General features: G+C 43.4%; 2 protein-coding genes across 2 annotated transcripts; one reads left to right on the top strand and one right to left on the bottom strand.

Annotated features, from left to right (window-relative positions):
* Positions 1-2,097: 2,097 nt before the first annotated feature.
* TMEM229A (transmembrane protein 229A) lies at positions 2,098-4,843 on the top strand. The gene has a single exon (XM_040343699.1). It carries the CDS (start codon positions 2,351-2,353, stop codon positions 3,263-3,265), a length of 915 nt encoding a protein of 304 aa, XP_040199633.1. The 5' UTR covers positions 2,098-2,350; the 3' UTR covers positions 3,266-4,843.
* Positions 4,844-15,312: 10,469 nt separating this feature from the next.
* Positions 15,313-60,446, bottom strand: LOC120931836 (ADP-ribosylation factor-like protein 8B-A). Its single transcript, XM_040343702.1, has 7 exons — positions 60,107-60,446; positions 44,604-44,684; positions 35,353-35,426; positions 32,885-32,978; positions 24,963-25,030; positions 20,250-20,320; positions 15,313-16,801 (listed from the first exon to the last, which is right to left on the bottom strand). The coding sequence occupies exons 1-7, from the start codon at positions 60,227-60,229 to the stop codon at positions 16,752-16,754; spliced, it is 561 nt and encodes a 186-aa protein (XP_040199636.1). The 5' UTR covers positions 60,230-60,446; the 3' UTR covers positions 15,313-16,751.
* Positions 60,447-60,948: the final 502 nt, after the last annotated feature.

Consider the following 60,948-nt stretch of genomic DNA (forward strand, 5'->3'; position numbering starts at 1 on the left):
GGACCATTATTGGCCAGGTCCATTTGCCAGGTCCAGGACCATTATTGGTCAGTCCCATCTCCAAGGTCCAGCAGACCATTATTGGTCAGGTCCATCTCCCAGGTCCAGGACCATTATTGGTCAGGTTCATCTCCCAGGTCCAGGACCATTATTGGTCAGGGCCATCTCCAAGATCCAGCAAACCATTATTGGTCAGGTCCATCTCCCAGGTCCAGGACCATTATTGGTCAGTTCCATCTCCCAGGTCCAGGACCATTATTGGTCAGGGCCATCTCCAAGGTCCAGCAGACCATTATTGGTCAGGTCCATCTCCAAGGTCCAGCAGACCATTATTGGTCAGGTCCATCTCCCAGGTCCAGGACCATTATAGGTCAGGTCCATCTCCCAAGTCCAAAACCATTATTGGTCAGGTCCATCTCCCAAGTCCAAAACCATTATTGGTCAGGTCTATCTGGCAGATCCAGTACCATTATTGATCAGGTCCGTCTGACAGATCTAGAACCATTATTGGTCAAGTCTAGGACTGAAACAACTAATCGGTATAATCGATTATGAAAACAGTTGTCAACTATTTTCACAATCGATTAGTTGGTCAGTGGATTAGTTGACCTGCATACAGAATGCAGTATGCGTTTACATATCAGGAAATACAGTGCAGAGCACATACCAGTATACCGTCTACACTTGTCAGTATGTGCTTGAAAACTTGTGAATGTGCATGTGTGAGGAGCAGTGCCTTAAGGGACATGTAGACCTGGGAAGGAGAAGAAAGTGATTTAAAGTGATTCTAAAGGCAGACGTTTTCTTAGCTTGCTATGGGGCACTCTATACTATATTGATTATATCCATGAAAAAAGTCTCAGCTTTTAGTACTGCTTTAAAATAAAAGATTTATATCTCCCTTCCACCCTTCATGTAGCTTCATGCCTGACTCCTAGTTAAAATACCCATTTATGCCACTTCTGGGTATATTTATTATTAAATACTGTATATGATATAAGAGATATATATATATATAATTACTTTTACTGTTTAGTTGCATAAATTAACCCCTTATAGTAGTGATTATCTGCCGTTTTTCTGCTACAAAGGTGATAAAAAAAAAAGCATGCTGCTGCTACTAAATGTCGTATACTGTCTATGCACCGATCAATTTTTGGATGAAAATATTCATACAAATAATCTTTGTACATTCGAAAATTTCTCTTGAGTGTTATTCCTGAACACAAACCACATACATTGCACAAAAATAAAGAAATCTTCTATTCGTCTATAAATCTTTAGAAATTAACTCAATTATACTCCAAACTTTTTTGAGATTTTTATGCAATTAATCGATTATTCTAAACAATAATCGGCCAACTAATCGATTATAAAAATAATCATTATTTGCAGCCCTAGTCAGGTCCATCTCTGAGGTTCAGGACCATTATTGATCAGGTCCATCTCCCGTATCAGGACCATTATTAGGTCCATCTGGCAGACCCAGGACCATTTTGCTCAGGTCCATCTCCCAGGTCCAAGACCATTATTGATCGGGTCCGTCTGGCATACCAGGACCGTTATTGATCAGGTCCATCTGACAGACCAGGACCATTAATGATCAGGTCCATCTGACAGACCAGGACCATTATTGATCAGGTCCATCTGACAGATCCAGGACCATTATTGATCAGGTCCATCTGACAGATCCAGGACCATTATTGATCGGGTCCATCTTACAGATCCAGGACCATTATTGATCAGGTCCATCTGGCAGACCCAGGACCATTATTAATCAGGTCCTTCTGACAGACCAGGACCATTATTGATCAGGTCCATCTGGCAGACCAGGACCATTTTTGATCAGGTCCTTCTGACAGACCAGGACCATTATTAATCAGGTCCTTCTGACAGACCAGGACCATTATTGATCAGGTCCATCTGACAGATCCAGGACCATTATTGATCAGGTCTGTCTGGCAGATCCAGGACCATTTTTGATCAGGTCCATTTGGCATATCCAGAACCATTATTTATCCTAGCCATATCCCAGATCCAGCTGCCCTCTAGAATGCACAGAGTCACCAGGGTGTGCCAAGTCCTGGTGCTGTACTCTGCCAGCCTCTTAGATGAGAAAGCTGTTACGTTGGGTTCTCAGTAAAGCAGAGGCACGGATTGGCTGCGGAGATCCAGAGAAGACCACAAAGGCTGGTGGTACGGATAGAAGGCAGTTTAGGTGAATGGGGTGGGGGGTGTTGTACGGTGCACACAAGGAGGGGCGCTGGATGCAGTGCCAGGCGCCGGTCCCGCTCAGGACCACAACCCAAGGGGAGCACTATGCGGCTCTGACAGCTGCCAATCGAGCGCTATGGGCAGGAATCAGGGCGCATGGAGGCGGCAGGTCGGCAGAGCCCGCTCCACCAAGGCTCCTCCGGCGGGCTGTCAGCCCCTTCCAGTGTGGATGAGGTTGTATTTCTATGGCATGCACGGCCTGACCCTGGATGTGCTGAGCTCATGTCTCCGCCGTCTCCCGACCACCAACGACTACAGCCTGCTGGGCTTCTCGTCCCCCTACCGCTGTCTACTGCACTCCCTGGTCCACCTGGCCCTGGAGAAGATCTACCTGCAGAAGAAGAGCTTCCCGGAGAACGGCTTGGCGTTCCACTTCGTCTTCTACCCGTCCGTGTTCGTGGGCCTGCAGATCCTTCTCCGGAAGACACTGCTGCAGTGCTGCCCCCATGAGCGGCCCCTGGGTGCTACGGAGCTGGCACTGCTCTACGGACTGGCCATCTATTACTCCCAAGGATTCCTGCCCACCTTCCTACGGCTACACTATACGGACTGTGCCAATGCCCCTCGACTGCCCCTTCTCCTACGCTTCATCTTCTACGGTATGCATGGCTTCCTGGACGAGGTCTTTTTCACCTCCATCTTCAATGTGATGGAGAATGCGGGCAAAGCCCTGAGCGGGCACACGTCCCTGTGGTCCTTCTTCATGTATGGTAGTTGTAGCCTGGTGGTGGAGAAGCTCTACTTCTACCTGGGTTCCACCAGAGGATGGGGCACCTGGAGGAGGCTGCCAGTCTACATTGGCTTTGTTTACACTTGGGAGTTCTGCTGGGGCTTAGGACTGAGGACATTGGACGCCTGCTCCTGGGATTACTCACACTACCCTCTCAATTTCATGGGACTGGTCACCCTCATGTACCTACCGGGCTGGCTATTCCTCAGCTTCTTCCAGGACCTGCTGTCCAAGGTGCTGATGAGGATACGCTATGTGTAGTAGGGGTGTGCTGGGGGGGATGTGCTGGGGGTTCTCAAGACATCACCATGAAGAACAATTCTTGGCTGAAGCCAATGCTAAACACAACAACCTTATCACATCTCCATATAAAACATTTCATTGTATTATTGGTAGCAGATCTCCTGCTGAATGAATGCCACTTCAGTGTCCCTTCCAAGCAGCAAAGAATTGTGTACAGGTCACCTGCTGAATGGATGTGACTTCGGTGTCCCTTCCAAGCAGCAGAGGACTGTGAACACACCACCTGCTGAATGGATGTGACTGTGTCCCTTCCGAGCAGCAGAGGATTGTGAACCGGTCACCTGCTGAATGGATGTGGATTTTGTGTCTCTTCCAAACAGTAGAGGATTGTGTACAGGTCATCTGCTGAATGGATTTGGCTTCTGTGTCTCTTCCAAGCAGTAGAGGATTGTGTACAGGTCAGCTGCTGAATGGATTTGGCTTCTGTGTCTCTTCCAAGCAGTAGAGGATTGTGTACAGGTCAGCTGCTGAATGGATTTGGCTTCTGTGTCTCTTCCAAGCAGTAGACGATTGTGTACCGGTCAGATGCTGAATGGATGTGACTTTTGTGTCACCTCTAAGCAGCAGAGGATTGTGAACAGTTCACCTGCTGAATGGATTTAATTTCTGTGTCCCTTCCAAGCAGTAGAGGATTGTGTACCGGTCAGATGCTGGATAGATGTGACTTCTGTGTCCCTTCCAAGCAGTAGAGGATTGTGTACCGGTCAGATGCTGAATGGATATGACTTTTGTGTCCCTTCTAAGCAGCAGAGGATTGTGAACAGGTCGCCTACTGAATGGATGTGGCTTCTGTGTCTCTTCCAAGCAGTAGAGGATTGTGTAGAGGTCACCTTCTGAATGGATGTGGCTTCTGTGTCTCTTCCAAGCAGTAGAGGATTGTGTACAGGTCACCTTCTGAATGGATGTGGCTTCTGTGTCTCTTCCAAGCAGTAGAGGATTGTGTACAGGTCACCTTCTGAATGGATGTGACTTCTGTGTCTCTTCTAAGCAGCAGAGGATTGTGAACAGGTCACCTACTGAATGGATGTGGCTTCTGTGTCTCTTCCAAGCAGTAGAGCATTGTGTACAGGTCAGATGCTGAATGGATGTCATTTCTGTGTCCCTTCCAAGCAGTAAAGGATTGTGTACAGGTCAGCTGCTGAATGGATGTGACTTCTGTGTCTCTTCTAAGCAGCAGAGGATTGTGAACAGGTCACCTACTGAATGGATGTGGCTTCTGTGTCTCTTCCAAGCAGTAGAGCATTGTGTACAGGTCAGCTGCTGAATGGATGTCATTTCTGTGTCTCTTCCAAGCAGCAGAGGATTGTGTACCGGTCAGCTGCTGAATGGATGTGACTTCCTGCATCTTGTACCAGACCCAGGTTAGGTCTATGGGCAGGCGGATTTAATGGATGTGAGTCTGACCCATCACCTTTATGCCTAGTACACACGATGAGAAAATCAGATGAAAATGATTCTTTTGTTCCGATAATCTGATCGTTAGTACGAAATTATCCAAAGGGACAAGCACAAAAATTCTCGTATGATACCACAATGAACTATTTTTGTTTAACCACTTGAGGACCAGGCATTTTTCTGACATTTGTTGCTTCCAAGTTAAAATCAGTATTTTTACTTAGAACCACCAAACATTATATATATTTTTTAACAGAGACCTTAGAGAATAAAATGGCGGTCATTGCAATATTTTATGTCACATTGTATTTGCACAGCAGTTTTTGAAGCGCAATGTTTTGGGAAAAAATACACTTTAATGAATTAAAAAAATAAACTGTCAAGTTAGCCCGATATTTTTGTATAATGTGAAAGATGACGTTACGCCGAGTAAATAGACATCTAACATGTCACGCTTTAAAATTGCGCACACTTGTGGAATGGCGACAAACGACAGTACTTAAAAATCTCCATAGGTGGCACTTTACATTTTACTACAGGTTGCCTGTTTAGCGTTACAGAGGCGGTCCAGTGCTAGAATTATTGTTCTCGCGCTAAAGATCGCGGCGATACCTCACGTGTGTGGTTTGAGATCTGTTTACAAATGCGGGCGCGACTTACGTACGGCGTTCGCTTCTGCGCGTGACCATGGAGGGATGGGGCACTTTAAATTTTTTCATTTTGTAAATTTTTTTTTTTTTTTTACATTGTCCCTTAAATTTTTTAACACTTTTATTGTTATCACAAGGAATGTAAACATCCCTGAGACAACAATAGGCAGTGACAGGTACTCTTTATGGAGGGATCCCTATAAGACCCCCAAACCCCTCCTCTGCACTTGAAAGTATTCGAAACGCAAAGATTGGCGTTTTTGAATACTTCTGGAAACTGGCGCCATTGGTTCTAGAGTAAACCGGAAGTGAGGTTGCCGATTCCGGCTTTGTTCGGGTCTCCAGCCAGCCGGTGGATGTGCCATCTGGTCTCCCGGTAATAACAGATGAGTGGCTGCTTAGCCGTATCGGTTGTTATTACAAGAGAGCCAACCATTGGCTCCTAAAAAAAAAATGGTACAGTGGAACCTTGGATTACGTGCATAATCCGTTATAGGAGAACGCTTGTAATCCAAAGCACTCGCATATCAAGCCAGTTTCCCCATAGAAGTCAATGGAAACAAAGATAATTTGTTCCGCATTGACTTCTATTGCATGCAATACCGCATGTGGCCAGAGGTGGGGGTGCCGGAGAGACTCGGAAATACTCAGAGACCGTTCGGCTGCACTTGGGAACAGAGTATTTCCGAACGGCTCAGGCCGCATTAACACTGTAACGCGGCATATTTCAGCGTATTTTGCCGCAACAAATTGCGGCGTATTTAACCAGCGATTTGCCGCGACAAAACAGGTCTTTTTTTGTTGTCTATGGCCCAACGCCAATGCCGCATGAAAAAAAGGGTCCGGAGCTTTTTTTCAGGCGGCAGGCGTTTCAGCGTGAGATGTGAACCATCTCCATAGACAACAATGTAAATTCGCCCCTCCAGCGGCACGAGCGTCGGGCGACAAAACGCCTAGGTGTGAATGGAGCCTCAGAGCGTCACCGGCGCCCCCGCACCTCTGGCAAAATGCGGTACTGCACACAAAGAGGCTTGAATCCTGCTCGTTTTGCGAGAAAACACTCGCAAACCGAGCCAGGATTTTAAAAAGAAAATTGCTCGTATTGCGAAAACGCTCCTTAAGCGCATTACTCGCAATCCAAAGTTCCACTCTACCAGAGTGATGCCTGCTGCTGCCAACATCAAGTATAGCCACTTAAAGACATTTTGTGGCAGGTGTTTAAAGAGCAACTCTTTGTTCCCCCTGGGTGATCTATGTGCATTAGGCCCCTTTCACCGCCCTGTGAACCTCCGTACACTCAGCAGTGATCGCTCCGTTGATCCCCGCTGAGACGGCGGATGACAGGGCGGTCCCCGCACACTGTGCAGGGACCGCCCTGTCTTTTCTCCGCTCTCCTCTCCCCGTCTGTCCGTGTTCATCCGATCCGCAGACGGAAGGAAAAATAGTGTTTTTTCGTCTGCAGAATCGGAGGAATGCGGAGGCGGGTGAGATCGGGTCTCAGAGAATGTTTATGCGCTGACACCCGCAATCTCATAGGGACCAATGTATGTCCCTTTTTCATCCGCATACAGATGGATGAAAAAGGGACATACGATCCGCAGGTGTGAAAGGGGCCTTTCTAGGATTTTAACACTTTACTGCAGATTCCTACTTTTTTTTTATTCTGAAGAAATCCATGTGTGTTTGTCTGTGTCCATGTGGGAAAGTGAATCTAATGGGAGTGGTTTCATAATTAGCAATCAGCTGTGCCCCGACCAGGCTCTAATTAGAAAAGTTGCAGGGTCTGCATCCCTTTAGACGTGATTTCCTATTGGGAGTATCTCACCACAAATGACATTTTTGTTGCAGGCGATGCCAGAAATCTGACTTGTATCCTAGTGCAGACTTCTGGGAAAATCAGCGAGCCAATCACACAAGCAGGAAATTAAAGGTAGTCATATTGGATTGAATTTTACAGAAATTTAGAGAGCTGCACATTGAAAAGGAAAGGTCATTTTTAATAACGTTCAATCACAATATGACTTGAGTCGCAATTGTATACGCTATATTGTTTCTTATTTGCAATTTTTTCCCCCACGAACGTGGAGTTACACTTTAACCACTTCCCGCCCGGTCAATAGTCAATTGACGTCCGGGAAGTGGTTGTGAAATTCTGACTGGACGTCTATTGACATCCTGCAGGATTACATGCCGGTGCGCAGCCGTGGGGGGCGCGCGGCGATCAGTGATGCGGGGTGTCAGTCTGACACCCTGCATCTCCGATCTCGGTAAAGAGCCTCCGGCGGAGGCTCTTTACCACGTGATCAGCCGTGTCCAATTACGGCTGATCATGATGTAAACAGGAAGAGCCGTCTGACAGACGCGAGTAGAGGAGAGCGATCGGCGGCTCTCCGGACAGGGGGGGTTCGCGCTGATTGTTTATCAGCGCAGCCCCCCCTCGGATGCCAACACTGGACCACCAGGGAGTGCCCCTCGGTGCTCAATAGAGCAAAAATGGGCACTAAAAAAAAATTGAACACAATCGATACCAATCAGTGCCCACAAATGGGCACTGACTGGCAACATGGGCACTGACTGAAATGATGCCCATCAATGCCACCCCTCAGGGCCACCCAGTGTCCATCAGTGCCACTTCTTAGTGCTCATCTATGCCCAGAGCCCACCTATCAGTGGCCATCTGTGCCACCCATAAGTACCCATCAGTGCCGCCCATGAGTGCCCAGTGCCGCCTATGAGTGCCCATCAGGGCAGCATACCAGCGCCGCCTCATCGGTGCCCATCAGTGCCGCCTCATCGGTGCCCATAATTGAAGAAGAAAACTTATATTTACAAAAAAGTTAACAGCAAAAAATAAAAACGTAATAATTTTTTTCAAAAATGTCGGTCTTTTTTTAGTTGTTGCGCAAAAAATAAAAATCGCAGAGGTGATCTAAAGCTCTATTTGTGGGAACAAAGTGATAAAAATTTCATTTGGGTACAGTGTAGCATGACCGCGCAATTGTCATTCAAAGTGCGACAGCGCTGAAAGCTGAAAATTGGCTTGGGCAGGAAGGTGCGTAAGTGCCTGGTATGGAAGTGGTTACCCAGCACGGTATTTGTCTGAAAAGTAAAATCAGAAGACCACGCATGCTCAGAAATGAAAGAATACAATACAACACATTCCATCACTTGCGATATTGTATTCTGTCCTACGAGAATTCTCATACATTAAGTAAACTATTGGTTTTTCATATGAGACTAGCATGGAAAAAAAAAAGCTGATCATTTGTCCGATATTCTCATCGTGTGTATGAGGCCCTAGGTCTGGAGACAGAATAGGACACAAACCTTTGTCCCATGTCACACGGGGGCTGGCCGGGCCGCTCAGAACAGATGTCACTTTAATGTGTCCATTTCGTTTTTCCGTCCTGGGGCTTTCTGGACACTTTAGAGCAGGGATCCTCAAACTATCGCCCTCCAGCTGTTGCAGAACTACACATCCCATGAGGCATTGTAACACACTGACATTCACAGACATGACTAGGCATGATGGGAATTGTAGTTCCTGAACAACTGGAGAGCCGTAGTTTGAAGACCCATGCGTTAGATCTATGGGCGGCTGGGTGTAAAGGGACTTGTGGCCATCTACATCAGACCCATCAAGTTTAGGTCTACAGAAGGACGCAGACCTTTTCCATTTTTTTTTTTTGGTTTCCGATCTAGATGGTAATCAGAAGTAAATGGACGCATCCATCGGGCTGCCCATTAGGGGCGCAATGGATCAAAAGACTCACGGTTCGGATTAACATCTTCCTGCCCATAGATCTGCCTGAAAAAATGACAAGAGTATCTGGTCAAAAAGGATCCTTATGCCGCGTACACACGACCGTTTTTCGGGTTGTAAAAAAAAGTTTTTTTTTTAATGTCATTAAAAACGATCATGTGTGGGCTCCAGAGCATTTTTCACGATCTAAAAAATGGCCATTAAAAATTTCGAACGTGCTCTTAATTTTTTACGTTGTTTTTAACGTCGTAAAAAATTATCGTGTTTGGGCTTTAACGACGTGAAAAAACCCGTGCATGCTCAGAAGCAAGTTATGAGACGGGATCGCTCGTTCTGGTAAAACTACCATTCGTAATGGAGTAAGCACATTCATCACGCTGTAACAGACAGAAAAACGCTAATCGTCTTTTACTAACACAAAATCAGCTAAAGCAGCCCAAAGGGTGGCGCCATCCGCATGGGACTTCCCCTTTTTAGCGCCGTCGTACGTGTTGTATGTCACCGCGCTTTGCTAGAGCATTTTTTTTTTCATGATCGTGTGTAGGCAAGGCCGTTTTAATGATCGGGTTGAAAAAAACGTTTTTTCTAGGCCCTTAAAAACGATTTTTTTTACAACCAGAAAAACGGTCGTGTGTACGTGGCATAAGACCTCCTGCTGTCCATGTTCCCAGTGGAGATTTTTACCCCTTTATTTGTACTGGTGACCATTGTCATCAAGAAAAAAAAAATGTAAGCACATCCAAAACTTTAGAGATATTTCCAGAACAAACTAAAAAAGAAAAAAAAAGGGGTCATTTTCCACTGGGGGCAACCGTTTTGGGCACAACTGTCTAAGAGGGGAATTTCCTTTACTTAAAGTGGTTGTTAACCCTTACATATACCCAGTGAAGTGATACAGAGATTAAAGAAATCATCTTGCATAAGTTGTACCCGTTTATCTGCTGTCTTTCTATCCCTACATCCATTCAAAGTGCTGAATTTTTAAAGCTTGTCAGAGGGGTCAGAAAAAAAAAAAAGGGGGTAGAGAGCTAAATTTACACACTGCATGGCTCAGTGAGGAGTCTGAGAGCTGATTGGAGGGAAGGGACACACCAACCCTTCACACAGCATAGAGGAACAGAGCTGAGGCTGGTAATCTGCTGGAGATCTCTCCCCTGTCACCATTTTTATCCTGGGGTCAGGAACACTTGTCAGAAGTAACTCGTGATAGCAGCGAAACGGAGCAGCAGACAGAAATTATACTTGGTGCTTATAATTGGGACAAGCACATACTATAGAGCGATAGGCTTTGTTCATATTTCATGTCTGAGGTTTACAAGCACTTTAAACCTGGAATTAAAAACTAAATTTCAGATATTTGCTTTGTAAAAATAAATCCGTTCCCATAGGTGCCTTACATCTAGAGATGACGCAGTGTTATGTACAACTATTCACTTGTCAGACTTTTGGTGCTAAAACTTGCCGTTCCAGCTTTCATATGGGGTGGATTTACTAAAGGCAAATAGACTGTGCACTTGCAAATGTAGTTGCTCCAGAGCTTAATAATTGAGCAGAAGCCCTGCCGACTTCCATCACCCAATCGTGCAAGGGAATTTTTCCTTGCACGTGATTGGGTATTCTTTGCAAAGTGAAGCTTTACCTGAAGTTCTGGAGCAACTGCCCTTTGCAAAGTGCACAGTCTGTTTGCCTTTAGTACAGGGATAGGCAATTAGCGGACCTCAAGCTGTTGCAGAACTACAAGTCCCAGCAAGACTCTGACAGCCACAAGCATGACACCCAGAGGCATGATGGGACTTGTAGTTTTGCAGCAGCTGGAGGTCCGCTAATTGCAAATCCCTGCTTTAGTAGATCAACCCCACAGTGCCTACATTGAAGGATAGGGGGGTTTTTCCCACTCCACCTCATTCATTTAAAAAAATAAAATAAAAGGTGTTCTGTGATTGGAGGGGACAAATGGAAGTCAGGATCTCAACTCCTCCAATCACAGACCACCTTGTGAGAGGAACACAAAACATTTTGTGAATAGACGAGGTGGCGTGTGGGCGACCCACTATTCTTCATTGTATGTACTGTATGAGAGCCAGAGCCGTTTCAGCTCCTGAAGTTCAATGTTTGCCAACTAATGATGGAATAAACAAAGTAACAGACTGTTTTCAATGATTCAGCCGCATCCCCACACAACGTACTGGGGGTAATAACATTTTACAAAGCAAATCAATCTTTTTTTTTTTCTGGAGTTCGGCTTTAACATTTCTTCTAACTCTGTTGCATGTTTGAGACTGGGTGTGAAGGGAAATTTCCCCAATGGAACTCAGACAGCAAAAAAAAAAAAAAAGGGAAGGACACCCCCTTCCCACGGGGTACCCAAAACAAACAGAACGTTTGGGTTAGACATGCACTTATCAATAGGTCAGTCTTTTTCTACCAATCGAATAGACGTTGGCCAAGTAGCTCTCCAATGCATAGACTGGAAATATTAGGTGTACACTTACCTGTTCATATGTTTTCCTACCTGATAAATCATACAAAGTTTGTAATGTGCTTGTAAACGTTTACCTGGTGAATAAAAAGAGAACCAATAGTAGACTGTGATTCAGCTGTGCTGGAAGTACAATGATGGAAACCATGAAAAGGCACGCTCCCTTTATAGGATAATGGCAACCGACCTGCACTTACAGTCGCACACCTGTCTTCGTATGTTCATTTATACATAAAAGGTTGTGAAGCAACTGCAGGCTTCATACAGATTTTTCTTCTTTCAGGCCGCTTTAACACTAATGCGTTTTTGCTGCATTTTTAACATGCCAACACCACATCAAAAAACGCAATTCTATTAAATCCTATGGCAATCCTCACACAAGTCAGCTGCGGGTGCATTTTGAAAAGTCCTGCATCTTTGGTGTTGTTTTCAAAACCGCATCAAAAAAGCAGCTCCCCATTGAGGGCCCATTTATACCAATTTGTTTTTCAGTTTTAAAAAAGTGGAAGGAAAAAAAAAAAAAAAAATGCATCCTTTAACCACTTCCATACCAGGTACTTATGCACCTTCCTGCCCAAGCCAATTTTTAGCTTTCAATGCTGTCGCAATTTGAATGAAAATTGCGCGGTCATGCTACACTGTACCCAATTGAAATTTTTATCATTTTGATCCCACAAATAGAGCTTTCGCTTTCTTTTGGTGGTATTTGATCACCTCTGCAATTTTTATTTTTTGCGCAACATCTAAAAAAAGACCGATCGCGCGCTGGCATGTAATCCTGCAGGACGTCCAGTCAGGATTTCACAACCACTTCCCGGACATCAATTGACTGGGCGGGAAGTGGTTAAACCCTATGGAACTCTTTACAATGGTCTGTTGCGTTTTAAAAGCCCTGCTTGCTGTATTTTCGGCGCAGTTAAAAAAAAAAAAAAAAAAACGGTCAAAAGTACTTTGTCCAGTCACATGTCCTGGGGAAAAATGCAACGTAAACGCAGCAACACTGCTCAGTTTTTGCAACAGAGCAGTGTGAAAGCCACCTAAATAGAAAATGTTGCAAAAACGCATCGGTGTTGGATTTTGGTGCTTTTTTTCAGATTTTCATGTTTCACAGGTGCATGTTGGGTGAAAACACACCGGAAATGCATCAAAAACACCTATGTGTAAAAGCAGCCTTAGATTAATAAGATTATCACATTCCCCGGTGATGGCAATACATACACTTTGGCAAACTGTAAGGCTAGGTTCACATTTGTGCGGGAAAGCGGGTAAAATCGCACCTCTTCCCACAGCCAAACCCTGCTATTCCTTTGTCAACATGCAGGGTTGTTATTCATTCTTAATGGCACCTCCACGCATGCAATTTTTATTTTTTAGCTGTCATTTAAAAATCGTGCAGAAACCATTTTCCTGCATAAAATGAAGGCCCAGCAAACATGGCTTCCAGGGCTGCACAAGTACGAACCTAACCCAGGGATCCTCAAACTACAGCCCTCCAGCTGTTGTAGAACTACACATCCCATGAGGCATTGGGACACACTGACATTCAGACATGACTAGGCATGATGGGAATTGTAGTTCCTGAACAACTGGAGGGCTGTAGTTTGAAGTTGTCCTCACGATTTAGATTCTGACTGTACAAACTATTAGGTTAGGTACCATTTATATAAAAAAAAAAAAAAAAAAAAAAAAATCACTTATTTTTATTATGTAAACATCCCTTGTAATATAAAAAAAGCATGACAGGTCCTCTTAAATACAAGATCTGGGGTCAAAAAGACCTCAGATCTCATATTTAGACTACAATGCAAAAAAAAAGAAAAAAACACAATTGTCATTTGAAAAAAATGACAAGAAAATATGCCTTTAAGAAGCATGGGCGGAAAGTGAAGTTTTGACGTTGCTTCCGCCCTGCTATGCTATTGAGACGGGTGGGGGCCATCTTGCCCTCACTCGTATCCCAGCCGAGCAGTGGAGAGGACCCGATCGCCTCCGGAGCTGTCGGCAGCGGCGGAGGGCACGGGAGAGGAGGGGGGGCTTCTCCCGCCGCCGATAACGGTGATCTCGTAGCAAATCCGCAGCGGAGACCACTGTTATTGTTTAAAGGACCGCTCACAGGAAAGATGTATATCTCAGTTGTGGCAGCTGCTGCTGCCGCCGTTACTGAGATATCCATCTTTAAAGTACCGACGTATATGCACATGAGCGGGTCCTTAAGTGGTTAATACTTACCTGAGCCCCATCTCTATTCAGCAATGTCCGTGAGTGCCTCGTCGATCCAGGACTCTTCCTTCTGATTGGCTGAGGCACAGCAGCAGGGCCGTTGGCTACCTCTGCTGTCAACCTCATAAAGCCAATCAAGAGAGAGGGGACGGGCCAAAACAGCAGCTCCATATCTGAATGGATACATTAAGCTGCAGCTCATGTGCCCCCAGAGCAAGCAGCTTGTTGTGGGGGCGCATTCAACAGGATGGGGGGACCAGGAGCTCCAGCCAGGGACCCGAGAAGGGTAGGCTCCGGGCTGCTCCAAGCAAAACCACAGCAGCAAAGCAGGCAAGTATAATTTCACATGCCTGATGAAGGTGTCCTGCGTGGCTCAAAAATGTTGCAATCTGCTGTAGCGATGTGATCACTGAATAAAGCTTTGGACTCTCTCTCTGAAGATCCTTGGCATGCTGGCGACATTCTCTTGCTCTGAATAGACACGGTTCCAACTGGCGGTCACTTCAGCACCCACTTACATGCACAGCTATTTCTACAGGAACGTGTGCATTTGGAGTAGTGCACTGGAATCTGTGTGTTGCCAGTCACATGCCAGCAAAAAATCTAGCCGGAAATAAAAATAGCCCATTGCAACATAAAATAACAAAAGCAACTTTAGTTACAGTATTTATGCACTTCAATCTAGAGATTTCACCTGCAGTACTTTTGCTACAAGATGTCCATCTGTTGACTTAAAAAAAAAAAAAAAAATTGGTTTATATTTCTTATCTGCATAAATGTTTAGTTAAAGCGGGGGTTCTAATATTGCATGGAGCCGACCTATGAGACCGACAGTATGCTGTTTTTTTTCTTGCGTACATACCATTTTAGGGCTATTTTCACCCCCGGCTTCCCCGCGGGAGTGGGCGTTCTTAATCACAGGCTGTGATTGATGTGCTTCTGACCGGCGCATACTGCGTGTCACGAGTTGCCGAAAGAAGCCGAACGTCGGTGTGGCTCTATACGGCGCCTGTGTACCGACGTTCGGCAACTTGTGGCGCGCAGTATGCGCCGGTCGAAAGCACGTCATTTACAGCCTGTGATCCTTCCTGCGGGGAAGCCGGGGGTGAAAATAGCCCTAAAATGGTATGTATGCAAGAAAAAAAAAAAAAAAAAACGCATACTATCGGTCTCATAGGTCGGCTCCATGCAATGTTAGAATTTTTTTTGGGTGAACCCCCGCTTTAAAAATTCCTTTATTCGAGTTGGAAGAGATTAAAATTTTCACTTCGTGGACTTAGAGACACACCTCCAGCTCTTTTTGGCGATCGAGACACGCACACATATATGTTTTACTATCCAAAGTTAAAACAAGGGGAGACGATTTAATAGATGGACAGATGAAAAAAAAAAAAAAAGTCTGAAGGTCGGCGTTAAAAAAACGTGAAAGTGTTAGCCATGTTGGAAGGCTTCATTAAAAGGGGGAAAGAAAAAACAAACACCACACAGACACAAAAAGTACAAGCTGGGATCACAGAAAACTGTCCACCTTTTTTATTGAAATAAAGTTCATCCAAATAGAACAATTAATAGAAGCCGACATGCATGGACAAACATCAATATTTCATAGTTTCCGTCATAATTTATAACCATAGTATAATGAGTTGAGCTCGGTGCCCCAGGCAGGTTGTTATAGAGCAGCAAGTTAATATAGGCTCAGACAATCATTTTCACTACATCCACATACTGTACTACAACAGGGATGCCACAAATAATAAACTCTATTGTCCATAATGAATGTGAATTACTGCCTTGAGAACAATGCATAGAAAAAACAAAGGGAAAGAGTTTTAAAGTGCTTTTCCATAATAGCGGCAAATTGGTTTTAAGTTACAGAAATAGCAGACGCCTCTTCTAGCAATATGAAGATTTACTTTTAAAGGCCTCAATAAAATGAGTTTACCAATTTGCCTTACAAAAATTCAATCTACACCAAAGACAGTTCCTACTTGTGGTGTATGTGTAAAAGGGATAAGAACTAGGCAATAGGAGAAAAGACTTTCTGGGTTAGAATTAGGAACGTAGAGTGACACGGGGTATAAAAATAGCATTATTCAACATTCTACACGCAGTACTGGAAGGAAGTTTATATATTACTGTAAAATGTGAAAAGAAGAAGAAGATAATCTGTAAACAATCTAGATTTACTCCCAATGATTGAAATTCTCAAGAAAAATACCTTTGGCAGACACACACCATTATGCATAATACATTTAAGGCAACCCTGATGAGTTATATTAATATTTACAGCAACTTAATTAAAAAAAGTTTCCAAGGCAAATACATACACATTCAAGTTCAACCTGCCGTTGTTTTTTTTATATAGCATAAGATGTTATGCGACAGGGGGGAGAAAAAAAAATAATACAAAAAGGGATAAAGTGGAACAATGTTGTGTAAGTGCTTATATATAGGCAAAACATAAAAATCCAGTATGGGGGGGGGGGGGGGGATTCTATTTTTAAAGAGCAGTAAATACACAAAAGGAGGAAAATCAGATCTGCAATGGTAAGGGGGGAAGAAAACTGAAGGAACTGCATCATCTTACACTGCTACCACCAGAACAACACAGAGCAGAGAAAACTATATGTGGCTAACTTTAGACATGCACCAAATTTAGCTGAACGAGTAATCCAATAGATTTAGACGTTGCCCTGAAAATCCTTTAGTGCTAAAAGGGGTTGAAAAAGTATAAAATATCAACAAACCACATGTCTGATTTCATATTGAAGAACAAAGAAAAAAAAATTTATAATAATATATGGAAAGTTTGCATAAACTGCTCCAAATGATGTGTGAATTCTAGTAGCAGCCGTCTTGATTCGCCTTCCTGCCGGTACACAAGATGCAGAATGGAAAAGACGCTGGGAAAAGAAGGTTCAGGTGTTGGGACCGACCTCAGTAATGCCGGGACTTGGAATGCTGAATAAGCCACTGCAATGTAATGTCTGAAAAAGAGAGAGAGACCAGATGAACTTTGTAACTGCAAAACAGGAAACAAGTGTACATTCCTAAACATTTCTCAACCGAACCAAAATAAGGAAGCAATACAAAAAACAGAACACTTTCAAGTTATAATATAAAAAAAAAAAAAGCATAATCTTAAGCATAAGATTGATGAAAAGGCTTTAAAAATACAGCATTCAAATCTGTAAAGCAATTCTAAACCCCGGTACAACATCTAAGCCAGTGGTCATCAACCCTGTCCTCAGGGCCCACTAACAGGGCCAGTTCACACCAGACGCAGTTCCGTACAGTTGTGCGTGTTTTTTTTTCTGCACTAAAAACGCATCTACAGTGTTTTCCATGTATTCCAATGGCTCTAGTTCACACCATGCAGTCAGTTTCCGCACCAGAAACTGACTGCATGGTGTGAACTAGAGCCATTGGAATACATCGAAAACACTGCATGCATTTTTAGTGCAAAAAAAAAAAAAACGCACACAACTGTACGGAACTGCGTCTGGTGTGAACTGGCCAACAGGCCAGATTTTATGCAATACCTTGGGGAGATGCAGACAAGAATACTGCAAACAGGGCTGCCATCAGGGGGGTACAGGCATTACAACGTAAGGGGCCCGATGGTCCCCAGGGCCCCTTACAGGCCCCATTTTTATTTTTTTGCATTACATCTGGTCCCAGGGCCCCTTACAGGCCCGGCTGGCCCCCCTCCTGTTTTTTTTATTTCTTATGTCCTGTGAGGTCACCTCAGATTTTTCAGGCCCTCCCCCAGGTCATGCAAATTAAGTGGAGTCAGTCAAGGACCCAATCCACTCACCGACACTTTCAGGTGCATCAGACCATGGACTTGCAGCTTCCACTTCACACAGATTGGAGGGAGGGCCAGAAAAGAGCTGACACAACGAGTGAACTGCTCTGGCTTAGCGCCAACACCGGACCAGGCAATAGTGTGAAATAGCTAGGAAAATTTTCTCCATAGTAAGCCGTGTCTACACATGGCTTCCTTATAGCAAAGGAATGGAGCATGCGCATAGTGGGGCAAATCCCTACACCACTACAATGGCTGCATGGGCGATGACAGCTAATTACCCACAGAGGCAAGTACAGTGGGAATGGAGGGGTGGAAAGGGTGTAGGGAGGGAGTTTATCTTTTTCTGAAAAGGTGAACTAACCCTTTAAATTATACATTTGTTTTGCATTGAATTCTAATTCACAGTCACATGAAAAAAGGTAAGAAAACTGCATGGATATTTCCAACTTATTCAACATAATTGGACAGGCAAAATAAACCCCTATATTTACCACCACCTCAAACCCATTAAAATTAGAATCTGGCGTTCCAGATTAGGTGCAAATGATTAGACCCTGCTCTTGACATGTGTATTGCCATTATGCCAAGGTCAAAGCCATAGACCTCAGAAAGAAAGTTGTGGCTACAAGGTCTGGCAAAGTTTAAAATATCTCCAAAATGATTTGATAGAAAAGTGAAGAAGGAGGACTGTACTAAGGTAAAGGAAGCTATTTAGGGGGAGAAAATTGTACCTTTACAACCCCTTTTAACATCAAAGGTCAGCTCTTGAATTTGCTCAGGTCCCAGTCAGGGACAAATCAGCAGCTGTTTGAAATCTACATCTCTTGTAGATTTATATTCTCTACAGTGAAGTGATTGCCATCAAATCATTTGGAGATATTTTTAAAAAAACTTTACCCCTTTAAGTCATCTCCAAGAACCCAAAAATGTAACTGCGGTGTATTCAGATAACACTTGCACTAGTTCATGCATGTACAATCAGAAAAATATTACACATATTCAACATTCATTACAGTGTTGGAGCAAAAACCAAAGCCTCAAACACGCAAAGCCAAATCGCCCAAAAAAGGAGCAAGAGCTTATTTTGGGTGACAATCTTCACACCGATCTCCATATTTCGTGTCACGGCTCAGACCGACTTTTATTTTATTCCGGATGCGAGACGGGAAGTCTGTCCCACAGCCAGAAGCCAGCAATGTGTATTGTATTTAGCTGAATCTACATGCAGTTTATACAGAACGTCAAGTCACTGCAGCACTTCGTGAAGGAAACCAATTGTTTGGACCAGCTTAGTCCAAACAAACCATTTAATGTGACAGGAAACATGGAGATCAGCTTTAAAATAGTTTTTTTAAATAACCTGGCTTGTCTTTAAAACAATTTTAGCAGCATATTCATAACACAGTGAAGCTTACATTCAATCATTGTAGGTAAATCTTCCTGGTGCCTGCATTTGCAAAGATTTTAAAAAGATAGTTGGCAAAAAGGAAAGACCTCTGTTCCTAAAAGGTAAATTTTTTAAAATTAAAATGATCACGTTATACTTGGCTGCTCTGTGCAATGTTTTTGCTTAGAGCAGCCTTGAGCCTTCTTCTGGTGTCCCCTACCGGCAGTGTCTACTCTTTTGTATCTGCCCCCATAGCACGTGCTCCCAAGCCAGGGTGTGCGTCAATAGACACACATGCACTGGGTATAAAAGTTTGATCCAGCTGTATTTACTTAACTGATAACATCCAAGTGAAAGATATAAAGAAAAGAAAAACCTAAAAAAAAAAAAAAACAGAATAACCAAGTTGGGAAAAGGATCTCCCCCTTGTGTCAGTATTTTGTTGGACCACTTTTTGCTTTAATTCCAGCCTTTAGTCTGTAGGGATATGCCTCTACTAACTTCGCACATTTAGACTTTGCAATATTTGCCCATTCTTCTTTGTAGCACTGCTCAAGTTCAGTTACATTTGATGGCAACCATGGGGTTTAAGTCTGGGCTCTGACTAGGCCATGTAAAGGACATTCACCTTTTTCTCCAAGCAGTGTGGTGATTTTTGCTGTGTGCTTTGGGCGATTGACATGTTGGAAGGTAAACCTTCTTCCCATTGGCAAATTTCTGGCACAGGGGAACAGAGTTTCCTTAAAGTGGAGTTCCACCCTAAAGTGGAACTTCCGCTCATCGAATTCTTCCCCCCTCCGGTGCCACAATTGGCACCTTTCAGGGGGAGGGGGGGGGGGGGTGCAGATACCTGCAAAATGCAGGTATTTACACCCACGTTCGGGGAGAGATATCCGCAGACTGGGCCCAATTGGGACATTTTTACTTATGGGTGTACTCACTTATGCTGCCATTGGTTTAGACACTAATGGCTGTGTGTTGTGTTATTTTGAGGGGACAGCAAATTTACGCTGTTATACAAGCTGTACACTGACTACTTTACATTGCAGCGAAGTGTCACTTCTTCAGTGTTGTCACATGAAAACATAATAAAATATTTACAGAAATGTGAGGGTGTATAGGGTGTAAGCCCTTATATCCCAGTATCCCTACAAAAAGGTGTGAACAGAAAACACTGAAGTCTAAACTAGAAATGTGTCAATTCTGTGATCAAAAATTTATAACAACCGAAACCTACCTATATTATCTTTCTCTTTACATGAAATAGAATAACAACAAATTTCTCGATCTTGAATAGCCGAAAGATTTCTACAAGAAACAAAAAGATTTAAAAGTTATTCAAAGTAAAAAGCACCATTACATTAGATATCATTAAAAATGTTTAATCAATTCTATACCTATAACAAAAATTCTTGTTGAACCCACATTATTGACCAAGTGCATGCAGCACACAGTCCATGATTTATTTCTGGAGCGGTGGTTGATGAGCATTTCTTTCTGGTTGTGCCAACTCTCAACTCAGGGCTGAGGTCTAAACTATGGGTGTTCCTCTTATGGAGAAAGCCAATGCAGCCACTTCTCATTGAGCTGAATATTGTGTGTGCGTCCACCATTTCCCCCCCACTTATTGGCATCGCCTCCAACTCTGCCATCTTCCAGCTCTGTATCCCTTTCCAGTACACTGGAGCAGTGTTTCTCAACCTCAGTCCTCAAGGCACCCAAACAGATTAGGTTTTCAGGATTTCCCTCAGAAAAAAACAACAGCTGTGGTAAAAACTGATCAAATCACCTGTGCAAAATAATGGAAAGTCTGAAAACATGACCTGTTGGGGCACTTTAAGGACTGAAGTTGAGAAACACTGCACTGGAGGACAGACAACTGTGCCCAGACCCACCTCCCTGCCATTCTGGGGAAAGCAACTAGACGCAGGGTTAAGCAATTAGCGGACCTCCAGCTGTTGCAAAACTACAAGTCCCATCATGCCTCTGGGCGTCATGCTTGAGGCTGTCAGAGTCTTGCTATGCCTCATGGGACTTGAAGTTCTACTACAGCTAGAGGTCCGCCAATTGCCTATCCCTGAGTATTAGCTGGTGGAGAAGGGAATAGGGAAGCACGAGTAAAACAAGCAGCGATTGATACAGGCCTCATACACGCCGTTTATTGGAAATGCCATTTCTCCTGACAAGAAAAATTTGTGTAAATGCACCCAAGCACAGTTTTCTCAACACGTTATAAATGCTCAAGAGCTAAAGGCTCCTAACACTTAAACAAGCTTGAATTTTTTTTATGCTTTTTCTTTTACTGCCTGCAAACGTTTCTGCTACTAAAAACTTCTCTAAAAGCCTATGTGTGCACATGGACACAAGATTGTATTGAAGGAAGGGGGGGGGGGGGGGGAATGGTCTTGGGCGCCTATTTTTCTGCAGCCCAGTTCCTACGATTGTGTGCATAAGTGGGTCACCCGGCCGTGTTTCCATGTCCTATGCATGAAAACATGGGACCTGGGGTGCAGAAAAAATGGCAGGTGTGTGGGGCTGAGATGTCAAAATGTGAAAAATTTGGCTGTAGCAGGAAGCAGTTTGTTAACCAAGGGCTGCACGGCGGTACAATAAATGTGTCTGCAGGCAACAGTGAAGCATGGTGAAGGTTCCTTGCAAGTTTGGGACTGCATTTCTGCAAATAGGAGTTGGAGATTTGGTCAGGATCAATGATGTCCTCAATGAAAAATTCAGGAAGCTACTTGCTCATCCTGCCATACCATCCCATCAGGGAGGAATGCGATTGGCCGCATAATTATTCTGCAGCACGACAACGACCCTAAACATACAGCCAATATCATTAAGAAATATCTCTTCAGCGTAAACAAGGAAGCCTGAAAGTGATGGTTTAGCCCCATAGAGCCCTGATCTCATCATGGAGTCTGCCTGGCATTACATAAAGACAGGATTTAAGGCAGCTTACATCCACAGAAGGTCTGTGGTTACTTGTCCAAGATGTTCAGAACATTCAAGCTGCTGAGTTCCTTCAAAAAACAGAGTGTAATGTACCTAGAACAATTGATGCCGTTTTGAAGGAAAATCATCAAATATTAATTTGGAGCTCTCATCTGTTCATTTACTTTCCATTTTGTCAACTACATTGAAATGTTATTAGTTTATTCCTATTAGCATACTTAATTTTTCACGCCCGCACAATGTATGTATGTATCGTCACATATACAAACACACATCCCATTGGACTCTGAGGGCAATATACACAAGTTGTAGGCGAAAAGTAATAAATTATTGTACATCAAGTTAATTCACAACATGTAAAACTTTTAAAATGCCATAACGGCTGGCACATTGCTACTGTGCAATACATCATGAGATTACAACATACCATCAGTCCATAGCGGGGAACTATTGTGACATTTCCATATTGTTGAACTTTACTTTGTTTCCAGGCCATTTGGGAAAAAAAAAAAAAAAAAAAAAAAAAGCTACAATCTTCTCTAACAAGGGTCAACAGCCACCATTAGGCTGCATCTCCGGTGGCCTCAAGGCATGCATGTTATTAAACCCCTGGGCCCGACTTTGCTTGGTCCATGCATGGCAGAAGGTGGCAAGGCATTCTGGTGTGTTTGTTTTTAGCTGTACTGACTTATTGTACAATTTGCGACACATGTTCTACCTTCAACACCACTGAATGATTTTCTGAAATGCATCAGATCTGTTCTTGCCGGGGGGAAAGTGTTGACAAGTTAAACACTATGGATATGTCACAATAGTGCTGACTATGGACATCTTGTAATCACATGTGTTTGCACAGTGGCAATGTGCCAGCTGACAATTCAACGGTCTACAATTTATGTATATTGTCCTCAAAGTCCCATCGAACATGTGAAAATATACTTTTTTGTATTTCCGTAGGGATGGTGGCAATATGATTTTGAACTACTTACATTTTCTTTAATTTCTGAAGTTTCACGAATTATCCAAATCCAGATAACATTATTATTCAAAATCACCTTGGTGAATACCTGGGGTGGAGAGGGCAAAGCCACAAGCCAATAGTAAAAAGGGTGTCAACTCAAAGCAGGGGGAATTGCAAATGTGCTGGAAAAAAGGGCCCATGTAAAAAAAACATTTGATGTCCACAAAAGGCAGGATGTCTTCCTATTGAAGGGTAGGTGGTGGCAGATTTGGAAGATTTCATGCAAACATGATTGAATAAAGACATTCAGAATAAGGAAAATTCCCCTTTGGGCTTGGGAACAGTGAACAGTTTGGCAATGAACCCCCAATACCGTTCTCCCACTGGAGCAATGACACCTTGATCCAGAAGAACAGAGAAAGCTTGATGAAGATCCATTAATCTGTGCAGTGACACACAAAAGGTTTGGAGGTGAGAATCATGGGAAGTGGCAAGGAGTGAAAACAGGAGACCCCACCTGCAAGCATGTGAAATGCAAGCCGTTCAAGTGATCAAACATCCACCCGCTCTGGATGGTGACAGTTCACCTTCATGCAGAGGGCTCAGAAGCCCCTTAGGCAGCGGAGGCAAAACTGATAAAGAAGCCGCAGGAGCAATTATGACCTATACAATCAGTCAGCAAATAACTGGGAAATTTGGGGCATTAGGTCTTGCACAACTCCACAGCCAGAAGAGGAGCGAAGAAGGTCTACAAATGATGGATCAGACTCCAAGAACAGAGGATAACATAATTCAAGGCTGCAGGCCCAGAAGGTGTTCTGCAAACCACCCAAGAACTGTGGGTAGAATGTGAGCTAGGGACCCCCACCATATAGCAGGACTGCCACCCTCATGTCTAAAATGGTTACACTTGCATGGCAATATATAGGCTCAGGGTAAAAGTGCTCAGGTACTCACGAAACCTGGACAGCTGGTAGAATATGAGGGTTAGATGGCTAGACAAGATTTACTGTAGGCAGACAGCACGGATGGACAAAAAAAAAAAAAGGTACTTTGTCGGCATCAAGTACCACAGTGTTAACCCCTTCTGCTTCAAAACTAGTGCAAACATAGGTTGGGGCACCCAGCAACTTATGTAACGGAGGTAGCTCCTGGTGCTCGGGTAGTCCAGCATGCTTACTATTACCAAGCCAGTCTTCAGGGGCATGGCTAGCACTGAAGTAATGCCAATGCCTAGGGACCTGAAAAGTGCTCTACAGTATCACAACAAAGTCTGGAAAGCAACCTACATAGAGCTAGTGCCCAAAGGTTACTTCAAGCCTATCCCCAAATGTTTAGTCCTGCAGCACCCAGACACAGTACTCCAAAAGTCAGGGTGAGGATGACCCCAATGGAAAGTTGAGAACTGAACAGAAAAATTTCAGCAGGAATGCAGTAAAGCCCCTCTAAAATCCACCCCCCCCTTTTTCAACTATTGATACAAAATGCAACGCACCTCAAAATAAAGCAAAAAAAAATAAAAAATCTTATAAGGGCCCGTTTACACCGCATGCTCACTAGACAAGAGCAGTTCAGTTTGTGGGCCTCTGTCAGTGGAGGCTGAAGTGAGCCATTGTGAGGTTTTTTTCCGCTCAACTGTGAAGCACACAAAGTGAGACACTCCAATTCATGTCACCAAACAGTGGAGGTGCATTGCACTGCTGTGTGGTGCCACCCAGTGTGCTGCAATAAAGTGGCGCATGTCTGCATTTTATTACAGCTCACTGCACCACACCTCTGAGCTGCGTTGCAGTGTCAACGGGACACATAGAAAACAATTGTTTGTGCCCCCAGGTGACTGGCATCTTTCCAGAGCAGATAAATACCAGTCACTGCACCGTGTGTGAACAGGCCCTAAATTAAGGCTTCCAAGGAGGTTATAAAATTACACAAATGCACTGTGGTCAAAAACTAGATTTTACCACACTAAAGTAAATCAAACTTGGCATCATAATAGCGATTTTCACCATAATACCAAAATATTCATTTACTCACAGTTTTTCAATAAGCTGTTTTTCATCCAAAGCCCCAGGAAGATCTCTCTTGTTTCCAAGTACTAAAACCTAAAAAAAAAAAAAAAAAATATATTTCAGATAAAAAAATAAAATAGAAGCAAAGTTAATTTTTTTTTTCCATACGGTAGCCTTCAAACCATTGCACCAGTGATTGGTTGACAGTAGGTACAATGTCGGGCTCCTGCACACACTCTCCAGTCTTCTGCCAGCAACCTCCATATAGGCTTTCACGTAGAAAGCTGGAAGAAGGGTGGATGGGCTACAAACGTGCCGATCAGCACACTCAGTCAATTACGACCTACAAGCTGGCTTCTGCGGTGGCAGACAAGACTTTATTCATAGATCCCCGATTATAAAATGTGATAGCAGCTGCGGGGTGTAACATGTTCTAAAAAGGTGAACTTGGCACAGCTCTACATCAATAAATCATTACTTTTTTTTTAATGTAATCTGCTGTATAGAGGCAGACTAGAAAGGGATGCAATACTGGATCAGGTGTGCTGCATGCAACATGCTAACAAAGAACACGTTGCCAAGAGAAGAGCGCGGCTGATTGACCACAGTAGTCATCTGTTGCTCCTTCTCTATCCCATCAGTAGCCTGAGGGCAGGGTGGCATATTCAATAAAAAAACATGCTGCAAATATGGCATATTGTCCTTTAGAAAACCTAGCTAAAAAAAAATAATAATAATAATAATAATAATAATAATAATATCCAATACTGAAACCGACGGACAATTAGTGTGCTTTGTAGAACGTATGAAAAAACATTATAAAAAATTTAAATGTACACCAGCTCAAGGGACGTCCTACAAACGTATTACACAAACGCATTACACAGACACACACACACACACACAAACGCATGGTACCAAACTACTGCACGTTGTAGTTTTTTTTTTTTCCCCCCCTACACAGCACAACCACCCAGATCTAATTTACTGGATAGGCGCGCTTAAAAAAAAAAGCCACTTAAATAAAAAAAAAGTATAATAAAAGTATTTGCTTAAATAGCCATGCAATTAACTATTACACACACACAGATAGTAGAATTTGCTTTTCACATAGCTAGATAGTTAATCATCGCTCTTTGAGTGAACATTCTCCATTCTCAGCTACTTTGTAAATCCACCTCAAAAAGTGAAGTGAAATGATCTCAGCTCACCAAATACAGCAAACAACTAACCCGAAAGGCATTTCAACCATTCCCTACGCTATCCAAAAAACACGTTTTTAGCAATACAAAACACTTGAAAATCTACTGTACAGGTTCAGTCTTTTTAAATTCTACATATAAAAAAAACGCATAAATGTAAAAATAAATAAAAAATAAAATAGGAGGCAGGCAAACCTGCAGAGAGTTAAAAACAAAACAAAAAACAAGTACAATAGATTTGATAGGAGACCTCCCCCATGTAACAGCATATACCCATTTATAGCTGCATTATTCGTTTTGAGACCGATCCATAAACATTTGTTATCTGGATGAAAAATCCTGAGTGCACAATTTATCTACAACAAGCTGATGAAGTATAGGTTATGAATATTGTCTTTTTGGCATAAGACAGAACATTTTATTACTTCTTAAATAAGATGACATTGCAGGCAAGATTATCTTTTCTTTTGGTTTTAAAAAGGACTACTGAAATAAAATAAAAATACAATTTAGACATTTTCCATAAAAAAAACGCCTATTAGAGAAATGTAGCATGGATACGAGGCATATTGTTTTCAAACTTGAGCAAACAATTGCAGGAAAAAAAAAAAAAAAAATGTTGTTTAGAAGAAACTATTCACAGTAATCTTTGCCAACAAGACATTGTTCGACTTTGTCATTTTACAATCAAAAGACGTAATCGTATTTTATTGGAATTTTGTGCGATAGACCAACACAAAGTTCCACATAATTGTGAAGAGGAAGATAAATGTTTTTCAAAATTTCTTTACAAATAAATATGTGAAGTGTGGCATGGATTTGTATTCAGCCCCCGAGTCAATACTTTGTAGAACCCCCTTTTCCTGCAATTACATCTGCAAGGCTTTTTGCACATCTAGAGAGTTACATTTTTGCGCATTCTTTGCAAAATAGCTCAAGCTCTGTCAGATTGGACGGAGAGTGTCTGAACAGCAATTTTCAAGTCTTGTCAAAGATTCTCAATTGGATTTAGGTCTGGACTTTGACTGGGCCATTCCAATACATTAATCTGCTTTGATCTAAACCATTCCATTGTAGCTCTGGCTGTATGTTTAGGGTCGTTGTCCTGCTGGAAGGTGACCTCCCCCTCAGTCTCAAGTCTTTTGCAGACTTTAACAGGTTTTCTTCTTTGGCTCCATCTTCCCAGCAACTCTGACCAGCTTCCCTGTCCCTGAAGAAAAGCATCCCCACAACATGATGCCGCCACGACCAGGTTTCATGGTGGGGATGGTCTGTTCTGGGTGATGTGCAGTGTTAGTTTTTCACCACACATATAGGTAGATTCAGGTAGATAGGATTAAACTTGCGGTGGCGTAGCTTAGTCTTTTTAGGCTACGCCGCCGTAAATTAGCTAGGCTAGTAATGATTCTAAATCAACTTGCCTGCTAATCTACGGCTTCGTAGCCTAAAACGAGCGGGCGTAAGGGTTTTTTGACGTTTTTTGCTACTGCGCATGCGCCAGGGGGCCTACATTTCCCAGTGCGCATTGCGGCTAAGTACGGCGTACGGGCCTATTGATTTAGACGTGGACATAAACGACATAACTCCCGATTCGCGGAAGACTTACGCAAACAACGTAAAAAAATTCGAACCTCGTGGCGGGAACAGCGGCCATACTTTAACATTGTTATTCCACCTCATAGGTAAAAACAACTTTAGGCCGCCTAAGGCCTTACGGCAACAACGTAATTCGACTGCGGCGGGCTGGCGTACGTTCGGGAATCAGCGTACAAACTCATTTACATAATCTACGCCGGCCTCAATGAAGCGCCACCTAGCGGCCATCCGAAAAATTGCAAGCCAAGATAGAACGGCGCAAGCCGTCCTATCTTAGCTTTGTTTAAGCGTATCTCTGTTTGAGCATACGCTTAAACATACGGCGGCGTAGATTCGGAGTTAGGTCGGCTTATCTACTGATAAGCCGGCCTAACTCTTTGTGAATCTACCCAATAGCGTTTTGCTTTTAGGCCAAAAAGTTCAATCATGAGCTCATCAGACCAGAGCACCTTCTTCTACGTTTGCAGTGTCCCCCACAAGGCTTCTTGCAAACTGCAAATGGAACTTCTTATGACTCTTTCAACAATGGCTTTTTTCTTGCCACTCTTCCACAAAAGCCAGATTTGTGGCATACACGACTAATAGTTGTCCTGTGGACAGATTCTCCCACCGGAGCTGTGGATCTCTGCAGCTCCTCCAGAGTTACCATGGGCCTCTTGGCTGCTTCTCTGATTAACGCTCTCCCAGCCTGGCCTGTCAGTTTAGGTGAACGGCCATGTCTTTGTAGGTTTGCAGTTGTGCCATATTTTCTGTTGTCAGATGATGGATTGAACAGTGCTCCGTGAGATGTTAAGCTTAGGATATTTTTTTTTATAACCTAACCCTGCTTTAAACTTCTCCACAACTTTATCCCTGACCTGTCTGGTGTGTTCCTTGGCCTTTATGAAGTTGTTTGTGCACCAAGGTGCTCTAGCAAACCTCTGAGGGCTTCACAGAACAGCTGCATTTACAGAGTTTAAATTACACACAGGTGGACTGCATTTACAAATTGACTTAAGACAATTGGTTCCATTAGATTTTAGTTAGGGGTATCATAGTAAAGGGGACAGAATACAAATGCACGTCACACTTTTCAGATATTTGTAAAAAATGTTGAAAACCATTTATCATTTAAAAGGCTATTATCCGATTAATCGAAACAATAATCAACCAACTAATCGATTATGAAAATAATCGTTAGTTGCAGCCCTAATCATTTTCCTTCCACATCACAATTATGCGCTACTTTGTGTGTGTTGGTCTATAACATAAAATCCCAATCTAATTCATTTATGTTTTTGGTTGAAACATGCCAAAAATTTAGAAAATTTCAAGGGGTATGAAAACTTTTTCAAGGCAACATTTTCAGCTTTCAGTGCCGTCTGTCAAACTTTGAATGACAATTAATCGGTCATGCAACGCAGTACCCAATTTTTTTTTTTTACATTTTCTTCCCACATATTTATTGTGATGGTATTTGATCACCACCACGTTTATTTTAAGCTAAACAAATTTAAAAAAAAAGAGACAAAAAAAGTTAAAATTAAAAAAGTGTGTTATAAAATGTCTTCTTCACTGACAAGGCTACAACTGAGGGGCACCGATGAGTCTGCACTAAGGTGGCACTAACAGTCATTATTGATGGTCATGGATTGACATGGGACTGCGCTAATAAATGCGCTGATAATCAGCGCAGATCCCTGTCAGGAGAGCCGCAGATCGGCTCTCCCTGTCAGCGAACCAAGGAAAGCCGATTACTGGCACTTCCTGGTTACCTCCGATTGGTCACAGCTGATCACGTGGTTAAGAGCCTAGGTCATAGGGTGGTCGGGGACAAGACCAAAAGGACCCACTCTGTAAAGCTTGGGAGAAAAATAAAATAAAAAACGTATTAGACAATCACTGATGCATTCATTCCTCCCAGTCCCTAAACACTTATGTGACCCCTACCATCAATCCAGGGCTGTCCCTTCTGCAGCGCCACTGCTCTCTCCTTTTACTCTGAGAGCCACGGGAACCATAAGCTCACCGACTGCTGCAAATCCTGTGGGGAGGGATGCACTATGCGGGTCTATGGCTCAGGGTGCACCCTCACAACAGCTTGTTACAAGGGCACTTGTAAGAAGGAGCAGAGCACCGGTGAGGGACTCTAGAAGACAAAGTAATTGACTTCTCTCTGCAATGTGATTGCAGAGCAGGCAAGTATAAAAAAAGATTTTATTTTACAACTACTTTAAAGTGGAACCAAACTCTGTCAAAATTAACCATTATAATCCTTCTGCTACTAATAGTAGTAAATGGATAGGGTGGTAAATGTTCTTGTTATACCCCCCCCCCCTCTCTCCATGCATCTAGGGGGGGGGGGGTGCGCAAGAGGGCTTCTCAGCTAAGCACTCAGCAATCTAAACTAAGAGCAGACAGATTCCAAGAAGTGTATACTACATGAATCATCTACCCTTATTTAAAATGACCACAGCTAGAAATGATACGGGGGGGGGGGGGCTGCTTATCAAAGTAATTTCTCTACAAAATGAATCATGGGGACATGAATGGATGAGTGTGCTTGGAATATTAAAATAAACAGCGCTTTTCAGTTTGTGGCTCAACCCTTGAAATGCAGCATTATCTAAAGAGGGGTTTATACAAGTGACTAACAAAAGCCCAACTCCAGATAAACACCTTCTAAGCAATTACAGAAGCATCCCCTCCCCCCCCCTTTTTGTGATAAAGGTTTAAAATAAATGAATAAAAGCTGACCATTATAAGAACCCCTGTCAGTGTTTAAATAGATTGCCTTAGCCCTCTAACTGAAACTTTTGCTGGACAGCTTGGTTAGAGAAAGCTGAAAAACAAATAAGGATCAGCATAGGAAAAATAAAAATAAATAAAAACCCAAAACACACAAAACACACAAAAAAAAAAGTTACAGGGGGAACAAATAAAGCCTGTATTAAAGGGGGGATGACATTGGCAGGATCGCAGCATGCAGAAGTGCCAGGTTTATTATCATGGCTAAATCACTCCCTCTAGTGGTCAGAAGTAGCACAGCGGCAGTTTAAAGTGATACAGGTTCAGATTGTTGTTTTTGTTTTTATTTGGAAAGGGGAGGAAAGAGGGGAAAAAAATAAATAAAAAACACACACACACACACACACACACACACACACACAGAGAACATGTTACACTTACCTGCCCTGTGCAGTGCTTTTGCACAAAGCAGCTCCGATCCTCTTCTTGGGTCCCCTGTAGGTAACTCTGGCACCTCCCCCTTGACCAGTGCCCCCAATAGAAAGCAGCTTGCTATGGCGGAACTGGTGTGTGCTCGCTCCCAAACCCTGCTCTATGTATCCATAAGACAGAGCTGCAGCTCACCCCCTGCTCTCTCCTTATTGGCTCACCGGCTATGATTAACAGCAGTCAAAAAGCAGTCAAACACCCGCTGCCGTCTTAGCCATTGAAGAGAGAGCATCCCTTGCACATAGCTGGATTGAGAGGGGGCTCAGGTGCAGAATAAGGGGTGTGTGTGTGTGTGTCTTTTTTCTTAACGATAGCTACATTTATCTGTGATTCCCTTGGCTTACCAAATATCTGATCACTGCAAATATGCCTCATCGGCATCTTTGGGGCACTCTTTAACATTATGCCATAAAGTCCCTAAGCAACTTTTTTTTTTTTTTTAAAGCACAAGTGCTTTTTAAAGCCTAGGTGTAGCTAAAAAAAACACCACAAGGGACATAACTTGGTCAGCAGGAGGTGTTGGTCCTCTGCGGTTAGTATAAATCATCTCTGTTCATGCCCCAATCCCTAATCTTTCAGTGTGGCGGAGGCCAATTAAACCAAGGGGCTGACAAAGGTTTTTATGATCAGAGTCAGACTATGCCTTTCCACCAGCTGCTCCACTCAAAGAAACTATACTACAGCTTCAATGAATGCAACAGGATGTGTGAATGGAACTTAAGCAGATGATCAATAGCTTGACTCCCTCCAATCAAAGATGCTGAATTAATGTTCCTGTATGCAGAACAGAATCCCGCTGGTGTGGTTAGAACTGTCCATTGCTAGACAGAAAGGCTCTATATCTGGCCCAACTCAAAGGCTTTATTTTGGTATAAGAGACTCATCTCTGTTAGTGGAACTAAACCAAACCCACTTGAAAGCGCCTGTCCGATAAGTCCCCCAAGTAACAGTAAAACCATTACCCCGGGTCAAACTTGTGTTGAATACACACGGTCACACAAATGTTGTCTGAAATTTCCCAACGTCAAGAACGCGGCGACGTACAGCACTACGACGAGCCGAGAAAATTGAAGAAGTTCAATAATTCCGAGCATGCGTAGGATTTTTGTGCGTCGGAATTGCATACCTTTTGTTGTCGAAAAAATTGAGAACCAGCTCAGACATTTGTTGTCGGAAAATCCGATAGAAAAAGTTAGATGGAGCTTACACACAGTCGGAATATCTGACCAAAAGCTCACATCGAACATTTGTTGGTCAGAAATTCCGATCGTGTGTACGCGGCATAAGAGTTATTTTGGCCAAGCTTTCAAAGGAAACCATATAGCCTACAACTTTTATGAACGTTTTACAAAGTACCAGTTTTTTTTTTTTTTTTTTTTTTTTTAAGATCTACTACGGAATAAGTTCAAACTTGTGTTGCATACACACGGTCACACAAAATTCCGACCGTCAAGAATGCAGTGACGGACAACACTACAACAAGCCTGGAAAAATTAAGTTCAATGATTCAGAGCATGCGTCAACTTGATTCTGAGCATGTCGTTTTTTTTGGAGCGTCAGAATTGCATACAGACGATTGGAATTTCCGACAAGAACTTTTCCGGTCGGAAAAAATATTGAGAACCAGCTCTCAAATTTTTGTTGTTGGAGATTCCGACAGAAAAAGTCAGATGGACCCTCTACACAGCCGGAATTTTCATTCAAAAGCTCACATCTGACATTTCTTGTCGAAAATTCCAACAGTGTGTACGCGGCATTAGCCCTTCACAAAGCGTGGTGCATGTCGAAAACTGATGTAATCCCTTTGTTTATTAGGCAACTAGTCATTTCCATTTTATTTCACTCTGAAACAGAAACTGGCCGTTGTACAATGAGCCCAAGTAATAGTTTATGGATTTTTATTAATTATGACAAATGCAAAGCGCTTACTTACAGGGATTCCATGCAACTGTGGTTTGTCTAGCAAGTTGTGCAATTCATATTTAGATGCTTCCACTTTGTCCAAGTCTGCTGCATCTACCATGTACCTGAAAAGATAAAGCAAGCATCTCATTGCGGCAGGATGTTATATTGTTTGGGAAAAAATAAAATGCTTCCAGATCTGGACATGTATAAATGAAATCAGGTATACATAGAATCTCTCCTTACCTTACACCACTTAGACCCCTTTCACACTGGAGCGGTTTTGCAGACGCTATAGCGCTAAGAATAGCGCCTGCAAACCGACCCTAAACAGCTGCTGTGACTCCAGTGTGAAAGCCCCGAGGGCTTTCACACTGGAGCGGTGCGCTAGCAGGACAGTATAAAAAGTCCTGCTAGCCGCATCTTTGGAGCGGTGTGTATACCGCTCCTGCCCATTGAAATCAATGGGACACCGCAGCTATACTGCCAGCAATGCGCCTCTGCAGAGGCACTTAGCGGTGGTTTTTAACCCATTTTCAGCCGCTAGCGGGGTAAAACCGCCCCGCTAGCGGCCGAATAGCGATGTGAAATTGGCGGTAAAGCGCCGCTAAAGATAGCGGCGCTTTACCACTGATGCTCCTCTCGCCCCGGTGTGAAAGGGGCCTTAGGCAGCCCATAGATTAATTTTTTGTTCAACCAGCTGTCAGAATGGGGAATACTTCATTGCTAGCAATCAGAATACAAATCAACAGCCTTACTAGCCTGCAGTGCTGATCAAGTGGGGAAAATCTGACAGGGTGGTTGTAGAGAAGTCATTCAGCCACGTACAATACTTGTCCTCCTCGAAAGTTTGAGGGTCTCACTCTCGGAAAAAAGTGCAGCACATCACACACACATACACACTTTGCATCATATATGCTGTGCTGATAGCATACTATATGTAGCAAGTATATGATCTTTAAAAGTGTAAGTTCACCTTTACAGAAAATCTGTTAAAGTGGAAGTAAACCCTCCTATTGTTTTCAGCCAAGGAAGCTGCCATCTTGGCCTCTGTTTAATCTGCAACTGTCACGATGCTGCACATGTGATCAGTTATGAAACCAGCCATTGGATGGTTTGACAGTTTGGTTGAGAGCACAAGCAAATGTGACATCTAGCATTTCCGGCATGCCGGGAATGTTAACTGTTTTTTTAAACTATCAAATAGATGGGTTTACTTCCGCTTTAAGTGACCTTACACTGGACCCCTCCTCATCCCACCCGGCCCCTCTGTACCAGACTGCTGTGATCCCCCGCTGTCAGACATCAACAAGCCATTTCACTGGTCTGGGGATTTGAAATCCCAGCGGCTTTCCCTCTTCTCCTCGCAGTGCTGACAGAATGGGTTAGACGGCTTCCGATTAGTCAGCGCCATCCATGTGACAGTGATGACTAACTAGAATCCCTGTAATCCATACTGGCTAAACAATATAAACAAGCGATTAAGCTGCGGACCAATGAAGCGGATTGTAGGTATCTGACAGCTTTGAATTGCAGCAATCTGGTACAGCGGGACTGGGGAGGAGGTCTAGAGGAAGGTCACCTTTACCGATTTTCTTTAGCACCAAGAGGAGGACCTTGTGCAAGGAATTCCTTAATTGTATACTCAGGTCTTGGGCAAATCTTAGTAGGGACAAAAAGGTCTCCAAACTCTACACTCGCTTTCTCCACAGCATAATGTCTTTTACGCTACTACAGGTTTTCACCTTTGAAGTAATGTAGTATATTTAGATACAATATAGGAAAAAAAAAAAAAAACCCACACACAACAAAAAAACACAAGCACGATAATCTAACCAACCAAAGGTTTTCATCTCCCAAGGCACATCCAGTGGGCCAGGCAACTTGGATCCAAAGAGCGCAGGGAATCCAATTATTTTACATTTGCACAATCTATTGCATTTTAGCAAGTTTTCTTTTACACGTTCAGCATACTGTAAGGCCCCATGCACACGAGAAGCAAATGCAAACACATGTAAACTCAAGTTTTCAAAGGCAAAAACCGGAGTTTAAAACGCCCGTTTTTGCAGCGAATTTCACTGCGTTTTGCCGCGTTTGCGGCTATCAGCGTTCATAACAAAGACATTGTAGACCCTCCCAAAGCTTTGAAACGCAAAAACTTTTGCGTCTGAACCCAAAATTTTGCGTTTGAAAAAATGATCCTAAACCCAACTGCTTTAAAACGCAAAAAAAATTTAATGTGTGCATGGACACATAGGATAACAATAAATGTGTTCAGGGGCAGTTGAAAAAAAATGCCCAAATGCCTCTGAACTCGAGTTTACCAGCGTCTCGTGTGCATGGGGCCTAACTGTAAGCTTGTAAAAATCAAACACGACGGTGAAATTTTAATGCTTCGTCATCCTTGGCTAAAACATTTAAATATAAGTAATATCTTATGAGTTGCGTGGTTACAAACAGCAACAAGTGTCTGGCAAGTTTCAGGAATGGAATACTTACACAACTGCATTGACACCTCTACAGTAGCGCTCCCACATACTGCGAAATCTTGGCTGACCTCCAATATCCCAAACCTAGAAATAAAATTAAAATAAAACAGAAGTCATCAAGGGGCAAAAAAACAAACAAACACACCACCACACAAACCTCTTCATGCATAAATCCCAGTAAAATTACCATTAATATTGTAAAGTGATATTAAAAAGGTTCAAATAATAAAATGGTCCCTCCACAAAAAATGTCAGCCTTTCCTCTCCATCTCATCCAATAAGAGAAACCCTTGTACCGTCTCTGCTTCACAACGGCAGCATACTGCACAGCCACCGATTCAACATATTTAACCCAGGTCTAACCAGTCGCCAAAACAATACCGCCCTGAAGAAGGGAGGCAATTCCCCCAAAACGCGTTTGCTCTACTTTTATCTTCAAATTAATATCAAGTGAGACTTTTTTTTGAACATCAGGCACTCCTCTCGAATCGCCCAAGTGTTCCTTGAGACAACGCCCTCATTGTTGTCATTAGAAAGGTAGCAGCCCTAGAGCCCATTAGAGTCTATAACCTGTCTCCAACTGGGATATAACCCATTGGAAGCAATTACCTCTATACAGTAATCTGCTGCTAGGCAGCCTAACGTGGTACCATTCCAGTGCCGTCTTTCACAAAAAACCTGCTACCCACAGTCCACAACAGGAATAAAGACTGAGGGCCCTTTCACACGGTCCGTATTCATCCGATTCCCCATAGGGGAGAGCAGAGCAAAGACAGGGCGGTCTCTGCACAGTGTGCGGGGACCGCCCTGTCCTCCGACAGCTCAGCGGGGATTAACGGAGGAATCCCCGCTGAGCCAAACGGGCTAACGGAGCGGATCAGTACAGATCCGCTCCGTGTCAAAGAGCCCTGACTCTCCTGACATAGGATGAACAGTTGTTACTTTTTGATAGTGAAGACACTGCATTACCTAGAATGTTGCCAAGTGATGTCTGAACCAGGGAGACATCCCAATCAGGAGCAAATTTACTTTTTACCACCTTTAACAGCCTCCCAGCTCCTACCCCCCCAAACCTATGCCGATAGCCGCCCCCCACTTATCTAGTGAAGTCAGCAGAGACTGCTCATCTAGTGTGGAGATGGCATCCTGTGACTGTTAGTCCCCTACTATACCTCTGATGTCTGATCCAAAAAGGAAGTGTCCACATCACAAAGGAAGCGACGTGGTCACCAAAAGTACCCCAAGCAGGAAGAGAAGACTCAGGGCTCTGGGTTAAGTAAAAACATGCATTACATTGGGATCAACTACTCTGCTGCAGTAAACAAAACAAAAAACAAAAGTGGGGCTTATATACCAGTTATTGAAATTTAGAATGCAACCTCAGAAACACCACCACTACAGCCAGCCTCAAGACCAAGACCCCTTTCACATCGTGGCTCATGCCTTCTCTTCTGTCAGAACAGAGATCTGCCATATTTACGTCAGCAAACCTCTGTCCTGCCTTTAGTACCAGAGAGCCGATTGAAAAATTGTCTGGGGTGAGAACACCGCTGGATTCCAGGACAGGAAAGTGTCCTAATATTATAAGTCAGCAGCTACAGTATCTATAGCTACTGCCCTTTTTTTTTCTGAAGGAGCCTGGAGGTCCTCTTGAGGCATTTCCTGAATTAAGAGATAGAGAGAAGTCTCACACAATAATAATAAACACCCTCACCTCCCTATAGCGAGCCAGTACTGTGCCAGTCTGCAGCGGGGTGCTGGTCTAGCTCTCCTTACAGGATCAAGACCCTGGCTCCTGCTGCCATCACTTAAATCAGCAGAGAGCAGGGGCAGGAGTCAAGCTGTGCGTGTCAATGGGCAAAGGTATACCATGTATTTTGATCTTCCTACATGTATTGCACTTCTCTTGGCATATGACAACTCTTTTTGTAACCAACAAAAATAGTTTGTAAACAAAAGACATTAGAACTTAAAAATAGGATAAGAAAAAAAACTGCTTCTTAAAATAAGTATTAGTCATTTGAATAACTCCTGCAACAGACATGTATAAGGCAAGCAGCACATGATCTAAGATTACAAATCATATGACTGAATACTGAAGGATCAGCAAGAGCTCAGAAAATACACATCAATCTCAGGGTTACAGTTTCAAAGACATCTCAGTGTCAAATTTGGCAAAAAAAGCTTTTTAATATCAAGACAGGAAATTTCTATGCGTGTCAGTGGCATTCATACTTTAACCACTTTTTTTTTTAAACCACAATTGAGGTCTTTTCCCACAAAGCTTTCTTTTGGTGGTATTTGGTGATCGCTCCATTTTAAATAATTTTTCTCTGACAAGGCATTTTCCTCCACACACTGCTGCTCAAAAAAAAAAAATTCTGACCATTCTCTGTAAACCCTAGAAGATGGTTGAGAGTGAAGTGCTCCCCTAAAGTAAAACCTGCTTTATTAGACACAATGAAAAAAATAAGGTGCAATCACATGGTTCCAGTGAACATAATTTTTGCTAAAAAATTTAATAAATAGATAGAACCAGAGTAATTCCATCTACAAAGCTGAATGGCTGCTCCACAATGTGCTAGTGGGGATCTGAGCCAAGGGCTGCCACGGAGTCGGGACAGAGACACGTGCTAACTGAAGCCTGCGGCGAGGTACGATGAGGAACCATGGCGCTAGGCGACACCGAACCAATGCTCTGACAGGGTCACAGAATACAAGTCTGTGTACTCCCAAGTTGCTATAAATAATGTAACGCATGTCCGAGGGCATGGCCTTCAGGCATGCTTAGTAGCACTCCTCCCATCTCCTTAAAAGCAAACCCTGCTTTAGAATCACAGGAGGCGGCATTAACCCCTTTTAGTCAGACGGTTTAGGAAGGGGCATAGGTATTTGTGTACACACACCTAGCCATCAGCAGTACTATATATACAGTCCCTTGAATAAGTATTCATACCCCCTTGATATTTCCAAATTTTGTTGTGTTACAACCAAAAATGTAAATGTATTTTATTGGGGTTTTATGTGATAGACAGTTTGTATGCTGTCTGTTTATATTATTTATTGCTACATTTTGTTATTTTATATGAAAAAAACAAACAGTGAAGGGAAAAGGAGGCAGAGAACCCACCAGTACAAAACAGAAGTATCATAAAGGACTGAATAAATAGAAGGATCCCCCCCAATCATAATTACCTAGGTGGATGAAGCATCGGTCCGATGCTGCATCTGTCCCCCGATACCTCTGCACTGAGAACCGAGTGATCGAACACCGCCAATCACTCGGTTTTCAGACCTCCACAAACAAAGAGCACTTCTCCCTCCTCGCTCATTGAAGCACTGAGCTGTAGAGGGGCCGAGCATCCATCAGCAGCTTGCTGAGAGCCTGAGACGGGCGTCAGTCCAAGCATTGGGCAGATCCAGACTCAATGGTCGGGATGAGGCAGTACCTGGACTGACATTGGTGACCTCACCTTTAAGCGATTGCAATACAGTGCTGATTTAATCGTCCTCGTTTAACCCTTTTGGTGTCATACTGTCCAGTGTGAAAATCCAGTAGGTTTTCCTAGCACACAATTTATCGTTTTTATTTTTCTGACAACAGGGGGGAAATAGCTTAAATTCCAAATAGCTTTAGACCCTGCTGGCTGCCATTGTGAAAGTGGGAAAATGTCATGGGGGAACACAGTTCCGTGTCACCCTTTATCAATGTTCATAATTGCTCGATTGGCTCTACCTACATAAATTTTGCCCACAGGGACACCTCAAAACCATATGCCACATATTGTGTGGTACACATGATAAATGCTTTTGCTCCATAGGTCTTCCCATCATTACCAATAAATGTTTTTTGGCCTCTAGTAATACAAGACATGCTTTGCAGTTGATCTTTCTGCAGGGATAAGTGCCTTTTAAATCCAGGAACATGGGCATACCATATTTGTGCCGTTTTTAATTTTACTGGGTGCTATTAAAATAGTTGATATTTTTTGCTTTTTTGAAGAATACTTGTGGTCTGTCTGGAAGAACTTTTTGCAATTTGGAAATCTGAGCAGTATCGACCAAGGTTTCCTGACAAACCTACTTATGGATTGAAATTGGTGATAAAAGTGATTTTTTTTTTATTTACAACCCTCCTCCTGTAATCGCCCTTTTGATGTGGTGTTGTCCCATTTTTTGTACCTCTCCTAGGCCAAGTCTATTAGTTGTTGATCATACCCCTTTTCTACAAAATGTGGTCCTGAACAATAGTTTGCTCCTCATAATGGTGGTCTGTCATGCAATTCCATCAAAGTCTTTGGAACTGACTGGATCGTATGTTCTTTTTTCGATAATAGGCGATGGTATAGCTGTATCCCTTTTTTTTGTAGATAGAATGTGTCCATGAACTGAAAATAATTATGCTCCAAGTCAAACAAAATGCACTTAAGATGAAATGCGTTGGATGCATAATGATTCAAATCGCCAAACTCCCAACAATCAATGTGCACTTATAGGTCTCTCTCGCCCCCTTGCACAAAAGGGTGGGAGATTGGCAATTTCTACACCACACAGTTAGCTGCATACATGCATCTCTATGTCTTGTTCTACAATGTACAGCAAGGCAATGCCAAATTATGTGCATTTTCAGTGATCAAAAGGTTTTAGATAATAAAATAAGCATCTTTTATATACTATGTTTTGCTGCAACAAAGTCCCATGGTAGAGATTTTTCTCTTTGCAATAGTTAGGGACGGAGCAGCTGTGAACTCACATGTCACTCACTCCATCTTTTGGCCTTATATTTATCATTATGCACACAATGTCAAATAACACTCCTGGCATTGGTATAACATTGCCCAATGCTGCTTCAAAGCACTGTCCCACACAGTCAAGGTTTTCCTCAGACTTGTGGGAAAACAGTATGATTCACATATGCTTGAAGAAAATATTTAAAGCTCCCAATAACATAACTTTAGTGATATGGGGGGGGGGGGGGGGGGCGGCTTTGCCAGTTCCTAATAATATTGCTGGTTCTACATGGCAGAGGCAGTCGGCATTAGCCATTGTAGTCCGGAACATTCTCCCCAGCAGAGACAGCGCTGGGAGATACAGAGCCGTCATTCGGCCCTGCAGCAAATGTAAACAAAATGGAATGATGTCATGGAATGTCCCTGCGTTCACCTTGGTGGCAGGGGAGAATGACATCTCTTCTCACAGTACTGTCTCTTATTAGTGAAACAAATAAATTATGAATCGCCAAGTTCCACCAATTGTCCTTAATAACAAACCAAAACCCACCCCACCCCCAACCATGGCTGCCGTTTTACTGCGTCTCACTTCACCCCAACAGTCATAAAAAGTTATCTCCAACGCTAACAGTTTCCGCTCTGCCTCCTTATCCCCCCATATGTTTTTTTTTTTTTTACACTATAAAGATTTTTATTAAAAAGATTTAAATAGAACATAAAATGGAACAGCTCCATTAGCCCAAACAAAGGCGTATAGGCAGATTTCGGCAAAACAGATATATGTCTGAACAAGTCTACACAAAAAATAGCTTCCTGGGTGAAATTATTTGTTTGGGTGTACATATCTGAGAGGAGTTGAGACAGAGAGAAAGAAAGAGGATAAGGAAGGAAATAGAAAAAATAAAATAAAATAAAAAAGTAAAAAATAAAAAAGGGGGGGGGGGGGGGGGCAGGGGAGAGGGAGGTACGTTAGGGAGAGGAGAGTGGTAGGTGGAGAGGGAGGGGATGCATGGGTAGGGAGGGGGGCAGATGAGGGGAAATGAGGCTTAATGAGGAGAGGGGGTACAAAAGTCACCAACTACCCTCTCCAGCATCCAGTGGTCAGAGTGCTACTGTGCGCCAGGCCAGTAGTGCGAGTCTGATTCTGCATCCTAGACCAAGGGCAATAATGCCACAGTGCGATACTAATCTGCATTATTAAGGAGATCTTTGTATGATTGAGAGCTTTCAAAGGTTGTCCATGTTTCCCATATAGCAGTGAATTTAGAGATATTATCTGAGGCGTGTAGATCAGTTCCTCCATCTCAGCAACACGGTTTATTCGAGATGCCCATTCAGCCATGGAGGGCGGGGATGGAGATAGGATGTGTATACCAGTACATTGGCTAGCAGCATTAATCATGTGCATTGCCACAGACTTAAAGTACCCCTTTTTGGAGTTTTTAGAGAAATGTAAAAGGTATTGTGCTGGGCAGAATTCCAGTGGGAGTAAAGACACCATTTTTGTCAAATTGTGTACTTTGTGCCAGAAGGGTTGGAGTATTGGGCACTCCCACCAAATGTGGAGAAATGTGCCACGCTCCTTGCCACATCGCCAGCATTGGTCAGAGACCGATGGGGAGAACTTATGGAGCAGGTCTGGGGTTTTATACCAGCAGGTTTTCAATTTGTACCCATTTTCCTGGATAGAGACATTCAGGGATCCTTTGTGAATGTATAAGGGCTCTTTCACACGTCCGTTCAGTTTTTCAGATCAGTTTTTTTTTCATCAGTTGATCCGTTTTTCCATCAGTTTTTAAGTCAGTTTTGCATCCGTTTTTGCATCCGTTTTTGCATCCGTTTTTGCATCCGTTTTTGCATCCGTTTTTGCATCCGTTTTTGCATCCGTTTTTGCATCCGTTTTTTTTTTTGGCTTTTTACATAGAAAAACGGATGTTAGCGGAACGGATGATAAACGGATCATCTGTTAACGTCCGTTTTTCGTCCGTTCCGTTTTTTAGACGGAAGAAAAATAGGGTTTTCTTCCGTCCAAAAAAACGGAACTGAACGCAGACGGATGCTAACGGACATTAGCGGATGCTCATCCGCTAACGGACGCTAGCCCATAGGGAAGCATTGCGGTCCGTTAACGGACGTCCAAAAAACGGACGAACGGAACGGACGTGTGAAAGAGCCCTAAGTGTATACGGTCCCAACTCTCCCCATCTATCTCTGAGCCCAAGGCAGAACTCCAATAGGAGCGTTCTGAGTTTAAAAAAGTGTGGAGGACTCTCAAAATAGAGAGGTGTAAAGCATGGATATGACATGATTTTGGGGAACATAGAGACTCCAGAACTGTAGGGGTCCTTGTGAAGTCTTTTCTTCGGGACGGGTCATCTAGAAAGTGTTTAAGCTGGAGATAGGGCCAGAATGGAAATGAGCCAGTGTCAGAGCGTATAGCAAGTTCAGTTTGCCGCAGAAAGTGACCCCTTTGAAAGAAGAGTTTGCCCAACTTTTCAGCTTGCGACCATTCAGATCGCAAAAAAGTCTCAGGGAGGCCTGGGGGAAAGTCTGGGTTGTTTCTTACCGGAGTGATTGGGCAAAATTTAGTTAAGACTACGTGAACAGTGCAAGCCCTGTCAAATTCCAGAAGGGTGGTACCAACTAGAGGGTGGGTTAAGGCAACTGGAGATAGTGTGACTTAGGGAGCCAAGGGGCATAGCGCAAGTCCAAGTTCGTTGTCATGTATTCAACATTCACCCAGTCCTTATATAGACTATGTACCTTCCAGTCCACAATTTGCGCTAAATGTACTGCCTGGTAATAGCATTGCAGATCAGGCAAGCCTATTCCTCTGTGCGCCTTCGGAAGCACCAGCTTCTTCCAGCTAATCTGAGGGGATTTATTGGACCACAGGAAGGTTCTATATATGGACCTATAAAGTTCAAAAAAAAAAGATGGCAGACGGATAGGTAGTGTTTGGATTTTTATAAAGCAGCCTGGGGAGGATTCTCATTTTGATAATGGACGCACGCCCAAACAAGGAAATAGTGGATTTATCCAATTTTTGGAGATCACGACGTATGTTCTGTAATTCCGTTTGGAAGTTCCTGCTGTAAAGCTCTGCTAAATCGTCAGGAAGTTGGATGCCCAGATAGGGTATGGCATCCGTTTTCCATTGGAAAGGGAAATTAAGCTGGCATTGCTTGGCCAGTGCTGTGGGTCGGGACACATTTAACGCAAACGATTTGGAGTAATTGATTTTTAAATTTGACAGCAATTTGAAATGTTCCAGGATTTTCAAGAGATTTGGTAGGGATGTGAGCGGCGCAGAAAGAAACAGTAGTACGTCATCTGCGAACGCCGCAATCTTAAAATTCACACTCCTGTATCTTTATGCCTTTCACGTCTGGATTGGCTCGGATGCAACGAAGAAGGGGTTATAGCTTAAGTATATAAAGCAGGGGGGGGGGGGAAGGGGGCACCCCCTGTCTAGTTCCATTGTGGATGGAGAAGGCCTCAGACAGACGGCCATTAACTTTTACTTTGGCCCCTTATCCCCATTTCATTATGATCATCACCTCTTACTTTGCTTTCCATTCCACATCAAGCTGGGTAACCTCCTACTCCGGTTCTATACTGTCTACAGTCTGTGGTTGCGGAGAAAACATGTAGCACCAACTATAAAACCCCAGCCAAAATTAGTTCTCACTCTGCCTACTCTCTAAAGGGTACACAATCACCCTACAATCATTCTCTCCGTACCAGTCCATGAGTTGCTAACCACGAGCAAGCATCTAAATAGGGCTATTGCTGCAGACATCCTTTAACAGTTGCTAGCTGCCATGCTGATACTTTGTCAGCCAACTGGCAGTTGCTGAATAAGGATTCAGAGAAGGTTTCCTTTAATTTTTTCTACGCAATAGGCTCCCAAGCAGAGGTCCATTATTGTATTGTAATGAAACTTTTTTCACCATAGCCAGCTTCCAGGAAACAATTATTTGCAATACAAGTCTTGTTATGGGGGGGAGACACACAAACTACAAGGAGATTTACTTGGCGCAGATAGCCTAAACAGTAGTGAGAGGTACCTGTGTATAGCAACCAACCAGGTTCTGGACTTTGGCTTGCCCAGTAAAGATTGAAAAAGGAAAGTTTGAAACTGATTGGCTGCCATACACAGCTACTCCAGATTCTGCATGCTCCAGGGTTTGTATATTCCACTCAAGATGTTCTTTAATGCTTACGGTATTTAAAAATGGAACTTGCAATACTTTTAGAAATAGGCAGAGTTAAAAGATTTAATCCAACAAGGTGTATGCCATTTTTACAGAGCGCCAGGAGTAAAGCCATCACTAAACTTCCAGTGCCCCGACAAGAAATTTGCCCTGCCACACAGCAGCCCCTCTACTCATTCACAAAATACTTTGTTTCATGAATGGGTTAACATAATACAAAACCTTCTATGAGGAAGAGGGAGGAGGGATAGGCAGAGCACCTGCAGCTACCGAATCAGAGATCCAAAAAGTTCAATACCCCAGAAAAATCTTACCTTGATAGTAACATTGCCTTTGGTAACCTTTCTCATGTTGAAGCCAACAGTAGGAATCATGTCTTCTGTGAACTGACCTGACTGAAGAGAAACACAAAATTATTTCCATGTAAAAAAAAAAAAAAAACACCCCACACTTCATTTGGAAATCACACTACAACAACAACACGTGCAAAAATACACACCCAATTTATTAAAATATATGAAGTAATAAAAGGTCTTTATTTCTACAATATGTGATTGGGAGAACGTATGACCACTATGGACAATATTTTCATTCATCATTTAGAAAATGATCGTGTAGGTTAATAATAATGTTAATTCTTTCATGGGCAAACTGTAAAAAGAACCCATTGTGAAAGATTGTACACACACAATTTCGGATTTTCATCTACTCACTCTAGTCCCCATATTGGTTCTGTAGCCCTTTCGCTGCTTAAGACTTTTTTAAAGGGTCACTAAAGGAAAACATTTTTTTTGCTGAAATGACGTTTACAGGGTATAGAGACATAAAAGTTAACCGATTCCTTTTAAAAATTATTAAAAATTGAATTTAATCTATCATATAATGTGCCTCTAGTTTCACGTTCGGTTTTAAAGGTACACAAATGAAGTTCCGGGTGAGAGGTGAGCCGGGAAGACTCACAGAACAAAAACAACAAATCCAGGGCAGCGTTTTGTTTTTAAAATGAATATGATTGGTTCTGAGGAGTTTTAGACACACAGTAATGACAGCTTAGACCACTGTGAGAAAGCTCCCAGTATGATGGTTATAAGGAAACAGGCAACCAGGAAGGGTGGAGATCACAGCTGAATTACAGCTACTTCAAAGCAAAAACGAACAATGAGGACATGAAACCAGTACTGCAGTAAGGTAAAGGAAGCTATTTAGCTTAAAAAAAAAAAAAAAAAATTCCTTTAGTGACCCTTTAAGGCCTGAAGATTACATAAGAGCCCTTTTCACACTGAACCGTGGGCAGAGTAGGCGCTAAAGTGCTGTTAAAGTGGCGCTTCACCGATAATCTTATCGGTTCTATTCGGCCGCTAGCGGGGAGCTTTTAACCTTCGCCAGTGGCCAAAGAAAAAGTTAAAATGCACTGTGTAGCGCCACCGACGAAGTGCTTTGCAGGCGCTTTGGCAGCAGTGCCCATTGCTTTCAATAGGCATGGCCGGTGGAGGACCACTCCGCCACCACTCCAAAGATGCCGTTTGCAGTTTTTTTTTTTGTTTTTTAAATCGTCCTGCCAGTGCAGCGCCCCAGTATGAAAGCACTGGGATGGCAGGGGAGGCATTTTTTCCCAGACACTATTTTTAGCCCTTTAGCGCTTGAAAAGCGCCTCAGTGTGAAAGGGGTCTAAAAACCTCCAACACATTAAATACTTTCTGAAAGCAGACAGACAATCTAAAGAATAAAGTGTTAGTTCCAATTTATGTCACACAATATTACTGCAAAGGTCTAGGAAACCCAACATTTCAGAATGGGAAAAAAAGACACACACACACACACACACACAATGACCCAATTTTTTGTTAAAATATAAAAGACAAGTTTGCACAGAGTAAATAGATACCAAACATGTAAATCCTTAAATTTGTGCGCGCCCATGAAATGGCGACGAACTTCAGTATCGTAGATTTTTTTTTCAGATACAGCAATTGAAAAGACCCCTATAGGTCACTGGGTCTGATGCTAGAAATATTGCCCTCACCCCAGGTTCTTTTTAAATGAGACATCCAGGGTCTTAAAAGACCCTGGATGTCTCCCCCATGCACAATGAATATAATGCATCACATTCTTGCCCAGCCATGCTGCTCAGGGACACAGAGGCGGACCCGGAAGCGACATCAAACGCGTCACTTCCGGGTCAGCAACAAGGAGGGGAGGAGATCACTCTCTCCCCCCCTTTACCCGGTGGCACCTGCCATGTAGGGCCTGGGACTGCAGATGAGCAAGCAAAGCCCAGGATGCATGGCAGGCGTGCAGCCACCCAAATGCTTCCACCTGACAGTCAGGAGTCCACTTGTCAGATTTAGGCTCCTTTCACACTTAAACGACTTGTCTCACGATTTTGTACAGCAAAATCGTATGACAAGTCATTCTATATGATTTCCAATGAACACCATTCATATTGGCACGACTTTAAGTAGTGCCGACTTCAAAATAGTCCCTGCACTACTTTGGCCAACTTCCATGCGAGTTGATGTCCATAGACCTCAATGTTAAACCCTCAAGTAGCATGCAAATCGTACCTGAATAATATAGACACGATTTCAGTACAACTTTGTAAGCACAAGCAGCTTTTTTAACCCTTGTTCCACCCAATCCTTTCAGCATTGTAGCCCCTCTCAAGCACATTTTCCCACACATTCACTTCCTGGTTATTCCCTCAGGAACAATGAGCTCCAAACAGGTATAAAAAAAAAAAAAAAAAAAAAAACGTCCTCGATAATGAGCAAATCATTCGATTTATCCACGAGTGCCCAGCTATTTATAATTTGTGTGACCCAAACTACAAAGACAATATCCCACTGACCACCAATGAAGGGGACATTCTTCCCACTGACCACCAATGTAAGGAGCATTCTTCCCACTGATCACCAATGTAAGGAGCATTCTTCCCACTGATCACCAATGTAAGGAGCATTCTTCCCACTGATCACCAATGTAAGGAGCATTCTTCCCACTGATCACCAATGTAAGGAACATTCTTCCCACTGATCACCAATGTAAGGAGAATTCTTCCCACTGATCACCAATGTAAGGAGCATTCTTCCCACTGACCACCAATGTAAGGAGCATTCTTCCCACTGATCACCAATGTAAGGAGCATTCTTCCCACTGATCACCAATGTAAGGAACATTCTTCCCACTGATCACCAATGTAAGGAGCATTCTTCCCACTGATCACCAATGTAAGGAGCATTCTTCCCACTGATCACCAATGTAAGGAGCATTCTTCCCACTGATCACCAATGTAAGGAGCATTCTTCCCACTGATCACCAATGTAAGGAGCATTCTTCCCACTGATCACCAATGTAAGGAACATTCTTCCCACTGATCACCAATGTAAGGAGAATTCTTCCCACTGATCACCAATGTAAGGAGCATTCTTCCCACTGACCACCAATGTAAGGAGCATTCTTCCCACTGATCACCAATGTAAGGAGCATTCTTCCCACTGATCACCAATGTAAGGAACATTCTTCCCACTGATCACCAATGTAAGGAGCATTCTTCCCACTGACCACCAATGTAAGGAACATTCTTCCCACTGATCACCAATGTAAGGAACATTCTTCCCACTGATCACCAATGTAAGGAGCATTCTTCCCACTGATCACCAATGTAAGGGACATTCTTCCCACTGATCACCAATGTAAGGAGAATTCTTCCCACTGATCACCAATGTAAGGAGCATTCTTCCCACTGATCACCAATGTAAGGAGCATTCTTCCCACTGATCACCAATGTAAGGAACATTCTTCCCACTGATCACCAATGTAAGGAGCATTCTTCCCACTGATCACCAATGTAAGGAGCATTCTTCCCACTGACCACCAATGTAAGGAGCATTCTTCCCACTGATCACCAATGTAAGGAGCATTCTTCCCACTGATCACCAATGTAAGGAACATTCTTCCCACTGATCACCAATGTAAGGAGCATTCTTCCCACTGACCACCAATGTAAGGAACATTCTTCCCACTGATCACCAATGTAAGGAACATTCTTCCCACTGATCACCAATGTAAGGAGCATTCTTCCCACTGATCACCAATGTAAGGGACATTCTTCCCACTGATCACCAATGTAAGGAACATTCTTCCCACTGATCACCAATGTAAGGGGCATTCTTCCCACTGATCACCAATGTAAGGGACATTCTTCTCACTGATCACCAATGTAAGGGACATTCTTCTCACTGATCACCAATGTAAGGAACATTCTTCCCACTGATCACCAATGTAAGGAGCATTCTTCCCACTGATCACCAATGTAAGGAACATTCTTCCCACTGATCACCAATGTAAGGAACATTCTTCTCACCGATCACCAATGTAAGGAGCATTCTTCCCACTGATCACCAATGTAAGGAGCATTCTTCCCACTGATCACCAATGTAAGGAACATTCTTCCCACTGATCACCAATGTAAGGAGCATTCTTCCCACTGATCACCAATGTAAGGAGAATTCTTCCCACTGACCACCAATGTAAGGAACATTCTTCTCACTGATCACCAATGTAAGGAACATTCTTCTCACTGATCACCAATGTAAGGAACATTCTTCTCACTGATCACCAATGTAAGGAGCATTCTTCCCACTGATCACCAATGTAAGGAGCATTCTTCCCACTGATCACCAATGTAAGGAGAATTCTTCCCACTGACCACCAATGTAAGGGACATTCTTCCCACTGATCACCAATGTAAGGAGCATTCTTCCCACTGACCACCAATGTAAGGAACATTCTTCCCACTGATCACCAATGTAAGGAACATTCTTCCCACTGATCACCAATGTAAGGAGCATTCTTCCCACTGATCACCAATGTAAGGAGCATTCTTCCCACTGATCACCAATGTAAGGAGCATTCTTCCCACTGATCACCAATGTAAGGAGCATTCTTCCCACTGATCACCAATGTAAGGAGCATTCTTCCCACTGATCACCAATGTAAGGAACATTCTTCCCACTGATCACCAATGTAAGGAGAATTCTTCCCACTGATCACCAATGTAAGGAGCATTCTTCCCACTGACCACCAATGTAAGGAGCATTCTTCCCACTGATCACCAATGTAAGGAGCATTCTTCCCACTGATCACCAATGTAAGGAACATTCTTCCCACTGATCACCAATGTAAGGAGCATTCTTCCCACTGACCACCAATGTAAGGAACATTCTTCCCACTGATCACCAATGTAAGGAACATTCTTCCCACTGATCACCAATGTAAGGAGCATTCTTCCCACTGATCACCAATGTAAGGGACATTCTTCCCACTGATCACCAATGTAAGGAGAATTCTTCCCACTGATCACCAATGTAAGGAGCATTCTTCCCACTGATCACCAATGTAAGGAGCATTCTTCCCACTGATCACCAATGTAAGGAACATTCTTCCCACTGATCACCAATGTAAGGAGAATTCTTCCCACTGATCACCAATGTAAGGAGCATTCTTCCCACTGACCACCAATGTAAGGAGCATTCTTCCCACTGATCACCAATGTAAGGAGCATTCTTCCCACTGATCACCAATGTAAGGAACATTCTTCCCACTGATCACCAATGTAAGGAGCATTCTTCCCACTGACCACCAATGTAAGGAACATTCTTCCCACTGATCACCAATGTAAGGAACATTCTTCCCACTGATCACCAATGTAAGGAGCATTCTTCCCACTGATCACCAATGTAAGGGACATTCTTCCCACTGATCACCAATGTAAGGAACATTCTTCCCACTGATCACCAATGTAAGGGGCATTCTTCCCACTGATCACCAATGTAAGGGACATTCTTCTCACTGATCACCAATGTAAGGGACATTCTTCTCACTGATCACCAATGTAAGGAACATTCTTCCCACTGATCACCAATGTAAGGAGCATTCTTCCCACTGATCACCAATGTAAGGAACATTCTTCCCACTGATCACCAATGTAAGGAACATTCTTCTCACCGATCACCAATGTAAGGAGCATTCTTCCCACTGATCACCAATGTAAGGAGCATTCTTCCCACTGATCACCAATGTAAGGAACATTCTTCCCACTGATCACCAATGTAAGGAGCATTCTTCCCACTGATCACCAATGTAAGGAGAATTCTTCCCACTGACCACCAATGTAAGGAACATTCTTCTCACTGATCACCAATGTAAGGAACATTCTTCTCACTGATCACCAATGTAAGGAACATTCTTCTCACTGATCACCAATGTAAGGAGCATTCTTCCCACTGATCACCAATGTAAGGAGCATTCTTCCCACTGATCACCAATGTAAGGAGAATTCTTCCCACTGACCACCAATGTAAGGGACATTCTTCCCACTGATCACCAATGTAAGGAGCATTCTTCCCACTGACCACCAATGTAAGGAACATTCTTCCCACTGATCACCAATGTAAGGAACATTCTTCCCACTGATCACCAATGTAAGGAGCATTCTTCCCACTGATCACCAATGTAAGGAGCATTCTTCCCACTGATCACCAATGTAAGGAGCATTCTTCCCACTGATCACCAATGTAAGGGACATTCTTCCCACTGATCACCAATGTAAGGAACATTCTTCCCACTGATCACCAATGTAAGGGGCATTCTTCCCACTGATCACCAATGTAAGGGACATTCTTCTCACTGATCACCAATGTAAGGGACATTCTTCTCACTGATCACCAATGTAAGGGACATTCTTCTCACTGATCACCAATGTAAGGAACATTCTTCCCACTGATCACCAATGTAAGGAGCATTCTTCCCACTGATCACCAATGTAAGGAGCATTCTTCTCACTGACCACCAATGTAAGGGGCATTCTTCATTATAGAGGACCCAAAATTGACCCCTATCTTCACGATTGGCAATGATGGGATGTACCCAATATCAACGTCTTCTCCGCCTCCGCTTTTCTTCCTCTTCTTCCTCATGCACTGCTACAGCAGCAATGACAACTGCGGTGGCAGGAAAAGGAATTGCCTCACACCATGTATGTTTTCATTGGTTAATGCCAAAGTTGTGGCAAAGTCGAAGTTGTACTGATGCCAAATGCGCGGCAAAATCGCGGTGGCAAAGATCGCACGACTTTGAAGTCGTATAAGTGTGAAAGGAGCCTTACCCTTTATTTTCCATCCGTCTGGATTTCACGGACAGGAGCGGATTGTGGCAGAGGTCAGTGGACATGTCAACGCTAACATCCGCCGCTCCATAGAGGTGAATGGAGCATCTGATCAGGTCCACCTGAGAAAACTGACAGGCGGACCCGATCGGAAAGCCTGTGTGAAAAGGGGTCTAAAAGTGGCATTGCATTGTACACATCTTAACGTGTAGCATATTTTTTATTTATTTTTTAAAGCATGTTGATTAGCGAGTTGTAAACCCTTGTGGTTTTTCACCTTAATGCATTCCATGCGTGAAAAACCTTCTGTGATGCAGCAGCCCCTCAGAACCCCCTCTTTTACTTACCCAAACCTGGTCTTTCCAGAGACGAGCACATCAGCTCCAGCCAGTGTCTCGGGTCCTGATTGGATAGACTGATAGCAGCACAGCCATTAGCTCCCGCTGCCGTCAATCAAATTGAATGGACGCAGCAGCAGAACATAAGAGCGCTCTCACACGAGTTCCCCGAGGGAGAGCGGCTCTTCAACAGGGGCACTCAAGAAGAGGAGTAGCCAGGAGCGCTGCTAAAGGACCACAGAAGAGGAGGATTGGGGCCACTCTATGCAAAACCAACTGCATACAGAGGAGGTAAGAATTACTTTTTTGTTTTATACTAACCTTTACATATCCTTTAATTAGAGCACTCCCCCGAGTACAATATAAATGTTTACATTTAGGCATACCATAAAATGATCACCATTACAGTTGCTTGTGTTCTCAACCCCCAATTGTCTATTCTCATAAATGATCACATGTTCAGCACCATGGCAACTGCATATCAAACAGATGCCAAGATGACTGCTTCCTTGGCTGTAAACGATAAAAAGGGTTTAGTTCCACTAAACATACAATTTTAAAATGGTATTAAACCCCAAAGCAAACATGCATTATATTCAAGCTTGGCAATTAATGTGATGGCTGTATTAGTGACCTCTTTTAGGCTTTCGTTTGTCTATTTTCATCTGGTGAGAAAGCCAGCCAGCCTGTTTTTCAAAAGCACAAGCTCTCCAGCAGATTGCATCAGTTACATGGCAGAGAAACCATTCATCACTGGTAGGGGTGATTAAAATGAAAGTTTTTTTTTGTTTGTTCAGAAGATTTCACCTTTTTCCCTGTGACAATTGGATTTTGAAAGTTTAGGGTTGTCTTGAAAACAAGAATTGGTGATAAAGTTTCAGTGGAGACCCCCCCCCCCCCCTCATAATAACTCTTACAGCAGTGAATTTCCCTTCCATGGGGTAGATTTCTTCTCACTTCCTATCTCCCACCGTTTGTAAGTCAGAGGTTTGTAAGTCGGGGACTGCCTTTATTAAGGGGGGCTGTGGGGACATTGTATGCAGAAGGTTTGGTACCTTCTGCCTGTAAATCTTCTGATTTTATAACCACTTTAAAAAAGGGGTTGTAAGGTTTTTTTTTTTAAATAACAAACATGTTAAACTTACCTCCACTGTGCAGTTCTTTGTACAGAGTGGCCCCGATCCACGTCTTCTGGGGTCCCTCGGTGGTTGTCTCGGCTCCTCCCCGCTCTCCCAAGGGGGTTAGCTTGTGGGCACGCTGTAGCCGGCGACTGTATCACTTGGCTCCAGCAAGCCACGTCATTGGATGTGATTGACAGCAGCGTGAGCCAATGGCTGAGGGGGCAGTCATTGCCAGGTGTTTTATCACCTTAAAGGAATTTTTTTTTTAGCTAAATAGCTTCCTTTACCTTACTGCAGTACTGGTTTCATGTCCTTATTGTTAGTTTTTGCTTTGAATGAAGATTCATTTTAAAAACAAAACACTGCCCTGGATTTGTTTGTTTTTGTTCTGTGTGTCTCTCTAGTTCACAGGAACATGAAACCAGTTTAAAAGTGAAACTAACCTGCAGGCACATTATATGATTGATTTTTATCTATTTGTAATCATTTTTAAAAGGAATCAGTTAACTATTATGTCTCTATACCCTGTAAACAGTCATTTCAGCAAAAAAAATGTTTTCCTTTAGTGACCCTTTAATGAATGAGATGCATTAAGGTGAAAAAACACCAACCTGTACAACTGTTCAGCTTGTTTTGCACAGAGTGGCCCCTCTGTGGCTCTCATGGCTCCTCCCCGCTTCAGATAACCCCTGGGAGAAGTGCTCCGAGGGAGGTTACCTTGCGGGCTCGCTCCTGAGTCCACAGACACGAATCCCAGACTGGGCTCCGCGTCATTGGATTTGACTAACAGCAGCAGGAGCCAATGGGGGAAGGGAGAGGGACCCTGCGGAGGAGATGAACGGGCTCATGTAAGTAAAAATGGGGGGGGGGGGTGGTGACTGCAAGGTGTTTTTTATCCTTAATGAATAGGATGCATTAAGGTGAAAAAAACATGAAGGTTTAAAAACTACAAGATAAAAAAATAAAAATATATATTATAATAATAATAATATTAATAATAATACGGCACAAAAGTAAAGGAGCAATCCCTGGCACAAGAAATTATGGATTTGATATGACATTCAGAAGATAGGGCGATTGAGGAAAGTAACTTAATAAAAATGTAATTCATCGTACAAAACACAATTAAAAGATAAAACAGGCTGGCAAGGGGGGGGGGGGGGGGGAGAGGAATGTAGTGCTTCCACCACTTTAAACCCAACAAAGTGTACAACCTAGCTCAGGGCTAACATACAGCCCAACCAAATGGTAGGCATGGATCAGTGGGCTCCAGAAAGCCAAAAAGGCACCACCGAGTGGCTGAAAAGGTGTGATCAGCAAGGAATGGAAGGAGCACATGCAAGAAAAGTAGTGTTCAAATTTATAGGGAAAAAATAAAAAAAAAAAAAAAAAAAAAAGCACACTACTCTACAGAAGGTTATAAATTAAAAGCAGAGACCTAGAAACTAAAGACAGCATCAAGTCTATTGTATTAACCAGGGCTGTGGAGTCGGAGGAAATTTTGGGTACCTGGAGTCGGAGTCGGCAAACAATGCACCGACTCCGACTCCTACTAAATTTAGATTGGAATAAAAAAAAAAAAAAAAAGCAAGTTTAAATGTCCCAATTCACAAAAAGTTATAATTAATGACTTCTCTACTGTAAGAATAAAGACCAATGCATGCAGTGCCTCACGTAACCGCAAAACGAACACGTTAAGTGACCGTGAAGAAGCATGCTTTTCATGTGCTTCACTATATGGCACGCAACGCACAATTAGGAGCTGCAATACTTATACTTTCCATAGTGTTGTGTTCTGCTTTTACAGGGAACGCATGTTAGAGAACCAGTAAGTGTCCAGCCAGTAGTCCTGTGGTAGGTTGCGTTTCTTTCACTCAAGGAATGTATAAAATACATTTGCATATTAATACAGAGGAGTCGGAAGTACATAAAACTGAGGAGTCGGAGTCGGATACACAGCATAAAGTGAAGCAGGCCATAGACAATCCACATAAACCAATACCGTCACTTTACTGATATCAGACCAACACAAGGTGGATTCCAATTACTGCAAACCATGTTTGCTTCTTCTCATTTGTGTGCACGTCAAGCCACACGTTTTCATTTAAGCATTGCAGTCATTTATTTTTTTCCATTTTAGATGGAGGGTTGGAAAAGCCTGTCAAATTATTTCCCCCCCCCCCCCATCTGTGTCTCATTGTGGAGATTTTCCTTCACTTCCTGTCTTACAGCCTGGCAAGTGGGACAATCCTTGGTTGTCCCTGGGGGTCACTAGAACTAGTGTGCCCATAGACATTGAAAGATCCCCTCTAACCCCCTTCTGTTGACAACCCAAAAGAAAGAAAGAAAAAAAAAAAAACACAAATCTGCTCATTTTTCACTCAGCCACATCAATCAGCCATGGCAGAACTATAGGATTGCTTCTGATCAAACATCTGCATGTGTTGGAGGGCCGATCGTCATGCCGATCAAATTACAAGATTATTTTTACTAGAACATTTTGTGAAATGACTGATACATTTTATTTTCAACCGATTTTATTTTCAACCGATACTTTCAGTGGATTGCAATGTGCAAAACAATAGTAGGTTATTTCAGTCAATGATAAATCAATTGTTTGCAATCACTTGTACCGAGATCCATCATAAATTGCTATACATATGCCCAGATATTATACACACAGTGTGTTTGTGTAAAATAATTACACACACAAACCCCTATAAAGACACATTCTATACATAAAACTAAAGAAATGTGCATTTTTTTATTCGGGATTCAGGCCTGCAGAGCATTGCACCTGGGATCAATCCATCTCTGGTACAACATAAAAACTCCTGCATGGTTTATATTTCAAGCCCCGGGTCCATTTGGAGGTATAGATCTACCATTACAGGGTTGGAGGTCAGCTTCAAGAGCAGAACGTCACCATACTTGTGCTCCTTTGAGATCTAAGAGTCCCTCTGAGTGATGGCAGATCTGTGAATAGATGTGGGCGGAGCCACACACAACTCAATCAAATTCAAAAACAGGCAGAAGGAAGAAGCACCCAGTCACTCATAAATTGGGGGGGGGGGGCAGTTTAAGGACTGGGAGGGGTAGGGAATATGACCCCGTTTCATGCTACACCCATTTTTAAAGTTGTTGTAAACCTCATTAATGAAATATGACCTGGGCACATATATCTGTACAGTAGTGTTTACTTATCTCTCTCCAAAGCTTTAAGTGCTGTCTTTCTGCTGCTCAGTTCCTCTGTTATCAGCATGATAACTTCTGACAAGTGATCAGACACAAGATAACAGCAGCGATCAATTTGTGTTGGGGAGAGAGCTTAGCGGTAGATAAGCAGAGAGCTTGTCTATTCACAGTACAGCTCTGCATGTTCCTTCGTTCCTCTGCCTATGTGGAGGGGGGTGTTCGCCTTTCCTCCAATCAGCTCTCACACAGTGCAAGTCTAGACTCCACACCTACTGCTGGAAGATAAAGAAAGATTTAAACACAATCTGCACTTTCCAGAGAGTGTAGAAAGAACAGCAGATATACATTATGTAGGGAGATTTGTTTAATCTCTGTGTATCATCTGACGCTGCTCACTTCGCTGGGTATATGTGAGGGTTTACATCAACTTTAAAGACCCAGAAGTAAAGTAAGCCTTTAGATCCATCTACACAGAGAGATCATGTGATAGAAAGGGTTGGGCAATGAACCAGCAAGAACACGGTAGACCATGAAAACACAGAAGCAGTTGGGTCCGTATTTATACATCACATTACCCCTAGGCACCCCTAAATGTTTTCATGTTCTAACTCCACTGCTTGGTGTCAAACGATTAATAAAAAGCTACTTATAGATTGCACTAATAAAGCAGACCTCGGCTCCCTTTTCTTCTTTAACCACATCAATAGCACTTTCCTCCCTTCCTGGTATTTGATCACAACTGGGGTTTTTAAAGCGGAGTTCCACCCTAAAAAAAATAAAAAATTCACCAAAAAAAAAGAAAATCTAATAAAAAAAAAAAAAAACGAAATAGCTGTTGCTATGCGGAAGTGCCTCTTCATCTTCCGCGGTAGATTCTGTATCCCAGAAAGCAGCCGGCCCATTCACAAAGCGCCGCCCTGCTCGCGCATGCGCAGTAGGAAACAGACAGTGAAGCCGTGCGGCTTTACTGCCCGTTTTCCTTACTGTGGATGGCGGCGCTTGGAGCTGCCAGGATCGTGGATCGGCCTTGGCGGGGGCCGACATCGCTGGCGACTAGGACGGGTAAGTGTCCTTATTACAAGTCAGCAGCTACAGTGTTAGTAGCTGCTGACTTTTAATGGGTTTTTTTTTTTTTTGAACGGACCTCCGCTTTAAATTTTGCTAGACAAATAAAAAAAATGAAAAAACATTTTATAAAATAAAAAATAGTAATTTTTCTCCTTCACTGAGGGGCACTAATAAGGCAGCACTGATGGGCATCACTGATATGGAGGCACCATCAGGCATTAGTAAGGGGCACCATTTTTGGGCAGAGATTGGCATCCTTGGTGGCATCCCTGAGGGTCCAGTGTGGGCATCCTCCCACCAGGAGAGCAGCCGATGAGCTCTCCTCGCGTCTGTCAGATGCAAGTTAGGAAAAGGCTCTTCCTGTTTATAACGTGATCAGCTGTGATTGGACACAGCCGATCACATGGTAAAGAGTCTCCGTCAGAGACTCTATACAGAGATCAGTGTTGCGGTGTGTCAGACTGACACGCCGCACCACCAATCACCACACTGCGTGCCCGTTGTTTTTTACGATGTCCGGTCAGGATACCGGAACCACCACCCGGCCGTCATTTTGCTATAGGTTGGCCAGGAAGTGGTTAAAGTGAAACTTTACCCATAACAAACCATTTTTCTGCAGCCCAGATCCCCTGAACAGCAGTAAATCATAAAGTGGAACTAAACTCATCGATTAACGGTTTAAAAAAGTTACATTCCTGTAATGGGATTGCCAACTGTCACACTGGCCTGTGTCCTCAACCACAAACTGTCAACCCATCAAATGGTTGGTGTCATAACTGATCACATGTGCAGCACCATGGCAGATGCAGATTAAACAGACGCAGCTTCCTTGGCTGTAAAAGGATAAGAGGGTTTAAGTCTGCTTTATGGCTGCCAGCAGATCAGCCTCTACAAATTTGCCAGTGCCTAAAAATGGAGAGCAACTGAGCATGTGCAGAGCGGGGCGAGACGCTGTATTACTGGATTTTAAACAGTATAGACACTCATTTTTAATGTTTTACATAACTATACCTGAAAAAGATCTAATAGGATTTCATTTTCTGACTAAAGTTACACTTTAAAGAATATTACTCCTTCTCCCATCCTTTAAAATTGCAGCTATAGTATTTTTAGGAGAGCACACAAAATACAAAGGCTTCTGAAAAAGGGCACGAGAGGGGGTGGGCATAGCTGCAGTGGGTACTACGCCTCTCAAAGGCAGAGAGTGTCCTCTGGGAATGCAATAAAGCTTGTACATACAAGTCATAGAGATAAGTCCCAGAGGTGACATACACCTAATTGGACATAACTCACAGAGTGCCACCATGTTTTGCAAAGTTGCTGAAAGGGGTTGTAAAGCTTCATGTTTTTTCACCTTAATGCATTAAAAAGGGGAGTTCCAGGCTGTTTTTATGTTTATTAACAGTCAGTAGCCACAAAAAGTGTAGCTGCTGGCTTTTAATAAACAGACACTCACCTGCTCCCCGGTCCAGCGACGTGCCGGCTGGAGCTCCGCTCCTCTCCCACCCTCTCCGGTCGGCGTCTTCATCCTTAGTGTGGGCACCCGGCCATAACAGCTTTCGGCTTCACGGCCGGGCACTCATTGCGCATGCGTCGCTATGCACTGTGATTGGTCAGACGATCGCCTGGGACCTGTCACGCATCCCAGGCGATCGCCTACAGAGAGGGGGCATTGTAGGCGATAAGACGTATTGCCCAAGCGGTCCCTGGGCGGAAGGAGGAAGTGGGACAGGAAGTCACACTCCTCCTGAAGCCCCCACCAAAAATATTACATGCCAAATGTGGCATGTAAGGGGGCAAGGAGTGGATTAAGCGGAAGTTCCACTTTTGGGTGGAACTCCACTTTAAGGTGAAAAAACACCACGCAATATCCAGCCCCCCGTTTTACTTACCTAAGCCCCGAATTTCCGTGGATGCGATGCCGCGTCGCTCTCTTCATGGCTTCTCGGCTCTTCATTGGATAGATTGATTGCAGTGCAGTTATTGGCTCCCACTGCTGTCAATCAAATCCAATAACGCAGGCGCCGAGCTATGGATGCCGAGTGTATGACACAGGAGTGCGCCCGCAAGGTAACCCCCTCGGGAGAGAGCTTCCCAAGGAAGCAAACGGCTATTTTTTTTTCTCCTTACCTGCAAAGTAAATGCATAATGTGCTAGTACGCATCGCATGGATCCCTCTTCCTTCTGGGCCCGCGGACTCCGGCTGTATGACTGGCCTGAGCTGCGTGACGTCACTGTGCATGGAAGCCACCGCTCACGGCTCCGATTAGATGGCACGGGCAGCATGCGCCAATGACATCATTGGCGCAGTATACAGTGAATATCTCCTAGACAGTGCAGGAGATATTTACAGTACCTTATTATAGGCTTACCTATAGCTACAAACATTAGAGAAGTTTACTTCCTGTTTACCACAAACGTGGCTACAAACTCTCCCTTGCAGTGAGTCTGCCCAAGGGCAGGGCCTATACACGCAGTACTTACCAGATCCTCCGCTCCCCCGACACACAGCAGCCCCTCGTGTCCAATGTAGAGCTATGGCCCTGGCATCGGTCTAGATGACATCAGACCGCCAGAGGATGGGGGAGAAGATCAGAGGAGTGGAGGATCAGGCAATATAGATGATACCCCAGACTGAATGAGCCCCATCACCAAGGAGCAGACTTAGGTTTCCTGGAGTTGGGTCTGAAGGATTGCTGGTCCCCTTAGGCCCACATTGGGGTGAATGGAGCCCTGTGTACAGGAAGGAGCACAGGGATCCCAATCTGTGGGGGTCAGGTAGGTAGACATGGAAGAAGAGCCTGGCACATACACAAAGGGGGGATGGGCGTGGGCACTGAGCATTCTCTATACAGGGCTGGGAGGGAGCAGGAGTCTACAGGCCTAGCTGTCACACCGCACGGTAAGCACAGCTGGATATCGTTCTTTACCGCTATGACGTTGACGAAGGTGGTCTTCCCCGAATACTGCAACCCGACCAGCGTCAGCTCCATCTCCTCCTTCCAGAACAGAGACTTGAACCAGTCCAGCAGCTTGTTGATGAGGGCCAGCATGGTGCTGCCGAGGCAGGAGGACTGTAAGGCTGCTTTAGTGCTGCTGAACGCGGCCGCTCCGACTCCCCGGAACCCTACGGCTGGTGCACAGTCCCAAGCGGCCGCCTGTCATATGACTAACGTGACGTCACGGCCCAACAGCACCGGGGCTTAGTAATAGCGAGTCAAGAGAGGAAGGAGGCACGGGACCCTGTCACGTGACGGCGGGATCACATGACGCACTAACAGCAAAGGGCGTGTTCCTACGGGGTGACGTCACGTGACGGGTCATGGATGGGCTTAGTGTGCTGTACATTGTGCTGTGTATAAGCATGAGATATATGAAAGCCACATTAATGAACACAATACATTCAAAGGGACCTTCAGCAGCTTTTTAGGCTTTACAAAATATTACACCCTTCTCCTTCTGTTACACAATTGCAGGTGTGAGTATATATATATATATATATATATATATATATCTAGTAGAACTAAAGGCAAAACATTTTTTTCCCAGTTTGGATAGTTAAGGAGGGTTATTTATTTTTGTGTCCCCTTGTGGAGATTTCCCTTCACTTCCTGTCCCATTACCAAAACAGGAAGTGGGAGGAAATCTCTCCAAAGTGAGGGGATCCCGAGGTGCCACCAAAATGAGTGTTTCCAGTGGAAGATTTCCCTGCATTCCTGTTCTGGGGGGGACAACCTATAATTTGGGATTTCCTGTTACGTTCACTTTCAAT

The sequence above is a fragment of the Rana temporaria genome, chromosome 3 (genome assembly GCF_905171775.1).
Source record: "Rana temporaria chromosome 3, aRanTem1.1, whole genome shotgun sequence".
Lineage (NCBI taxonomy): Eukaryota > Metazoa > Chordata > Amphibia > Anura > Ranidae > Rana > Rana temporaria.

Bases quoted from the DNA above. Each gene is read 5' to 3' on its own strand.
- TMEM229A (XM_040343699.1), top strand. From the start codon at position 2,351: ATGGGCAGGAATCAGGGCGCATGGAGGCGGCAGGTCGGCAGAGCCCGC.
- LOC120931836 (XM_040343702.1), bottom strand. From the start codon at position 60,229: ATGCTGGCCCTCATCAACAAGCTGCTGGACTGGTTCAAGTCTCTGTTC. The intron at 44,685-60,106 runs GTAAAGAACGAT...GTTTCTCTTCAG, and splicing joins CCTTCGTCAACGTCATAGCG to TCAGGTCAGTTCACAGAAGA. The intron at 25,031-32,884 runs GTAAGTAAGCGC...TTTTTTTTTTAG, and splicing joins CACAGTTGCATGGAATCCCT to GTTTTAGTACTTGGAAACAA.